General features: G+C 42.9%; 1 protein-coding gene and 1 long non-coding RNA gene across 2 annotated transcripts; both read left to right on the forward strand.

The window, feature by feature from the left end:
- Positions 1-32,029: 32,029 nt before the first annotated feature.
- LOC309715760 (uncharacterized protein) lies at positions 32,030-39,935 on the forward strand (the record flags this gene model as incomplete). Its single annotated transcript, XM_082549138.1, has 8 exons — positions 32,030-32,060; positions 32,576-32,711; positions 32,804-32,894; positions 33,006-33,426; positions 33,726-33,894; positions 33,990-34,207; positions 37,315-37,386; positions 38,726-39,935. The coding sequence occupies 8 exons, from the start codon at positions 32,030-32,032 to the stop codon at positions 39,841-39,843; spliced, it is 2,256 nt and encodes a 751-aa protein (XP_082405264.1). The 3' UTR covers positions 39,844-39,935.
- Positions 39,936-46,666: 6,731 nt separating this feature from the next.
- Positions 46,667-50,636, forward strand: LOC309691236. Its single transcript, XR_014271915.1, has 3 exons — positions 46,667-46,700; positions 49,272-49,337; positions 50,292-50,636. It is a non-coding gene; the product is annotated as an uncharacterized lncRNA (long non-coding RNA).
- Positions 50,637-72,089: the final 21,453 nt, after the last annotated feature.

Genomic DNA, 72,089 nt, shown 5'->3' on the forward strand with positions numbered 1-72,089 from the left:
TCAAGTTCTCCACTAACATACACAGGGCAGTATCTGTGGAGTGATGTGCCCGAAAGCCAAACTGCAATGGATGTAATGGATGGTTGGGTGTTTTCTAGGTGAGCAGTGAGGAGTTTAACCACCCACTTCTCAGCTATTTTAGATACGACCGGGAGTATGCTTATGGGGCAATAATTAGCCATGTCAGTCTTCACACCTGCTTTGAAAATTGGTGTAACTGCAGCAATTTTCCAATCTGTTGGAACAATGGAATGTTCGAATGACATATTCAAAACATGAGTTGTTGGACGTACAAGCAAATCCATATGTTCCTTTAAGAAATTTGTGTTAATACCATATACATCAAGTGCTTTTGATTGTTTTAAACCTGTAATTAGTTTAGCAACTTCAGTGTCTGAAATATGAGTGATGGTGAACAAATTTTGACCAGCATCATTCACATTATCAGAGCATACGACTGAGTCAAAGCTCTGACTGATCTCCTTAACAGATGAAATAAAGAAAGTGTTTAAGTTACTGGCAATAGAATTTGAAAATGTGACGTCATTCAGGGGTAAAACCACAAAGGATTCTGGGAACTCGTGGCAAGAGGTACTAGCGCACACAGGCTTTCAATTGAAATCAGTTACACAGCGATAAAAAGAAACACAAAAAATGGCAAGAAGCTGTTGTATTATTAACTGCGATAGCCAGTCGCATGACAGCCACGGGAAGCCGACGGGTAAAGAGATCAGTTGTTATCGGATTACGTTGTTGAAGAGAAATTGTTCAAGCCATGTTTCCGAAGTAACAAAGAGCCGACGGATGGCCTGGATTGCAGCCATTCAAAGACCAAATATAACGTCCCAGAACACTCCAGCTCACAGGTTAGTCTGCTCCAAACATTTCCACAAAGGTCAGTCTGCTGTTGTAGTTAATGCGTCATTTTTCTTAACATAACTGGTGATATGGGTTACAAGCAAGTCTGGCGCTGAACAGAAATTGTCGCGCTATGCTCCTTTGTTTATTGTGCATAAATAGTGAATTGTCCTGACACGATATTGCGTTTCGCTTCTGTTATTACCATGGTACATTGACAAAAACATATACTTTTATTCACAGGATAAAACAGTTGCTTTGTATCACTATTTGCCCAGTACGATTACAGCATACAATATCATTGTCACTGCTACATTTCTGTAACGCGAACCAGAAATTATTTCCACTACTAATTAATTACCGTTGAGCTCAAAGGTCCTATTAATAAATGGTTAACAAATGTGTATTTATGAATACGATTTGTGAGACTGGTAAACTTATGATATGTACGATGGTCTTTCGATCTACACGGTGCATTTCATGGTCCTGCACCCATCCGTCGGTAAACTGTACCTGGGCTTGTTGCAGTGACCTGAAGTTACTAAACTTCATGAGTGTATGCACTCACTCCAAGAACCGCATAATTATAAATATGAGCGTGGTGAAAGTTGGGCAGCACGCTAACGTATTTTGTCCACTCTGTGTGCTCGTACGGGTCTAACCCTTTCACTCCTTTGATTTTTTCCTCGTATCTTTTCTTTGACTTTTCATCAAGTCTGTCTTTGTACGGACCGGCATTGTTCTCCTTCGTTTTGTACATAACTTTTTTGGGGGACAAAGAAAAAGCAAGAAGGTATTGGAACCGGAGAATGAATGTTTTGCGGTGCTGCAAATGCTTGCATTTGATGCGGTACTTGGATTGTTTTTCCACGAGTTCCCGGCATGCAATGCGCGAAAGTCACGTGGTCTGTCAATCTCTATAGATAGAGGCTCTCTAACAATAGAGCTTTTTTACATAAAGTTCAATTGTATTTTTACTTTTGTTTGAATGACGGCCTAGTAATTTATTTAGGTGTTGCCAGATAATTTTACCATTACCTTTGGCTCTTTCAATTATATTTATAAAAAAATTTTCTTTGGCCTGTCTCAAACTTCTTGTTACTTTGTTCCGCATTTAAGTAAATCTCTGTCTATCCAGAGTTAGACCTGTTTTCAGGAACTGCTTTAGTAATTGATCTCTTGTTTTCATTAAATTCTTGCACTCTTTGTTTAACCAGGGCAAATTAGATGTTGTCTTTATTTTTTGTCGATCTCTAATGGAGTATGTTGATATAACATCCTTAACAATGTCAGTGAAGTGACTGCTGCAGAATTGTGGATCATCACTACACAATAAAGGCTCCCAGTTAACTGATGCTAATTCTTCTGCTACATTTTGTCGCTGACTTCTTGGTATGAATTCATAAAAGGATCTCCTATTAGATGAACTTTGAAAGTCATTCTTAACCTGTGATTTTATACGTTTTCTAGAAAATAATATAAAATTGTGGTCTGAAATACCAGTGATAAAATTATAAGATTTAATAATTCGCTCGGGCTTATTACTGAAAACCAGATCTATTTTAGTTTTAGAGTGTCTTGTTATTCTTGTGGGTTGTTCAATGTGTTGAGTAAAGTTCAAAGTCTCCATTAAGTCTTTGAGTGTTTTTCTATCCTTTTCACAGTCCCAGTTGACATTAAAATCTCCCATTACAATTATTTCATTAGACTTATTATTTATAGCATGATATTTAAGTAATATCTGTAGTTGTTCATAAAAAATATTCTTTGCGGAAGGAGGGCGATATAAACAGATCAACGTAAATGACATTTCAGGGGAAAGAATGATTTTAACAGAAATATGTTCTATTTCGAAATCTATTGGTGAACTAAGTAAAGAGCAATCCAGGTGTTTTTTTTACATACAGAAGTATTCCTCCTCCTCTTGTTCCAATTCTATCCCTTCTGAATACTGTGTACTCTGGAAAGACAACCGCAGACTCAGGAGAAGAACTTGTGAGCCAAGATTCAGAGATACCCAAAATAGAAATATTGGAATTGCTTAGAATATGTTCCAGTTGCTCATGCTTTGGTAACATACTGCAAATGTTAATGTGTCCACATAGAAGCCCCTTTGGTTTATTTTTAGTGTCCCAGATTACTTTAGCCTGATTAAATGTCTTGCAGATCTTTGTTCCTCTGTAAATTTTAATAGCAGGATTTATTGTCCTTTTGTTGACAATGCTATGAGCATTTAATGATGAGAAGACTCTAGTTTGGGTACAGCAGGTGGGGGCCCAGGCAGCCAAGATGGAGGCCCAGGCAGCCGCGTTGGGGGCCAAGGCAGCCGAGGTGGAGGCCCAGACAGCCGAGGTGGAGGCCCAGGCAGCCGAGGTGGAGACCCAGGCAGCCTAGCTGTGTGTCTGCACCCTAGCAGCCATCTTGAGAGTTCAACTGGTTCTTGTTATGGATCAAGTGTCTTTTTTTTGTTTCAAAATAGTGGATAATGATTCGCTGATAGCTGCCAACATCTGCAAACAAATATAATTCTATAAAGTTGTTCTACATAGTGTGTAACTCTCCATATAGAGCGTTATTAAATTTAGTGCTAATGCAGTCATATGGCACATTGACGTCCAAGGAAATTTTAGACGTCACTCATCATCAGAAAGGTTGCCGACCCTTGACAAAGACATTAATCTCAATTCCAAGAAAGCAATCTCTAATTCCAAAATCATTCTCAGTTCCAGGAATACAATCCCAGATACCAAAAACTGTATCTGAGTTCTAAGAAGTCAATCTCTAATACCATAAAGGTTATCTCAATTCCAAGACCGCAATCCCAGGTTTCAAGAGGTTCATCTCAATTCCAAGAAGTCAATCTCTAATACCATATATTTTATCTCAATTCCAAGAACACAATCCCAGGTTTCAAGAGCTTCATCTCAATTCCAAGAAGTCAATCTCTAATACCATGAAGGTTATCTCAATTCCAAGAACACAATCCCAGGTTTCAAGAGCTTCATCTCAATTCCAAGAAGTCAATCTCTAATACCATAAATGTTATCTCAATTCCAAGAACGCAATCCCAGGTTTCAAGAGCTTCATCTCAATTCCAAGAAGTCAATCTCTAATACCATGAAGGTTATCTTAATTCCAAGAACACAATCCCAGGTTTCAAGAGCTTCATCTCAATTCCAAGAAGTCAATCTCTAATACCATGAAGGTTATCTCAATTCCAAGAACGCAATCCCAGGTTTCAAGAGCTTCATCTCAATTCCAAGAAGTCAATCTCTAATACCATATATTTTATCTCAATTCCAAGAACACAATCCCAGGTTTCAAGAGCTTCATCTCAATTCCAAGCCGAGGTGGAGGCCCAGACAGCTGAGGTGTAGGCCCAGGCAGCTGAGGTGGAGGCCCAGGCAGCCAAGATTGAAACCCAGGCAGCCGAGGTGTAAGCCCAGGCAGCTGAGGTGGAGGCCCAGGCAGCTGAGGTGGAGGCCCAGGCAGCTGAGGTGGAGGCCCAGCTAGCTGAAATATAGGCCCAGGCAGCTGAGGTGTAAGCCCAGGCAGCCAAGATTGAAACCCAGGCAGCCGAGGTGGAAACCCAGGCAGCCGAGGTGGAGGCCCGAGCAGCTGAGGTGAAATCCCTGGCAGCTGAAATGTAGGCCCAGGTAGCTGAAATGTAGGCCCAGGAAGCTGAAATGTAGGCCCAGGCAGCTGAGGTGGAGGCCCAGGAAGCTGAGGTGGAGGCCCAGGCAGCTGAGGTGGAGGCCCAGGCAGCTGAAATGTAGGCCCATGCAGCTGAAATGTAGGCCCAGGCAGCCGAGGTGGAGGCCCAGGCAGCTGAGGTGGAGGCCCATGCAGCTGAGGTGTATGTCTAGGCAGCCGAGGTGGAGGCCCAGGCAGCTGAAGTGGAGGCCCAGGCAGCTGAAATGTAGGCCCAGGAAGCTGAAATGTAGGCCAAGAGGTTCATCTCAATTCCAAGAAGTCAATCTCTAATACCATAAATGTTATCTCAATTCCAAGAACGCAATCCCAGGTTTCAAGAGCTTCATCTCAATTCCAAGAAGTCAATCTCTAATACCATGAAGGTTATCTCAATTCCAAGAACACAATCCCAGGTTTCAAGAGCTTCATCTCAATTCCAAGAAGTTGATCTCTAATATCATGAAGGTTATCTCAATTCCAAGAACGCAATCCCAAGTTTCAAGAGCTTCATCTCAATTCCAAGAAGTCAATCTCTAATACCATATATTTTATCTCAATTCCAAGCCGAGGTGGAGGCCCAGACAGCTGAGGTGGAGGCCCAGGCAGCTGAGGTGGAGGCCCAGGCAGCTGAGGTGGAGGCCCAGGCAGCCAAGATTGAAACCCAGGCAGCCGAGGTGTAAGCCCAGGCAGCTGAGGTGGAGACCCAGGCAGCTGAGGTGGAGGCCCAGGCAGCTGAGGTGGAGGCCCAGCTAGCTGAAATATAGGCCCAGGCAGCTGAGGTGGAGGCCCAGGCAGCCAAGATTGAAACCCAGGCAGCTGAGGTGGAAACCCAGGCAGCCGAGGTGGAAACCCAGGCAGCCGAGGTGGAGGCCCGAGCAGCTGAGGTGAAATCCCTGGCAGCTGAAATGTAGGCCCAGGTAGGTGAAATGTAGGCCCAGGAAGCTGAAATGTAGGCCCAGGCAGCTGAGGTGGAGGCCCAGGCAGCTGAAATGTAGGCCCAGGCAGCTGAGGTGGAGGCCCAGGCAGCTGAAATGTAGGCCCAGGCAGCTGAGGTGGAGGCCCAGGCAGCTGAAATGTAGGCCCAGGCAGCTGAGGTGGAGGCCCATGCAGCTGAGGTGGAGGCCCATGCAGCTGAGGTGTATGTCTAGGCAGCCGAGGTGGAGGCCCAGGCAGCTGAGGTGGAGGCCCAGGCAGCTGAGGTGGAAACCCAGGCAGCCGAGGTGGAGGCCCGAGTAGCTGAGGTGAAATCCCTGGCAGCTGAAATGTAGGCCCAGGTAGCTGAAATGTAGGCCCAGGAAGCTGAAATGTAGGCCCAGGCAGCTGAAATGGAGGCCCAGGCAGCTGAGGTGGAGGCCCTAGCAGCTGAAATGTAGGCCCAGGCAGCTGAGGTGGAGGCCCAGGCAGCTGAGGTGGAGGCCCATGCAGCTGAGGTGTATGTCTAGGCAGCCGAGGTGGAGGCCCAGGCAGCTGAAGTGGAGGCCCAGGCAGCTGAAATGTAGGCCCAGGAAGCTGAAATGTAGGCCCAGGCAGCTGAAATGGAGGCCCAGGCAGCTGAGATGGAGGCCCAGGAAGGCCTAGGCTAACTAGGCTAATTAGTTGTAGCCAGTCCAAATCACTGATGTTTGAATTAGGTCCAGGTTGTTGTATATTTCATTGTTCATGTTTACCTGGGGGTGGTCTAGCATGACCAAAATCCAAGAATCTTGTGAACAAAAGATGTAGACTCCATTTGGATGGGAAAGTGGTATAATTATCCAGCTTTCTTGGACATGTCAAACTCCACAGCAGATAAAAATGTATAAAAACAAAAAGACAAGTTGATGTCAAGATCCAGGGGTTTTTAGATGGTTTTTTTTAGGTGGGTTTTTTGGCAAACGCACAGGACCTGCCAAGCTGTGTGTCTGCACCCTAGCAGCCATCTTGAGAGCTCAACTGGTTCTTGTTATGGATAAAGTGTCTTTTTTTTGTTTCAAAATAGTGGATAATGATTCGCTGATAGCTGCCAACATCTGCAAACAAATATAATTCTATAAAGTTGTTCTACATAGTGTGTAACTCTCCATATGGAGCGTTATTAAATTTAGTGCTAATACAGTCATATGGCACATTGACTTCCAAGGAAATTTTAGACGTCACTCATCATCAGAAAGGTTGCCGACCCTTGACAAAGACATTAATCTCAATTCCAAGAAAGCAATCTCTAATTCCAAAATCATTCTCAGTTCCAGGAATACAATCCCAGATACCAAAAGCTGTATCTGAGTTCTAAGAAGTCAATCTCTAATACCATAAATGTTATCTCAATTCCAAGACCGCAATCCCAGGTTTCAAGAGCTTCATCTCAATTCCAAGAAGTCAACCTCTAACACCATGAAGGTTATCTCAATTCCAAGAACACAATCCCAGGTTTCAAGAGCTTCATCTCAATTCCAAGAAGTCAATCTCTAATACCATGAAGGTTATCTAAATTCCAAGAACACAATCCCAGGTTTCAAGAGGTTCATCTCAATTCCAAGAAGTCAATCTCTAATACCATAAATGTTATCTCAATTCCAAGAACGCAATCCCAGGTTTCAAGAGCTTCATCTCAATTCCAAGAAGTCAATCTCTAATACCATGAAGGTTATCTCAATTCCAAGAACACAATCCCAGGTTTCAAGAGCTTCATCTCAATTCCAAGAAGTTGATCTCTAATATCATGAAGGTTATCTCAATTCCAAGAACGCAATCCCAAGTTTCAAGAGCTTCATCTCAATTCCAAGAAGTCAATCTCTAATACCATATATTTTATCTCAATTCCAAGCCGAGGTGGAGGCCCAGACAGCTGAGGTGGAGGCCCAGGCAGCTGAGGTGGAGGCCCAGGCAGCTGAGGTGGAGGCCCAGGCAGCCGAGGTGTAAGCCCAGGCAGCTGAGGTGGAGACCCAGGCAGCTGAGGTGGAGGCCCAGGCAGCTGAGGTGGAGGCCCAGCTAGCTGAAATATAGGCCCAGGCAGCTGAGGTGGAGGCCCAGGCAGCCAAGATTGAAACCCAGGCAGCTGAGGTGGAAACCCAGGCAGCCGAGGTGGAAACCCAGGCAGCCGAGGTGGAGGCCCGAGCAGCTGAGGTGAAATCCCTGGCAGCTGAAATGTAGGCCCAGGTAGGTGAAATGTAGGCCCAGGAAGCTGAAATGTAGGCCCAGGCAGCTGAGGTGGAGGCCCAGGCAGCTGAAATGTAGGCCCAGGCAGCTGAGGTGGAGGCCCAGGCAGCTGAAATGTAGGCCCAGGCAGCTGAGGTGGAGGCCCAGGCAGCTGAAATGTAGGCCCAGGCAGCTGAGGTGGAGGCCCATGCAGCTGAGGTGGAGGCCCAGGCAGCTGAGGTGTATGTCTAGGCAGCCGAGGTGGAGGCCCAGGCAGCTGAGGTGGAGGCCCAGGCAGCTGAGGTGGAAACCCAGGCAGCCGAGGTGGAGGCCCGAGTAGCTGAGGTGAAATCCCTGGCAGCTGAAATGTAGGCCCAGGTAGCTGAAATGTAGGCCCAGGAAGCTGAAATGTAGGCCCAGGAAGCTGAAATGTAGGCCCAGGCAGCTGAAATGGAGGCCCAGGCAGCTGAGGTGGAGGCCCTAGCAGCTGAAATGTAGGCCCAGGCAGCTGAAATGTAGGCCCAGGCAGCTGAGGTGGAGGCCCAGGCAGCTGAGGTGGAGGCCCATGCAGCTGAGGTGTATGTCTAGGCAGCCGAGGTGGAGGCCCAGGCAGCTGAAGTGGAGGCCCAGGCAGCTGAAATGTAGGCCCAGGAAGCTGAAATGTAGGCCCAGGCAGCTGAAATGGAGGCCCAGGCAGCTGAGATGGAGGCCCAGGAAGGCCTAGGCTAACTAGGCTAATTAGTTGTAGCCAGTCCAAATCACTGATGTTTGAATTAGGTCCAGGTTGTTGTATATTTCATTGTTCATGTTTACCTGGGGGTGGTCTAGCATGACCAAAATCCAAGAATCTTGTGAACAAAAGATGTAGACTCCATTTGGATGGGAAAGTGGTATAATTATCCAGCTTTCTTGGACATGTCAAACTCCACAGCAGATAAAAATGTATAAAAACAAAAAGACAAGTTGATGTCAAGATCCAGGGGTTTTTAGATGGTTTTTTTTAGGTGGGTTTTTTGGCAAACGCACAGGACCTGCCAAGCTGTGTGTCTGCACCCTAGCAGCCATCTTGAGAGCTCAACTGGTTCTTGTTATGGATAAAGTGTCTTTTTTTTGTTTCAAAATAGTGGATAATGATTCGCTGATAGCTGCCAACATCTGCAAACAAATATAATTCTATAAAGTTGTTCTACATAGTGTGTAACTCTCCATATGGAGCGTTATTAAATTTAGTGCTAATACAGTCATATGGCACATTGACTTCCAAGGAAATTTTAGACGTCACTCATCATCAGAAAGGTTGCCGACCCTTGACAAAGACATTAATCTCAATTCCAAGAAAGCAATCTCTAATTCCAAAATCATTTTCAGTTCCAGGAATACAATCCCAGATACCAAAAGCTGTATCTGAGTTCTAAGAAGTCAATCTCTAATACCATAAATGTTATCTCAATTCCAAGACCGCGATCCCAGGTTTCAAGAGCTTCATCTCAATTCCAAGAAGTCAATCTCTAACACCATGAAGGTTATCTAAATTCCAAGAACACAATCCCAGGTTTCAAGAGGTTCATCTCAATTGCAAGAAGTCAATCTCTAATACCATAAATGTTATCTCAATTCCAAGAACGCAATCCCAGGTTTCAAGAGCTTCATCTCAATTCCAAGAAGTCAATCTCTAATACCATGAAGGTTATCTTAATTCCAAGAACACAATCCCAGGTTTCAAGAGCTTCATCTCAATTCCAAGAAGTCAATCTCTAATACCATGAAGGTTATCTCAATTCCAAGAACACAATCCCAGGTTTCAAGAGCTTCATCTCAATTCCAAGAAGTTGATCTCTAATACCATAAAGGTTATCTCAATTCCAAGAACGCAATCCCAAGTTTCAAGAGCTTCATCTCAATTCCAAGCCGAGGTGGAGGCCCAGACAGCTGAGGTGTAGGCCCAGGCAGCTGAGGTGGAGGCCCAGGCAGCTGAGGTGGAGGCCCAGGCAGCCAAGATTGAAACCCAGGCAGCCGAGGTGTAAGCCCAGGCAGCTGAGGTGGAGGCCCAGGCAGCTGAGGTGGAGACCCAGGCAGCTGAGGTGGAGGCCCAGGCAGCTGAAATATAGGCCCAGGCAGCTGAGGTGGAGGCCCAGGCAGCCAAGATTGAAACCCAGGCAGCTGAGGTGTAAGCCCAGGCAGCTGAGATTGAAACCCAGGCAGCCGAGGTGGAAACCCAGGCAGCCGAGGTGGAAACCCAGGCAGCCGAGGTGGAGGCCCGAGCAGCTGAGGTGAAATCCCTGGCAGCTGAAATGTAGGCCCAGGTAGCTGAAATGTAGGCCCAGGAAGCTGAGGTGGAGGCCCAGGCAGCTGAGGTGGAGGCCCAGGCAGCTGAAATGTAGGCCCAGGCAGCTGAGGTGGAGGCCCTAGCAGCTGAAATGTAGGCCCAGGCAGCTGAAATGTAGGCCCAGGCAGCTGAAATGGAGGCCCAGGCAGCTGAGGTGGAGGCCCATGCAGCTGAGGTGTATGTCTAGGCAGCCGAGGTGGAGGCCCAGGCAGCTGAAATGTAGGCCCAGGAAGCTGAAATGTAGGCCCAGGCAGCTGAAATGGAGGCCCAGGCAGCTGAAATGTAGGCCCAGGCAGCTGAAATGGAGGCCCAGGAAGCTGAAATGTAGGCCCAGGCAGCTGAGGTGGAGGCCCAGGCAGCTGAGGTGGAGGCCCAGGCAGCTGAGGTGGAGGCCCATGCAGCTGAGGTGTATGTCTAGGCAGCCGAGGTGGAGGCCCAGGCAGCTGAAGTGGAGGCCCAGGCAGCTGAAATGTAGGCCCAGGAAGCTGAAATGGAGGCTCAGGCAGCTGAAATGGAGGCCCAGGCAGCTGAGGTGGAGGCCCAGGCAGCTGAGGTGGAAACCCAGGCAGCCGAGGTGGAGGCCCGAGCAGCTGAGGTGAAATCCCTGGCAGCTGAAATGTAGGCCCAGGTAGCTGAAATGTAGGCCCAGGAAGCTGAAATGTAGGCCCAGGTAGCTGAAATGTAGGCCCAGGAAGCTGAAATGTAGGCCCAGGCAGCTGAGGTGGAGGCCCAGGCAGCTGAGGTGGAGGCCCATGCAGCTGAGGTGTATGTCTAGGCAGCCGAGGTGGAGGCCCAGGCAGCTGAAGTGGAGGCCCAGGCAGCTGAAATGGAGGCCCATGCAGCTGAGGTGTATGTCTAGGCAGCCGAGGTGGAGGCCCAGGAAGCTGAAATGTAGGCCCAGGCAGCTGAAATGGAGGCCCAGGCAGCTGAGATGGAGGCCCAGGAAGGCCTAGGCTAACTAGGCTAATTAGTTGTAGCCAGTCCAAATCACTGATGTTTGAATTAGGTCCAGGTTGTTGTATATTTCATTGTTCATGTTTACCTGGGGGTGGTCTAGCATGACCAAAATCCAAGAATCTTGTGAACAAAAGATGTAGACTCCATTTGGATGGGAAAGTGGTATAATTATCCAGCTTTCTCGGACATGTCAAACTCCACAGCAGATAAAAATGTATAAAAACAAAAAGACAAGTTGATGTCAAGATCCAGGGGTTTTTAGATGGTTTTTTTTAGGTGGGTTTTTTGGCAAACGCACAGGACCTGCCAAGCTGTGTGTCTGCACCCTAGCAGCCATCTTGAGAGCTCAACTGGTTCTTGTTATGGATAAAGTGTCTTTTTTTTGTTTCAAAATAGTGGATAATGATTCGCTGATAGCTGCCAACATCTGCAAACAAATATAATTCTATAAAGTTGTTCTACATAGTGTGTAACTCTCCATATGGAGCGTTATTAAATTTAGTGCTAATACAGTCATATGGCACATTGACTTCCAAGGAAATTTTAGACGTCACTCATCATCAGAAAGGTTGCCGACCCTTAACAAAGACATTAATCTCAATTCCAAGAAAGCAATCTCTAATTCCAAAATCATTCTCAGTTCCAGGAATACAATCCCAGATACCAAAAGCTGTATCTGAGTTCTAAGAAGTCAATCTCTAATACCATGAATGTTATCTCAATTCCAAGACCGCAATCCCAGGTTTCAAGAGCTTCATCTCAATTCCAAGAAGTCAATCTCTAATACCATGAAGGTTATCTTAATTCCAAGAACACAATCCCAGGTTTCAAGAGCTTCATCTCAATTCCAAGAAGTCAATCTCTAATACCATGAAGGTTATCTCAATTCCAAGAACACAATCCCAGGTTTCAAGAGCTTCATCTCAATTCCAAGAAGTCAATCTCTAATACCATGAAGGTTATCTCAATTCCAAGAACACAATCCCAGGTTTCAAGAGCTTCATCTCAATTCCAAGAAGTTGATCTCTAATACCATAAAGGTTATCTCAATTCCAAGAACGCAATCCCAAGTTTCAAGAGCTTCATCTCAATTCCAAGAAGTCAATCTCTAATACCATGAAGGTTATCTCAATTCCAAGAACGCAATCCCAGGTTTCAAGAGCTTCATCTCAATTCCAAGAAGTCAATCTCTAATACCATATATTTTATCTCAATTCCAAGAACACAATCCAAGGTTTCAAGAGCTTCATCTCAATTCCAAGCCGAGGTGGAGGCCCAGACAGCTGAGGTGTAGGCCCAGGCAGCTGAGGTGGAGGCCCAGGCAGCTGAGGTGGAGGCCCAGGCAGCCAAGATTGAAACCCAGGCAGCCGAGGTGTAAGCCCAGGCAGCTGAGGTGGAGGCCCAGGCAGCTGAGGTGGAGACCCAGGCAGCTGAGGTGGAGACCCAGGCAGCTGAGGTGGAGGCCCAGCTAGCTGAAATATAGGCCCAGGCAGCTGAGGTGGAGGCCCAGGCAGCCAAGATTGAAACCCAGGCAGCTGAGGTGTAAGCCCAGGCAGCTGAGATTGAAACCCAGGCAGCCGAGGTGGAAACCCAGGCAGCCGAGGTGGAGGCCCGAGCAGCTGAGGTGAAATCCCTGGCAGCTGAAATGTAGGCCCAGGTAGCTGAAATGTAGGCCCAGGAAGCTGAAATGTAGGCCCAGGCAGCTGAGGTGGAGGCCCAGGCAGCTGAAATGTAGGCCCAGGCAGCTGAGGTGGAGGCCCAGGCAGCTGAAATGTAGGCCCAGGCAGCTGAGGTGGAGGCCCATGCAGCTGAGGTGGAGGCCCATGCAGCTGAGATGTATGTCTAGGCAGCCGAGGTGGAAGCCCAGGCAGCTGAAGTGGAGGCCCAGGCAGCTGAAATGTAGGCCCAGGAAGCTGAAATGTAGGCCCAGACAGCTGAAATGGAGGCCCAGGCAGCTGAGGTGGAGGCCCGAGCAGCTGAAATGTAGGCCCAGGCAGCTGAAATGTAGGCCCAGGCAGCTGAGGTGGAGGCCCAGGCAGCTGAGGTGGAGGCCCATGCAGCTGAGGTGTATGTCTAGGCAGCAGAGGTTGAGGCCCAGGCAGCTGAAGTGGAGGCCCAGGCAGCTGAAATGTAGGCCCAGGAAGCTGAAATGTAGGCCCAGGCAGCTGAAATGGAGGCCCAGGCAGCTGAAATGTAGGCCCAGGCAGCTGAAATGGAGGCCCAGGAAGCTGAAATGTAGGCCCAGGCAGCTGAAATGGAGGCCCAGGCAGCTGAGGTGGAGGCCCAGGCAGCTGAGGTGTATGTCTAGGCAGCCGAGGTGGAGGCCCAGGCAGCTGAAGTGGAGGCCCAGGCAGCTGAAATGTAGGCCCAGGCAGCTGAGGTGGAGGCCCAGGCAGCTGAGGTGGAGGCCCAGGCAGCTGAGGTGGAAACCCAGGCAGCCGAGGTGGAGGCCCGAGCAGCTGAGGTGAAATCCCTGGCAGCTGAAATGTAGGCCCAGGAAGCTGAAATGTAGGCCCAGGCAGCTGAGGTGGAGGCCCAGGCAGCTGAGGTGGAGGCCCATGCAGCTGAGGTGTATGTCTAGGCAGCCGAGGTGGAGGCCCAGGCAGCTGAAGTGGAGGCCCAGGAAGCTGAAATGTAGGCCCAGGCAGCTGAAATGGAGGCCCAGGCAGCTGAGGTGGAGGCCCAGGCAGCTGAGGTGTATGTCTAAGCAGCCGAGGTGGAAACCCAGGCAGCTGAAATGGAGGACCAGGCAGCTGAGATGGAGGCCCAGGAAGGCCTAGGCTAACTAGGCTAATTAGTTGTAGCCAGTCCAAATCACTGATGTTTGAATTAGGTCCAGGTTGTTGTATATTTCATTGTTCATGTTTACCTGGGGGTGGTCTAGCATGACCAAAATCCAAGAATCTTGTGAACAAAAGATGTAGACTCCATTTGGATGGGAAAGTGGTATAATTATCCAGCTTTCTTGGACATGTCAAACTCCACAGCAGATAAAAATGTATAAAAACAAAAAGACAAGTTGATGTCAAGATCCAGGGGTTTTTAGATGGTTTTTTTTTAGGTGGGTTTTTTGGCAAACGCACAGGACCTGCCAAGCTGTGTGTCTGCACCCTAGCAGCCATCTTGAGAGCTCAACTGGTTCTTGTTATGGATAAAGTGTCTTTTTTTTGTTTCAAAATAGTGGATAATGATTCGCTGATAGCTGCCAACATCTGCAAACAAATATAATTCTATAAAGTTGTTCTACATAGTGTGTAACTCTCCATATGGAGCGTTATTAAATTTAGTGCTAATACAGTCATATGGCACATTGACTTCCAAGGAAATTTTAGACGTCACTCATCATCAGAAAGGTTGCCGACCCTTGACAAAGACATTAATCTCAATTCCAAGAAAGCAATCTCTAATTCCAAAATCATTCTCAGTTCCAGGAATACAATCCCAGATACCAAAAGCTGTATCTGAGTTCTAAGAAGTCAATCTCTAATACCATAAATGTTATCTCAATTCCAAGACCGCAATCCCAGGTTTCAAGAGCTTCATCTCAATTCCAAGAAGTCAATCTCTAATACCATGAATGTTATCTCAATTCCAAGAACGCAATCCCAGGTTTCAAGAGCTTCATCTCAATTCCAAGAAGTCAATCTCTAATACCATGAAGGTTATCTTAATTCCAAGAACACAATCCCAGGTTTCAAGAGCTTCATCTCAATTCCAAGAAGTCAATCTCTAATACCATGAAGGTTATCTCAATTCCAAGAACACAATCCCAGGTTTCAAGAGCTTCATCTCAATTCCAAGAAGTCGATCTCTAATACCATGAAGGTTATCTCAATTCCAAGAACGCAATCCCAGGTTTCAAGAGCTTCATCTCAATTCCAAGAAGTCAATCTCTAATACCATGAAGGTTATCTCAATTCCAAGAACACAATCCCAGGCTTCAAGAGCTTCATCTCAATTCCAAGAAGTCAATCTCTAATACCATAAATGTTATCTCAATTCCAAGAACGCAATCCCAGGTTTCAAGAGCTTCATCTCAATTCTACGGTGGCTGGGAAGTGCAAATAGCAACAAATTAAAAAACCGCAACAAATTACAAAAACTCCTCAACAAAATACAAAAACCCGACAACAAAACACAAAAAGCCCACAACAAAACACAAAAAGCCCACAACAAATTACAAAAACCCCACAACAAAATACAAAAACCCCACAACAAATTACAAAAACCCCACAACAAATTACAAAAACCCCACAACAAATTAAAAATCCTTGACGGAAAGGGATTGTCTGAAATACCGGAGGTGACACAACGATTAGCCTAATAGGGCTTTGGAGCGTGATGTCACGGGGGTGGGCGTGGAAAGGATTTTGGCCTGATCCGCCATTTTGGGGGTCTAAGTGAAAAAGGAGCGAAAGCATAGCCATGGTTCTTGCTGTGTGGTCGGCTGCAATGTTCGATCACTCGACCGGCAAGAGAATAAGCTTGAAAAGGGTTTGTCTTTTCATTCTTTCCCAACCTGGAAGCAACACGAGGCAGCTCGTGTATCGATGTTACCAAACGAAGGCGTCTAGCCTGGATAGCAGCTGTGAGACGAGCTGATATCCAGTTCTCTTCCATCTCCAAATATTTGTTGGTGCTCCAGACATTTTCATTCTGGTAAGTTCTAAATATGTTCATATCACTCTTTATAGCCTATTAGTTTTATTTTCGATGCACTCTGAGCTCATAGCAAATTAGAAAAAAAAACATCCTACTGACTGATTTTGCAGAACTACCGTCTATTTATAGACTTCCTAATTATTTGGCATTATTGCCGCGAACCAGCCTATGAAATGGATGACATCGTGACTGGGTTCCAGCGCTACACAATGGACCTGCTTCAAACATACCACCATGCCAATCAGATTACTTCTTCCATGTAAGGGTGAAGAGGTGACCCTTCTGGATAAGATGGTGAAGGTTTGCTGCCGTTTTTGTGAACAGTGTGGTAATAAAACCAGGGAAAAATGAAACCTGCTCCTGTTAAATATTCTTAAGTCTTGTGCTGTATAAATAGCGGTAATTTTTCAAACAATAAATTGAAGTAATTGATAGTAAATACAGTAACGTTAATAGTGGGTGATATCGTGTAAATTCTGTCATGATTTTGTGTAAACATTTTGTCCTTTATAAACTATAAATGACATGGATTCTACATTGTAACTGATGTGATGTTCTATAAAGTGGTTTTAATAAAAAAATAAAAAAAGAGCAAAAATTAGTTTGTTTCTCTATTCACTTTTGAACAGTGGTACTCAGTCAGTACATATTCAGTAAATGCAAATTATTTACATGACAGTGCACTTCAGGCATAAATCTAGATCCCTATATAAAACATTATGGGTCATTCCCACGACCCACAGCTTTACTGTGCTCCAGCAAAGATTCCAATAGCAGTGACAACTCCTCCACAGTAGCAGGTGGGATTTTTCGTTTTTGGGGACAGCTCCTTTTACCTTTCAATACGGATGGTCTGTTTATGTTTTGATCCAGAGCAGTTTTTGGGCAGCTGAAGAGGAGAAGTCTATCTTATGGCCAACCTCTGGCTGTATATTGGTCATATTACCCAGCAAAACCCAGTATGCAGGTTCATCTGTAACAGTCCTTGTGCCACAGATCTGCACTGTTGCTTCTACATTAAACAGAAGAGCAGCGCCATGGATGCAGGTCTCCACGACTCCGGCCATACAGGTGCAGTGGGCGGCTTCAACCTCCCTGTGATGCTCACAATGACCCAATGCTGGTTCATTCAGTCTTTGAGAGTGCAGTACCTGAAACATACAAAGTTAATTTAAAGACAAGGACTCTAATGAGCCAAGACCGACATAAATGTGTTTTATCTACTTTCAAATCCATTTTATCATAAATGTAACAAAGTATTTAGAAAGTTAGCACATACATGTAATTTTTCATTTTTTTATGTATCCATCTATAGAACGCTGCATGTTATATTCCAAATCTGCCTGTTCTCTTTCAGAAACCTGCCTTCAGAAAATGAAACTAAAGTATGTAATGCAAGGATGTGATCACTTTCAAGATGGAGAAAGCATAAAGTTTGACTTTAGGTGACAATTATGGACACGTAATATGATAAGGAGATTTTGCAGGTCATTAATCAATGTATTATAGTAAAAAATTTATTTTTTGTGACACAGGACACAAACATGGAAGCAAGATATATAATTAGGATTATTTATAATAAATATGAATAAATAATTGCAATTTCTTTAACCACTTGAGAATAACTAAATCCTTCAGGACAATGTCACATCAGTGCACTGAACTCACTATGGCTACGTTCACACTGCAGGTCTTAATGCTCAATTCCGATTTTTTTTTAATTTAAATCTGATTTCGTGTCTGCTTGTTCACACTACAAATAAAATGTGACAGCAAACGCGCTCCTTTGTGAACCACCAAAGTGGCCCACATACGCAAAAGCAGACGTCACACACAACACGCTCTGTTCAGACCCAGACCAAACAGTATTGTTTGACTGATGGCCCTTAATATAAAGACTTGTTTCAGACTTTATGTCACGGTTTGCCGAGGCAGGCCGTGTGGATTAATAACGGACCCAAGATGCAGACTGCTGAAGTGGAGGGTGAGCTTTATTTACAACCGGAGAAGTACAACAAAAAGGGATGGCGAGAAACAGAACGGTAAAAACTATAAACTGGGAAAACTAAACTAAACACAAAACCAGAACACGAACGAGGGTACCTTGCAGGGAGAATGACCAGGAAGCCGGAGGAATAAACACAGAATGGCGGCGGGGAAATAATGCAGACGAACCAGCAACTAAGACAGGAAACACAACTTAAATACACTCAGAGAACACAGGGAGATTACACACAGGTGGGAAACACAGCTGGGAGTGATTAACATGACGAGACTAGGAAGGCAACTGAAAACACTCACATAAGACGCAGACCTTCACAATAAAACAGGAACTTACACATGAAAGGACACAAACTAAGAAACGCGGACTAGACGGGCAGAACACACGGGCAGAACAGAGTAAACACTAACCAGAGGAAGAACAGAAAGAATCGCGAAGAGAAAACACAAAATGCTAGTTCAAAAGGACCCAGGATCATGACACTTTACGTTGTCCAAGTTTGCTTTAAGTTATTTTGTTATTTATATATGGCCTAATAATGATCCTTATTGTTGTTTTAGAGAGGAGCGGTGCTTCAAAGGATAGTTGCAGATTTCTGTCAGAATCTGCAGATTATACAGTATAAATAAAATGTTCACGTTGTCTTCCCAACAGTTTCACTAACATCTGCACGGGATGCACATGAAGCGCTAATGTGTTCTGTCTTCTCCAGCGCTGATAATTGACATATGTTTTGTGTCAGTGAAATAAAAGACAGATTTCAGGCGACATGACCATTCAAACAGCAGTTGCTTTCTAAAACATCAGATATGTATCGGATTAAGTACCACATACGAAAGTGACCCAGATCGGATTTGAAAATATCGGATTTGTGCTGTTTTTACACCGTCATACCATGATTGGATATGGGTCGCATACCGTCAAAAAAGTCGGATTTGATGCGCTTTCGCGTGCAGTGTGAATTATATATATGTATATATATATATATATATATATATATATATATATATATATATATGCTGGATTGTCGCTGGACAGAGACCATCCAGCACATAACAGCAGGGTGCAAGATGCTAGCAGGCAAGGCATACATGGAACGCCATAACCAAGTGGCCAGCATAGTGTACAGGAACATCTGTGCCGAGTATAACCTAGAAGTCCCGAGGTCAAAATGGGAGATGCCCCCAAGGGTGGTGGAGAATGACCGAGCTAAGATCCTGTGGGACTTCCAGATACAGACGGACAAAATGGTGGTGGCTAACCAACCGGACATAGTGGTGGTAGACAAACAGAAGAAGACGGCCGTAGTGATCGATGTAGCGGTTCCGAATGACAGCAATATCAGGAAGAAGGAACACGAGAAGCTGGAGAAATACCAAGGGCTCAGAGAAGAGCTCGAGAGGATGTGGAGGGTGAAGGTAACGGTGGTCCCCGTGGTAATCGGAGCACTAGGTGCGGTGACTCCCAAGCTAGGCGAGTGGCTCCAGCAGATCCCGGGAACAACATCGGAGATCTCTGTCCAGAAGAGCGCAGTCCTGGGAACAGCTAAGATACTGCGCAGGACCCTCAAGCTCCCAGGCCTCTGGTAGAGGACCCGAGCTTGAAGGATAAACCGCCCGCAGGGGCGTGCTGGGTGTTTATATATATATATATATATATATATGTATATATATATTATATTTCGTTCTCATGGATGCCTGGATGATAAACTCAATTGTTACACATGGTAGAGCAGAACGCTGATCATTTTATTACAGATGAAAGACTTTAGATAGTTTTTCAACTCTCAGTGATGCCACAGTGATCCTGTGATTTATGGACGTGCAGCGGAGTTTGAGCCCAGACACGGCTAGTGACGTCAGACTTAAAGACCGGATAAAGAGTGATATGAACATATCTATAACTTAGGGGAATGAAAATGTCTGGAACACACCAACAGATATTTGGAGATGGAAGAGAACTGGATATCAGCTCATCTCACAGCTGCTATCCAGACTAGACGCCTTCTTTTGTAACATTTTGTAACGCCCTCTTTTGTAACATTTAAATAGTAAAATTCCAACTATTAAATATAAATCACTAATGTTTAAAAGATTTTAATTTCCCTGTTTCCCATTATTCTTATTTCGTTTTTTCATTTTTTTAGGTTTCCTTTCTTAATTCCTACGTGAATGGTGACATATTGTCACAGTCAAGAAACAAGTGAGTAACAAAATGTTTTTATTTTGTTCATACTTTTATACCTTGTAGCACCACACATTAAGACCTATGTAATTGTCTGTGAGTGCCCATTGAATTTATTTTAATCGTACTATCTGCGTATCATTTTGAGTGAAAAATGTTTTTAGGCTTCATCTGCCTGCTAGACAGATTATGTGTCAAATCAAAAAGGAACATAGCCCTACAGTAAATAAGTACACATACAGAAATCAGCACATAGAGACATTGACCCTTGAAATTCTTTAACACTAACATCTTTTTCAACAGTTCTTCTTTGCCGAAGGGCTCAATCCATTTTTAGAAATTTGTTTAAAAATAAGTGAAATATAAATCAATTATTCATCCATCCAGATCTCTAATTCTTCCAATTCACTTCAATTCAATTCAATTTTATTTATATAGCGCCAAATCACAACAAAAGTCACCTCAAGGCGCTTCATAGATACAGAGAAAAACCCAACAATCATATGACCCCCTATGATCAAGCACTTTGGCGACAGTGGGAAGGAAAAACTCCCTTTTAACAGGAAGAAACCTCCGGCAGAACCAGGCTCAGGGAGGGGCGGCCATCTGCTGCGACCAGTTGGGGTGAGAGAAGGAAGACAGGATAAAAGACATGCTGTGGAAGAGAGACAGAGGTTAATAACAGATATGATTCAATGCAGAGAGGTCTGTTAACACATAGTGAGTGAGAAAGGTGACTGGAAAGGAAAAACTCAATGCATCATGGGAATCCCCCGGCAGCCTACGTCTATTGCAGCATAACTAAGGGAGGATTCAGGGTCACCGGGTCCAGCCCTAACTATATGCTTTAGCAAAAAGGAAAGTTTTTTTAAATATCATTCCCTAATTCTTCTAAATCTTGTATCCCAAGTAATAACTATTCTAAGAATTAAAAACATATCACTAAAAGTTTAAACACCACATTTCCCCATTCAAAGTAATTCTTTAATTATTTTGTAATTATATCATAAATTTAGAAGTATACATCTTAACCTTTAAGAATTTAAGATTAGACCATGAATGTGTTTTGAACATACTGTATGCAAATTGTTTTACAAGTCAAACATTATTTTGTAGACAGATAGATTTGTCTTTTGGACATGAAGGGGAGTTAAGCTCAACAGTGAGTACATTCATGAACACATTAGTGTGACTACTTATTTACGCATATATTTCTTTATCAAAACGTATACTTATTTTTTTTAAAGAGACAGCTCAGGGCTCTAGAGTGCGACCAATTTGGTCGCAAATGCGACCAAATTTTTCAGTGGTGCGACTAAAAATAAATATTTTGTTCCGGTAACAAAAAAAAAATCTCTGTAACTCTCTGTGTGGTCAACAACAGACACACATTATGCCCCTATCGTGGACTAAACCAATCAGAGATAGTCAGGGGCGTGACCTCTCTGATTGGCCGTGGTCCAGTTGAAAGTGCAGGTGGAAGAGAGAGGTGAGTAGCTTGAATAAAGCGATATCAATTCATTAACGGATTCCACACAAAGACCTAAACACGGAGCGGACCCAACACATCAGAATCAGCTTCGTCTTTCTCGGCTTTCTCACCCGACGGCCTGAACACGGACACGCTGTCGGAGATTAGCGATTCTTCGGGTCCGCGCTGTGTTTACGTCTTTTTGCGCTGATTCTGAGCTGCAGGTTTTGCCTCTCTCCAACCAAAATTCACCGAGCCAGCAGCAAAAGAAGCAGCAAAAGAAGCAGCAAACTGCGCTTCACATTTGATCAATGTCGTCATGAATTCCCTCTGACTTTTGCTATTTTGCTTCCACCACGATAAAAATCACACTTCCGGTGTTCCAGATCTACTGGCGTTTAGATCAACTGGCGTTGGTCGAACAGATGTGTGGCAGTCTTGCGTTTCAGTAGCTCCTACCGACAAACCAGCAAAAAAACGCCAAATGTGTCATCTGTGACACTTGTGAGGTTGTCTCAAACACACTCCGTCAGTCTTGATGCTGTTGAACAACAAAATGTTTAAAAATGTGGCGAGTTTACCTGGTGATATCCTCATGCGCGACGCGATCGCGAAAACAGCAAACAAGTAACACCACGCCGATGTTGTTCACAGGACAGCAAGAGTAAACGATCGGGAGACTCTTGTCGTCGTTATCGTTCCCCTCGCACGGTTTATTTCTCCGAATTCAGCGTTTTTGCTTCACAACTACAGCGTGCTGTTTACTTTGTGCACTAACATGGAGTCGAGTCAACCAGCGCCACCTCTGGCCAAGTGCCACAGCCTACAGCCAGATCAACCTGTGACACACATCTGCACCACGTTTGAATTCGTGTCATGCACATTTGTACCTTTCAATTGTGTCTGTTTGTGCGTCATGCAAATAAACCTTTGAAATGAATGAAATGATATCATGTATTTATTATCAGCCTACATTTGTACAAAATGCCAAATGACATACACATAAGAATCACCATCCTGATATCAATACTTTTGCCCATACGAAAAATGTCGTGAACACACTAATATTTCACCAGTGTTGTAACATCACATGTCGTTAGCATAGTCTGCCTGTGTCTTCCCTCTGCAAACAAACATGTTAGAGTTGGTTGTGATATACAGTCTGCATAAGTGTGGTCAATCTAATAAACATTTATAAGGAGATGGCAGTTACTGTGAATGTACAGCAGTTACACAGTGATTAGTAATAAACAGTCAGACAATGACCCTGACAATCTCATTCAATCTTGCAGATTGCACCTTCTGTGGAAAGTGGTACCACACGGTGTGTGTGGACTTCCCCTGTGCAGAAGGCGACTACAAATGTTGTGGGTGCTAAATAAACAGAAAAAATTGATCCCTGTTGTCTTTGCTTACCGATTGTTTTTAGTGTTGACAATCCACATTGCTGGCATTGCATCTTTCAACATGTTTGTGGGTAGATTTGGATGTACCAGGGGTAAGTGCAGCCACTCAGCCTCTACTCAATGTGATCATAGCAGCAGGTGCAGATGTGTCACAAGTTAATCTAGTAGTGGGCTATGGTCATGTGTTAGTGGTGGGAACAGTCATATCCACTCACTCTCACTGGCTGTTTATTACTAATCACTGTGTAACTGCTGTGAATTCACAGTAACTGCCGTCTCCTTACAAATCTTCATTGGATTAACCACACTTATACAGACTGTATATAACTCCAGCCATGTTGATGGATTGCCTATATTGGCTGGAAATATTCATTTTCAGGGAAAAGACACAGACAGACGATGCTTACAGGATGTGATGTGACAACACTAATGAAATATTGATGTGTCATATTTGTCCAAGGCGTATTTCATTGTTATGGAAAAAGAGAATATTAAAATCATGATGACCAATTGGAGTGGTGATTTCTATGACTTTGTGTATATAATTTGGAATTTTGTACAAATGTAGGCTGATAATAAATACATGATATCATTTCATTCTTTCCAAAGGTTTATTTGCATGACGCACAAACAGACACAATTGAAAGGTACAAATGTGCATGACACGAATTCAAACGTGGTGCAGATGTGTCACAGGTTGATCTGGCTGTAGGCTGTGGCACTTGGCCAGAGGTGGCGCTGGTTGACTCGACTCCATGTTAGTGCACAAAGTAAACAGCACGCTGTAGTTGTGAAGCAAAAACGCTGAATTCGGAGAAATAAACCGTGCGAGGGGAACGATAACGACGACAAGAGTCTCCCGATCGTTTACTCTTGCTGTCCTGTGAACAACATCGGCGTGGTGTTACTTGTTTGCTGTTTTCGCGATCGCGTCGCGCATGAGGATATCACCAGGTAAACTCGCCACATTTTTAAACATTTTGTTGTTCAACAGCATCAAGACTGACGGAGTGTGTTTGAGACAACCTCACAAGTGTCACAGATGACACATTTGGCTTTTTTTTGCTGGTTTGTCGGTAGGAGCTACTGAAACGCAAGACTGCCACACATCTGTTCGACCAACGCCAGTTGATCTAAACGCCAGTAGATCTGGAACACCTGCACAGCTCTCTCTCTCTCTGTACTTCAGGAACAGTTTCCCGTCTCAAATCTGTTTTCTGCATTATTCATTCGCTTATTACCCACCAGTCTAGCGTTGTTTACAGTGCTTTTTCTTTTTTCACTTAAATGACCTTGGACAAGAAAGCCTAATTTCTGCTGTTCAATACTGAAGAAATTTTAATTTCTTAAAATTATGCAAAATTGCAGAATATTGCAGAATATTTTTAAGGTTATCTGCTATAAAAAGCCAGACCAGGAAAATCTCCTTCATGTTTTCCTGTGTTTTATTCTCAGTTACTTTCACACAAAGGCCTCTGCTGTGATGTTCACAATTATGATGAAGTCAGTACTGATAAATGATCAGAATTATAATATTTCTGACTGTCTGAGGCTAAATTGAATCAAATCAGGACTTTGAGAACCGGAATTGAATGGATTATAGAAATCAGTGATGATACTCAGCCCTAGTGAGCAGCCTAGGCCTGAGAGAAGTGGATGTAGCTGTGGGTAATAAGAAAAGATGAAAAGAACTATTGATAACTTTTTTGTTAAGTTAAGGCCTGATCTGTCTGAAATTCATAGCCAGTGCTCTGACACGGTGCCATCAATATTTGAATGCTGAAAAAGCACAGTGTATCCAGAAAACACATTATATGCTGCAATAAATGCACTGCCCAAGTGTCCCCTCTCCCCACGGCCTTTCAGCAGCAGACAGCAGCAAACAGGTCGTCAGAGGAGGCCAAGATGATGATTAAGTTTAACATTTTCTACAATATTGACAAAGCACTTTAAGCACAAGTTTGTTAGTTAATAATTTAGAAATTAATATTGTCTGTATGGACTTCCCCCCCCCAAAGAAAGTGCACATGTAAAACTGCGGTGTTAAGCGATGCGGTTGAAAAATTTGAGTGCGCCTAACTTTTGTGCCGGTACGCCTAAATTTTTAAAGTTGGGCGCCCATGTCAAAAAGTTAGTCTAGAGCCCTGCTGAGCTTTTTTCAAATAGTTAACTGTCAGCAAATATACTGCCTTAAAAATTTTAATCACCTTATTTACGTTTAATATAAATACACTGAAGTTTTAAATCGTTCAGCATTGCCTGCACCTTCAGAGGATTTATGTTTACATGGATTTTAAAATAATTGTTTATAACATTTAAAAAACGTTTTAAAAATCTATTTCATAAAAGAGAGGATACTGAATTAAAACTAAAACTATGTATGAGGAGCTACCAGTATTTGTGTCACGGGACCGAGTGGTCTGTACTGAACTGGACTCAGGCGCAGAAACCCAGAGCAGAGACAGCAGATGGTGTAACAATATTTTATTAGGCTTAAGTGCTAGAAACGTAGAAAGGACAAAAACAATAAGATGTGGAGTTTGATGTGGCGTGGCCTGGGAAACGTGGCTAGGGTGAGGGAATGGGGCCTGAGATGCAGAGTGGAGCTGAGCAGGGAACAGTCACACTGAAGAGAGAAGACAGTGGAGTTAGGGAGGTAGTGGAGGTAGCTCTGAAGTGGTAAGTTGTAAGTATAGCAATTCTTACTTGCAGTAGGGGACACAGAGTGTTGAGAGGGGAGTGACGAGAATCCAGGGGAGCTGAATGGCGTGGCAAGGCTGACCTGAGATCTGGGGTCTTCAGATGGAGTGTGATGGCAGGCAGGTGAGGCACAGAGTGATTTTCCAAGTGATTGCTTGGTATCATGAGTCCGGAGGTAGAGCGTGAGCCAAGGTGAATCCAGCAACTGCAGCACAAGAAAGTCTTGTTAACAAGATAATCACAGCGAGAACTTGAAGCATAAGGGCCTGTTACCAACATGGGTTGATGACGAACTGGCAGTGAATGAACATCAATGTGCGGCTTAAATCCCTCTGGCTTGATTGCCTGCAATTGGCTCCAGGTGTGTGGGAACTGGAGGAGGTGGCCCTGTCCAGGGGCGGATCCCATGTAGGTTCAGGAGCCTTATGAAAATTCCAGCCACCCACCACAGACCATCAAAATTTGCTACACTACCAGCAAGGGAATTTTCTTTAGAATACGCATTCCTGACAGAAACACACCTAAATAAATAAATGAATCTCACCCCAACCATTCGTGGCAAATGGCCGTCTCTCCCCCGTCCTGCCAGATGTTTTGTCCTTTTAAAAGAAGATTTTCCTTTCTCACTTTTCACAATTGCTCCAAGACAGTAGGAACAGTTACTGACCAAACTAAATTAAATAAATACAATATACTATATGGTTACTAAATATAACAGAATAGCTCTAATAGGTACAAATAGTTCTAATAATAAAAACCTCAATACACTGCACAAATTAAATATATATAGTTGACATTGAGGTAATGTAAAGGTGTAAAATTTCCCTTTCTGTGTAGAGCATGTGCAGATAATAAGGCTGTATAACTATGGCAGTGTGTACTGTGCTTTAGTTGGGGAAGTTGCACAGAGATATCGAAAGGCAGGAATTATTTCTTGTGTCGTTCAGTGGTGCATTTGTCAGCCTTTCACTGAGCGTACTCCTGTGATCAGCACGTCATGGAGTGGCTGGCATTGTCCAGCATTGTCCTTGTTTCGGACACCATGTGCCTCACCCAGACCAGCCTGAGGGACTCCGACTCCATCCTCACAACATTACTGGCCTTGTGGACCAGTTTATTGAGCCAGTTGACATTTGCAACCCTCAACCTGTTGCCCCAGCATGCAACAGCAAAGAGGATGGCACTGGCCACAACAAACTCATAGAAAATCCTCAGCCACCTCAAAAAAGTTACTTGGGCCCTCTAGAGTGCAGTAGTGTTTTCTACCCAATCCATTTTTTTTCAATGTGTATTTATATTTACAGTGCTCAACCCCTTGGATAGAAACAGGAATCACAAGTTTCCTGGTCTTCAGTCAATTATTTGGTCTTTCTTACACTGAACAGCAGAATCATCTGCAGTTCAATGTGACAAAAGAGTGCACCGGCACCCAGCACTCCATCTCATCACCCTCAATGATGCATTCAAAAACTGCAGAATCATGAGAAAACTTCTGAAGATGGCAGGTCTCTGTGCAGTGGCTGAAGTTTGAGGTGTAGAGAGTGAAGAGGAAAGGGGAGCAGATGGTCCCTTGTGATGCCCCTGTGTTGCCCATCATTTTGTCAGACACCTTGTGTGGAAGATGGCTTTGTTGTGGTCGTCCTATCAGGTAATCAATTATCCAGAACCAAGGGTGGCCTTACAAGGCCGTAGCCGATTTATGAAGATTATTGTAATATTCCGTTCTCAAACTTACGAATAACGCATTCTTAATCTGCTTCGTGAGCCACCATTTTCTTTATTGCCGCTCGTTCAGTCCAACATAACACACCCCCACTTACATAATCCGACGCGCCCCGCTGCCACTACGGCGAACCACAAGGGGCAATCAGCACAGAGTGCAAACATTATGAACAATACAACATCTCCCTTTTTTTTAAATGTCTGCCAGTTATGCAGCTGGTGTGCATTTCAAAATAGAGCATCCTGAACATGACGATAAGCAACAGTTTTTCAACACTGTCATGTGTAAAATTACTGCGTCATGAGAACAACAACAACAATGCAACACAGGATATGCACTCATTAGTACATCGACATTCGACATGTTTATCCCTTTTGTTTTTCTTAGGACAGCGATCCGCCTACACCCTTTACAATCACAAGTCAAAGATGACCCTTGGTTTGACCACTCGTCCTGATCTGGTGGTCAGTACAGAGCTAGTGTCCATGGTTGGTGTTTCAGTGTCTCTAGATGGTGACAGGGGCTCTGCTTGTTGTTGAGCTGCACTATCAGGCTGGGTTACCAGATCGGGTCCTGGTGCTGAAGGTGCCGGTGACACCTTAGCACCTCTCAGGTGCCGTTGGTTATGCTGTATAGTCTGTCGCCAGTGTGGATCACAAAAGAGCGGGCAGTTTCTGCAGGTCGGATGATGACAGCCGGTTTCTAGCGTCCGGACTCAAGCTGAAAGCGGATGTGGTCCCCCTGCTGCAGTAGTGGTGTGGCGCAGCGATTGTAGTAATGCCTCTGATGCTCTTGTCTTTCCATCTGTGTTTTTTGCACAACCGTCTGGCTTATGATGCGAGGTACCAGCTGGTATCCGGTGATGGGAAGCACTGAGCGTAGACGTCGACTCGTGAGGAGCTGCGCAGGTGATCTGAAGCTGTCAACTGGCGTGTTCCTTTGCTCCAATAGAGTCAAGTAGGGATCTACTCCCTGAGTATGAGCTTTATCCCGAACTGATTTGGCCGACTTGACTGTTCTTTCGGCAAGGCCGTTGCTTTGTGGGTACAAGGGGCTTGAGGTCGTGTGGACAAAGTCCCATGTAACTGCAAAATCCTTGAACTCTCGAGAACTGTACTGTGGGCCGTTATCTGAGATAAGCTTCTCTGGTATACCGTGTCTGGCGAATATGGCCTTGAGTTTTTTGATGACGGACCCTGCAGTGGTAGAGAATAGCCTTTCAACCTCAAAGTAGTGGCTGTAATAGTCCACAACTACTAAGTAGTCCACGCCATGTGAAGAGATCCGAGGCCACGGCCTGCCATCGTCTCTCAGGAATCTGGTGTGGAATGAGGGGTTCTTTGGGGTTCGCTGCGCACCTCTCCTGACATATGAAACAGTTTTCCACCGTGGCAAAGATGTCCTTGCCCATGCCTGGCCAGAAGAGGGCATCCCTTGCTCTCTGCTTACTCCTCTCAATCCCCATGTGCCCAGTGTGGATTCTCTCCAGCATATTGTTTCTTAGGGCTGTTAGCATTATGATTTTGTCACCTTTGAAGATGATGCCATGGAAGTGCGAGATTTAATCTCTGAAATTCCAGAAGTCCAAAAGGGTTTTAGGGCATTTTTTCCTGTCCTCAGGCCAGTCATCATGCACGGTTTGCTTCAGCAGGGTGAGCTGCGGGTCGCGTCCTGTTGCAGCCTGTAGTTCTGAAAGCTTTTTGTCACTTACTGGGAGGCTGTTTATCACTGAGTGGACCTGGTCCTCCATGCCTTCGCTTAGCGTGCTGTCTTGGTCGAGCAATGGTTTCCTGGATAGTGTGTCGGCCACGGGTATGTCTTTTCCGGGCCGGTGCACAATCTATATGTCATATCTCTGCAGCTGTAATAGCATGCGCTGCAGACGAGCAGGGGCTACAGAGATTGGCTTCTTCAGTATGTGCTCCAACGGCTTGTGGTCCGACTCGACGATGACTCTTCTGCCATATATGTAGGTGTGAAAACGCTTCTTTTTCGATCTGTGCATAGTTAACCACTGTTGGGGTCAGTGTCTTTGAAGCATATGCGGTTGGGTGTCCGTCCTGCATCAACACAGCTCCCAAACCATACTTGGATGCATCTACCTGTAGGTGTAGCTCCTTGGTCGTGTCATAGTATGCCAGTATGGGGCCTGGTTCTCTGGTTATGAGATGCTTCATTTGCTGGAAGACTCTGTCGTGATTCTGATCCCAGACAAACTCCAAGTCTTGCTTGAGCAGCTGACGCAGCGGTGCGTTCACTTCTGATAGTCGCAGTGCGAATCTGGACAGGTAGTTCACCATTCCAAGTCAAAGGAGCTTGCAAAGAGAGTATTCCAAGCATTGTCTCTAGCTCATTCTTATTCTCAGGAGGCGGCATGTCTTTGATGGCCTGTAGTTTCTTTGGGTCTGGCTGGATGCCCTCCTGGGTGAGTTTGTGTCCAAAGTAACTCACTTCTGTGGCACCTATGACACATTTCTCTGGATTGAGACACACGACGGGCATGGCGTCTGGGTCAATGTGTAAGTCGCATTCTCCTGGGAATATGCCCTTGAACATATCAGCAAACTCCTCCATGACACTTGTGGTCTGTACTGACATGACCAGCTTGACTAGGTTTAGATCCAGGCATGCTCTCAACCAAGGGACAATCAGCACGGAGTGCAAACATTATGAACAATACAACAATTACGACCAGTGTTGTGGGTAAGTCTAAATAAAGTAGATAAAATGATATGCTTACTTATACAGAGTCTTGGTAGTCCTACTGACACCCAAAGTATTGTCAACTACAAATTAATCATATACATACATACGCTATCCAGCTGCTAACAAAACCCTAATCATGGCAGCACAGGCACAAGCTCTGAGAACAGGGTCCATAGAGGCTGGGTGTCTATCACACCAGGCAAAACCCCATGTGAAGTGTGTGTAAAGATGCCCCTGAGACAATCCAGCACATAACAGCAGGGTGCAAGATGCTAGCAAGTAGAGCATACATGAAACATCATAACCAAGTGGCTGGAATAGTACACAGGAACATCTGTGCCAATATGGCCTGGAAGTCAAAATGGGAGACGCCCACTAGGGTCATCGAGAATGACCGAACTAAAATCTTGTGGGACTTCTAGATGCAGACAGAAAAAATGTTGATGGATAACCAACTGGACTTCTACTGTTTTCTTTCTTCTGTGGAAATCACAGAAGAAGATGGCTGTAGTGTTAGACGTAGCATTTCCGAATGACAGCAACATCAGGAAGAAGGAACACAAGAAGCTTGAGAAATACAGAGGGCACAGTCCTAGGAAGAACTAAGTGTCACGGCGGGGTGCGCCGGTGTGTGTGGAAACAGGACCCAAAAGCAGATGACGATGAGGAGTAGTAAGGTTTAACAGAAAGGTGAGGCTTTATTTAAATGACGGCAGGGTTAAACCAGGAAACCAAAACAAACTGGCAAAACACTAAGAAACAAAACACTAAAGGTACTAAGACCAAAAACTATAACTATAACTGAGGTGGAAAATAACAGGCAAAGACTAAGACTATAACTGTAACTCTGGTGAGATAAACAGACTAAGACTAACGTGGAATTAACAGACGAAAACTAGAACTATGGCTGAGGTAAACAGACGAACCGACAATGGCATGAAGAAAACAAAGGGCTTAAATACATACAAGAGGTGATCAGGGGAAGTAGAGACACATGAGGGGAACAGCTGACTAACATAAACCTAATGACAGGACCAGGAGAGGAAAGCTAAATACAATAAACAAAGAACACATGACACTGTCAGAATAAAACAGGAAACACTAAAACTAGACATGACAGCACAAACTAACAGACCTAATACATAATGAATAAATACAAGAACCCAAAACATAGAAAACCAGAGGAACAATAAACAAAAGCTGCCCAAACTAAAGACAGAGACGAAATGACACAAAACTAATCACATAACAAAATGAGACAAATACAAACATGAACTCAGAGCGCTGGGTCAGAGACCCAGCCTGTGACACTAAGATACTTTTGTATCTCAATCATCTTTTGTATGTATTATTGTAGGGTCTATCTTACAATATAAAGCACCTTGAGGTGACCGTTGTCGTGATTTGGCACGACATAAATAAAATTGACCTAAAATGAATTGAATACTGCACAGGGCCCTCAAGCTCCCAGGCTTCTTGTAGCAGACCTGAGCTTGATGGACAGAGCGCCCTGAGTGAGAGGGGAATTGTTGTTTTTTGGGTGTTTTTTTTTGCCAAATTACAAATGCAATATATGCTAAAAAGGAATTCTAGGTTCAAGTTTAAACCCCATTTTATAATATAATACTTATATTATAAGTAAGACCAAACGCCCTTATGGGCGAGAGGGGAATTGTGTTTTGTTTTTGTTTTTTGTTTTTTTGCCAATTTCAAATGTGATTTATGCTAAAAAGACATTCTAGGTTCAAAATTTAAACTTGTTTTATAACATAAGTAATAAATTCAAATGAGTGATACTTCGCACTAACAACATCTCCAAAGGAAGATATGCAAATTATGTTAGTTAAGTTACATTTAAAGTTCCAAACGAGTAATCCTCCATTCCAAGTTCAGATATACACTATTGGTAAGAGATCACATGATAAAAGCAGAGGGCATGATGGGTTGGAAGATCTGAATGCTAAGATCCCCGTAGGTTATATGCAGAGCTGTTAGTGTTTCAGTTGAAGATTGTGGAATTACATAGAGGTAAGTTGGGATAAAATTCACTAAATCCTTCCAACTGTAAGATCCCAATCCCTAATCTCTTTTGTAACATTTAAATAGTAAAATTCCAACTATTAAATATAAATCACTAATGTTTAAAAGATTTTAATTTCCCTGTTTCCCATTATTCTTATTTCGTTTTTTCATTTTTTTTAGGTTTCCTTTCTTAATTCCTACGTGAATGGTGACATATTGTCACAGTCAAGAAACAAGTGAGTAACAAAATGTTTTTATTTTGTTCATACTTTTATACCTTGTAGCACCACACATTAAGACCTATGTAATTGTCTGTGAGCGCCCATTGAATTTAGTTTAATCGTACTATCTGCGTATCATTTCGAGTGAAAAATGTTTTTAGGCTTCATCTGCCTGCTAGACAGATTATGTGTCAAATCAAAAAGGAACATAGCCCTACAGTAAATAAGTACACATACAGAAATCAGCGCATAGAGACATTGACCCTTGAAATTCTTTAACAACACAAATTTGCGATGCTTCCAAATCTTAAATAACCGTCCATGTTAAAAAGGAGTTCTTCCTTCAAACTGCCATTAAAATGCCACCAAAGTCCTGATTCCAATTCAAAGTGGTAGGCTTTTTATATATATATCAAGGTTTTCTTATATTTCTCTTCTTATTTTTCAAGTATTGGGACATATGCTCCTCAATTTGAAGACTTGTTGGCAAAAAATTATTCACCTGTTCTGATGTGTATTCTTCTCTACAGGAAAAATGCCACGTCAGATGACAGAATGCCCAATATGCTTGATTCCATATGTTGCAGTTGGGCAGCATTTAAAAAAATACCACCATGTTGTAAACAAAGAAGAATTACATTTACTGCTAAATTACTGCTCTACAGTGTAAGTCACTGTCATACAGTATATGAAAAAACATTGCAACAATTTAAAGTGGTAGTTGTAGTTACATTTGTCAAACTGGATGTGATATGCAGTTACAGGGGCAGGCTGGACTGTCCAGTATGTAAAGTTAAAAACCGTATAAGACTGGACAAGCACTTGGAAAATGTCCACTGTGAGATTGAGGTTAGTGTTTTGTATAGCTTACATTTTGTTGTTAAATTAGAATGCATTCTTATGTGACATGTTTCACTAACTTTCTCAAACATTGCTGTTCTATTGTTTATACCCTTTCAGAAATCAGATCAGAAGAAAGTAATGAGGACAGCGAAACGATTGGCTAATCTGAAAGCCCTCAAAGCTCTCAGACGTTCAAATCCACAGCCTCCAATGGTGACCTCACTGGACATAGAGCAGCTGACTGAAAGCAGTGATCAAGAGGAGCAAAGTGATAGCAGTGACACCAGTGAAGAATCTGCAGAGATTAGAGAAGACAGCTCAGTCCATTCCCCTGTCAATCAGTCAGATGATGCTCAAGTCCAACATCAGACTTGCAAAAATTGCAAAGAACTGCATTTGAAACTACAACAACTGAAAAGTAAACTGAAAAGACTGAAATCCTCTAAGGATAAACCTGGCCTCAAACCCCTCAACCCCCCAAAGCGCCAGAAATTTGAAAGACATAAACCTGACCCAACAGCCCGGCTTCCTAAATTTGGTATGAATTATTTAACAAAAGTGTTTTTTGTTGTGTAGTGTAATGTGAATTTGGATAACTGGTTGTTCTATTTATTATTGTAGGCTCTATCTTAAAGTATAAAGTGCCTTGAGGCAAATGTTGTTGTGACTTGAATGGAATTTAATTGAATTCTATCAAGGAAGTTAAATCCTGCTAATTAGCAATATCTTCCAAATATCATTGTCAACCAATTCAATTAGAAGAATCTTTTCTGTACTTCATCAATTTGTCATGACACTCCTAATTGCTATGTTGTTACTACACTTTATTTTAAACAGAGAAAGTCCTGAATGCTTGGTTTCAGCACATTTGTGGAACAAGTAAAAAGGATGTCGACAACGCCAAACAACGGGTCCAATATGTCCGTGCCTGGGCATATTTCATGTCTCACAATCAAGTCCCTGCAATGACGTTTGCATTTATGGACAACAGAGAAAGACTGACTGAGTACATTTTTACAAATATCTGTGATATATTAGTCCAGTAATCTCAATAATACTAAAGTGATTACTGATTTGTGTTTGTTTGTGGGCCTTTTTTAGATGGACAACTTATCTGAATAAACATGCCGTGACAACCAAAAGGATTCGGATTGGAAATGTGAGGGCGTTCTTGAAATTTCTAATTGATGCACAACTGCCAGAGGTCAGAGCCTCCCGTAAGGCTTTAAAGGGGACTTTATTTGCACTTCAGTTGGAAATGAAGAAGAGCAGAAGGGAGTTGCACACCCACAGGCAAGCCATCCGGATCAAAAAATCACGTAAGATCCAACTTTACTACTTATTCATCACTGTCGTTACCTAGCATGTGTAACAAATACATTATTTATAAATGTCACAATGTCATTACTGTGATGTAGTGAGGAAGGAGGACTCAAAATGTTATAATCTAAAGTATAAATTGTATACAAGTATATATTTTCTGTGCTGTATTTACACAGTGGCATGCAAAAGTTTGTGGAACCCTGATAACTTTCATGGTTTTTCTTTATTAATCATTGGTTGCTTGGATTAGCAATTTCAGTTCAACATATCATATAGCGGACAAACACAATGATATTTCAGAAGTACCACTGTATACAATGTACAAAACAGAAAGTAAACAGAAACTAGGAAATGCAGAGCTGTTAGGCTTCATTTTCTAGTTTCTGTTTACTTTCTTTTTATCTACTTTCTACATGGGAAAACAGTATGTCACCACAAGGAAACAGAGGCACACCATGGATACTAATTCGTATACAAAGTTCAGGAGGACAAAAATAAAGCAGAGAGAATCTACCACAGATGTAGAAAACAAAATTAATCAGGGGGTAAATGTTAAACTAAACAACATAAAATTGGCACCAAAAACAGGAAACGTGACCAGTAACTAACCAGTGGCAACACATAACTAAACATACAAATGCAGAAAGAAACAACATAAAATATCTAAACAATAAGCAAAATAGTAATCAAATTAAAGATACCTACTGATAAAATGAACTATACTGTCAAAAAACACAAAGACAAAAATGGTCAAGGAAATGAGACTATCAAAATTTAGGATATTGATATTTCCTTTTTTCAATTCAATTCAATTCAATTATTTATATAGCGCCAAATCACAACAAAAGTTGGCGCTTAAGGCGCTTCATAGATACAGAGAAAAACCCAACAATCATATGACCCCCTATGATCAAGCACTTTGGCGACAGTGGGAAGGAAAAACTCCCTTTTAACAGGAAGAAACCTCCGGCAGAACCAGGCTCAGGGAGGGGCGGCCATCTGCTGCGACCGGATGGGGTGAGAGAAGGAAGACAGGATAAAGACATGCTGTGGAAGAGAGACAGAGGTTAATAACAGATCTGATTCAATGCAGAGAGGTCTGTTAACACATAGTGAGTGAGAAAGGTGACTGGAAAGGAAAAACTCAATGCATCATGGGAATCCCCCGGCACCCTACATCTATTGCAGCATAACTAAGGGAGGATTCAGGGTCACCTGGTCCAGCCCTAACTATATGCTTTAGCAAAAAGGAAAGTTTTAAGCCTAATCTTAAAAGTAGAGATAGTGTCTGTCTCCCGAATCCAAACTGGAAGCTGGTTCCACAGAAGAGGGGCCTGAAAACTGAAGGCTCTGCCTCCCATTCTACTTTTAAATACTCTAGGAACAACAAGTAGGCCTGCAGAGCGAGAGCGAAGCGCTCAAATAGGGTGATATGGTACTACAAGGTCATTAAGATAAGATGGGGCCTGATTATTTAAGACCTTGTATGTGAGGAGCAGGATTTTGAATTCAATTCTGGATTTAACAGGAAGCCAATGAAGGGAAGCCAAAACAGGAGAAATATGCTCTCTCATTCTAGTCCCTGTCAGGACTCTTGCTGCAGCATTTTGGATTAGCTGAAGGCTTTTCAGCGAGTTTTTTGGACATCCTGATAATAATGAATTACAGTCGTCCAGCCTGGAAGTAATAAATGCATGAACTAGTTTTTCAGCGTCACTCTGAGACAGGATATTTCTAATTTTAGAGATGTTGCGAAAATGGAAGAAAGCAGTCTTATATATTTGTTTAATATGTGCGTTGAAGGACATGTCCTGGTCAAAAATGACTCCAAGGTTCCTCACAGCGTTACTGGAGGCCAAGGTAATGCCATCCAGAGTAAGAATCTGGTTAGATACCATATTTCTAAGATTTTCAGGGCCGAGTACAATAACCTCAGTTTGATCTGAATTAAGAAGCAGAAAGTTAGCGGCCATCCAGGTCTTTATGTCTTTAAGACATTCCTGCAGTTTAACTAATTGGTGTGTGTCATCTGGCTTCATGGACAGATAGAGCTGGGTGCCATCAGCATAGCAGTGAAAATGTATGCTATGTCTTCTAATGATACTGCCTAAGGGAAGCATGTATAATGTAAACAGAATTGGTCCTAGCACTGAACCCTGTGGAACTCCATAATTAACCTCAGTGTGTGAAGAGGACTCTCCATTTACATGCACAAATTGGAGTCTATTAGATAGATATGATACAAACCACTGCAGCACAGTACCTGTAATACCTACAGCATGTTCTAATTGCTCTAATAGGATATTATGGTCAACAGTATCGAATGCTGCACTAAGGTCTAGCAGGACAAGCACAGAGATGAGTCCACTGTCAGAGGCCATAAGAAGATCATTTGTAACCTTCACTAAAGCTGTTTCTGTGCTGTGATGAGCTCTGAAACCTGACTGAAACTCTTCAAATAAACCATTCCTCTGCAGATGATCTGTTAGCTGTTTGACAACTACTCTTTCAAGGATTTTTGATATGAAAGGAAGGTTGGAGATTGGCCTATAATTAGATAAGACTGCTGGGTCTAGAGATGGCTTTTTGAGTAAAGGTTTAACTACAGCCAGCTTGAAGGCCTGTGGTACATAGCCGATTATTAGAGATAGGTTGATCATATTTAAGATCGAAGAATTAATTTTTCACATGAATGTGTTATATTCAGTACTAAGCTTGGTAAACTTGGAAAGTTTAGGAAGTAGGATAAATAAATTGAAAGGGTTAGTATTCTGGATTGAAAGTAAGATTTAAGTTCAAAATGGCAATCCAATTCATTTTCATATACTGTGAGCTCTGGTCGCCAGTTCTTCTTCCTTACAAAATAATTTTTTGAAAAAAATTAGGTCTAAACTACAACCTGTTGTTTTTGTGCACCCCTGTTGTTTTTCAGGATGTTTCTTCATAAATCATTGGTTGCTTGAATTAGCAATTTCAATTCAATATATCATAAAAATCTGTATTAGGTCTGAAATACAACCTGTTTTATATTTACATCATTGCGTGCAGCATGAATGAGCATGACTGGAGCTGCAGGAACATAAAAACATTCTGTGTCTTTTAGAAATGCTTGTAGATCCTGTCCACATCACTGATTTTCTCCAGATGGCCACCACACACATCCCTGAAGCACTTGGTAAGTGTGTAGTTCATTTCTCCATAAGGACAACTCTAATAACCCCAATAATATCTCTGTTAATGAGAAATTATATAATATTTACTTACCAGCTGTAATCTGTATGTATATATAGTTCAGAATCTCAGATTTACAGAAATATATGACAGAACTTTTTGCTTTCAATTATAACAGACTGCTCATTTATAATCACTTGTTGAACTTTTGATTTTTCTTCAAATATATAATACATATACAAACAGTAGCATTTGTGATGTTTATATAGGATTGTATTAGGGGGAGTATATAGCAATATAATCAGTGTTGGGAAGGTTACTTTTAAAATGTATTCTGTTACAGAATACAGAATACATGCCCCAAAATGTATTCTGTAACGTATTCCGTTACGTTACTCAATGACAGTAACGTATTCTGAATACTTTGGATTACTTAATATATTATCATGCTTTTTACAACTACGTGAATGTACTATTGCTGTGTGATTTATTACTATTACTGAAGGTCCGCGGCTCCGAACCGTAGTAAAGGGACCTCTGACTAATACGGCGGGGTCCCTGTCGGCTCGTAGCCGAAAAATAGCTTTACTTTGTTGTGTGGGTCACTTTTTTTGCGAGAGACAGAGAGAGGCGTTGAAAGGCTGCTCCAACGGAACTTATTGTTTTCGGAGGAAAACACAAACACGGTGTACAGTCGAGTCTTAATAGCTTACTTACAACTGGGCTCGTCAGGCACTCTTCTTGGCTGAAGTGGTTATTATTATATTTACATGCTTCCAGCTCCCGTTTTCCTCGACGACAACTCGTACCTTTCCACTCCCCTTTTTCTCCCTCCTCGCGCTCACAGACCCATAACGTGTATGGCAGTCCATTCTCCCTGCAACACTGACTACACTGCCCATGATGCTACATTCTTTAGAGCTATGCTTGTAGCATTCTGCCTGTTAGCTTAGCACAACAACAACAACGAAAAGGCGCTCTCTCACCCAGGAAACACACAGTCGCGCAGAGAGAGAGAGAGCGTCGCCCTGTAACCATGGCAACCGTAACGCTGCCGCCTGGAACAACAGAACGTAGCTGTCAAACAAAACCCAAACAGTCCTGACCCGCGACAAAATGAAACAGGAAAGTACCGCAGTGTAATCCATTTATTTCAACAAAGTAACTGTATTCTGAATACCACCTTTTTAAACTGTAACTGTAACGGAATACAGTTACTCATATTTTGTATTCTAAATACGTAACGGCGGTACATGTATTCCGTTACTCCCCAACACTGAATATAATGGATATGCTTCCCTATCCCTTGTGTCTTACTGTGCAACCTCTATGTTACTCAATAGGAATGACAACACAGAGAGAGACTACAGAAAAAGAGAAAGGATTGAGGACAAATGACAATGGGCAACACACAGTAACTACAGATAAAGACAAAGCACTCAGCACAGAGGACAAAGACATAAAGGAACAGGGACCACAGATGGAGACCAGGGTTAAAGAAAAAAACGATTTGAGGGAAGAAGGAACAACTGAAAACAAAGACACAGTTAGAGTAAAAGAAGATGGCCCTGGGACTAGCTATGAGTCTCCAGTGGCACACCCAAAAAAGAGGAAAAGGTCTCTAATGAAGAAAAGCTCTTTGGCGAAGTGTGATGAAAGCAGAGAAACAAGGCAAAAGGGCAACAAGCAAGAAAGAAAAAGACCAAAGAGCCTGACTGCAAAACAGCTGTTAAGTCCAAAGATGCTCAGAAGTCACAAGACTAAAGAGGCACCTAAAGATACCAGCAAAAGACAAAAAGTCATACAAAGAGTCAGAGATATTACAAGAAAAAATAAGGAAAAGAACAAAGGATTGAGCACAATTGACATAGCTGAAGATAAAAATGGGCAACATACAGAGACTACAGAAAAAGACATAGCACTCAGCACAGAGGACAAAGACATAAAGGAACAGGGACCACAGATGGAGACCACAGCTGAAGAAAAAAATTATTTGAGATCAGAAGGAACAACAGAGGAAGGAATGAGACCACAGACAGAGACTACAGACAAAGACAAAGCACTGAGCACAGAGGACACAGACATAAAGGAACAGAGACCACAGATGGAGACCACAGCTGAAGAAAAACATAATTTGAGATCAGAAGGAACAACAGAGGAAGGAATGAGACCACAGACAGAGACTACAGAAAAAGACAAAGCACTGAGCACAGAGGACACAGACATAAAGGAACAGAGACCACAGATGGAGACCACAGCTGAAGAAAAACATAATTTGAGATCAGAAGGAACAACAGAGGAAGGAATGAGAACACAGACAGAGACTACAGAAAAAGACAAAGCACTCAGCACAGAGGACACAGAGATAAAGGAACAGGGACCACAGATGGAGACCACAGTTAAAGAAAAAAACGATTTGAGATCAGGAGATACAACAGAGGAAGGAATGAAAACACAATGACAACACAAGGACAAGGTCATGTCCAGAGAGAGAATGTGAATGTTAGATCCTGTTGATCTCAGAGTTCTTTGGTTGCAATTTTTAATTATACTAAATTTTCAAGACCATTGTGATCATGTGAGTTTTTTTGTTACTGATTTTACACAGTTGCTCTGGGTTTTTTTTTTCTTTACATTTTACTCACTTTGATCATGCAAGTTTTTTAGTTAAGTTTAAGTATTGTTTTTATTTTTTTACTTCTAAAATAATAGTTGTTTAAAAAAAGACAAATATTGATATGCATATGTTGTTTATAACAAATGCCAAATGGAGAAAAATAAAATCAATAAAAAATTTTCTGTTCAATTTGAAAATGACGTGTCTTTGTTCTACAATCATTAGTCATGGATTTCATTTCCAAGCTGTAATTCCAAATAACTCATATTTTATACAGGCATGCTATGCAGATGTTATTAATAACATTAGCTGAATTAACACAAATAAAAGTCCTCACAAATTATACCTGATTCCAAATAACAACATTGTGATGTGTTTAATGGTAAGCCCAATTACAATTTCTTCTATCTAAATAACTAATTATTCAGTTTTTTTCAATCCAATTTTGGCAAAGAAATGTCTAATGTTTCATTTTTTTTCCCATCCCATTTCCTAATGCAACCCATAGAAAATAAATCTTAATCAATTATTCAAAGATATTAAGGGATTTTTTTTTACTTTTCTCTGTATGCAGTGTGTCTTTGGAAATCGATCTCCCCCCCCCCCCCCCCCCCCAAAAAAAAAAAGAAAAAAAAAAAAAACCAGAATAAAAACATCAATCATAGCAGGTGTGTTTTACTGTTTATTCTTTATGCGTTTGACTTCTCAGATTTATTGGTTTTAACTGATGCTGTAGATATTAAAAATTATTTGTGCTCCAATTAGTGGAAATGCAAATGTGAAGTGTTGTTCAAAATAAATCTGTGAAGGTTCTCAGTAATTCAGGTCATCCTAGTTTAGGTCATCGTAGACCCCCTTGGGGTCACTCCTTTAGGGCTTAAATCTGGGATTCTCCACCATTTCAAGACTCAAGAAGTTTATTGTCATTTCGTATGGTGTTACCCTATGGAGTGCCAGGACTGCCATAATGAATTAATTAAATGTGGCAATAATTAATTATTATGGGGCCCGGCCGGGCACAGCCCGAAGAGGAGACATGGGCCCATCCTCCCGCAGGCCCACCACCCGCAGGAGGCGCCATAGGGGTCGGGTGCATTGTGTGTCGGGTGGCGGCCAGGAGCGGAGGCCCTGGCGGACTGACCCCCGGCTGCCAAGACTGGCAATAGGGACATGGAATGTCACCTCTCTGGTGGGAAAGGAGCCTGAGTTAGTGCGTGAGGTTGAGAGGTACCGGCTAGATATAGTCGGGCTCACCTCTACACATGGCTTGGGCTCTGGAACCAGTCTCCTGGAGAGGGGCTGGACTCTGTCTCAGTCTGGAGTTGCCCCTGGTGAGAGGCGGCGGGCTGGGGTGGGTATCCTAATATCCCCTCGGCTTGCTGCCGGTACGTTGGGGTTTTTCCCAGTGGACGAGAGGGTTTGTTCCCTGCGCCTTAGGGTCGGGGAACGGGTCCTGACTGTCATCTGCGCTTATGCGCCGAGTGGCAGTTCAGAGTACCCAGCCTTCTTAGAGTCCCTGGGGGGGGGGGTGCTGGAGGGTGCTCCACCTGGAGACTCTGTTGTCCTGCTGGGAGACTTCAATGCTCACGTGGGTAACGACAGCGAGACCTGGAGGGGCGTGATTGGGAGGAACGGCCTCCCTGATCTGAACCCGAGCGGTGCTCTGTTATTGGACTTCTGTGCTAACCACAGTTTGGCCATAACGAACACCCTGTTCGAACATAAGAGTGTCCATAAGTGCACGTGGCACCAGGACGCTCTAGGCCGTAGGTCGATGATCGATTTTGTAATCGTATCAGCAGACCTGCGACCATATGTTCTGGACACTCGGGTAAAGAGAGGGGCTGAGCTGTCAACTGATCACCACCTAGTGGTGAGTTGGATCAGGTGGCGGGGGAGGACGCTGGACAGACCTGGTGCACCTAAACGCGTAGTGAGGGTGTGCTGGGAACGTCTAGCAGAGGCCCCAGTCCGCGAGATCTTCAACGCACACCTCCGGCAGAGCTTCAACAGCATTCCGAGGGAGACTGGGGACATTGAGTCCGAATGGACCATGTTCAGCGTCTCCATTGCCGAAGCTGCTGCATTGAGCTGCGGCCGCAAGGTGGTGGGTGCCTGCCGTGGTGGTAATCCGCGAACCAAATGGTGGACACCAGAGGTGAAGGGAGCCACCAGTCTGAAGAAGGAGTCCTATCGGGCTTGGTTAGCCTGTGGGACTCCGGAGGCAGCCGACAGGTATCGACAGGCCAAGCGGAATGCGGCTCGGGCAGTGGCTGAAGCAAAAACTCGGGTGTGGGAGGAGTTCGGAGAGGCCATGGAAAAAGACTTTCGGACTGCCTCGAAGAGATTCTGGCAAACCGTCAGACGTCTCAGGAGGGGAAAGCGGTGCTCTACCTGCACTGTGTATAGTGCTGGCGGAGCGCTGCTGACGTCGACTGAGAAAATTGTCAGGCGGTGGAAGGAATACTTCGAGGACCTCCTTAATCCCACTGACACGTCTTCCGAGGAGGAAGCAGAGTCTGGGGATGAGGGGAATGACCCGCCAATTTCCGGGGGCGAGGTCACTGAGGCAGTTAAACAACTCCTTGGTGGCAGAGCCCCTGGTGTTGATGAGGTCCGCCCCGAGTTCCTGAAGGCTCTGGACGTTGTAGGGCTGTCCTGGTTGACACGCCTCTGCAATGTTGCGTGGAGATCAGGGGCAGTACCTGTGGACTGGCAGACCGGGGTGGTGGTCCCCATCTTTAAGAAAGGGGACCGGAGGGTGTGTTCCAACTACAGGGGGATCACACTCCTCAGCCTCCCTGGGAAAGTCTATGCCAGGGTGCTGGAAAGGAGAGTTCGTCCGTTAGTCGAACCTCGGATACAGGAGGAACAATGCGGTTTTCGTCCTGGTCGCGGAACACTGGACCAGCTCTTTATCCTCTCCAGGATACTTGAGGGTGCATGGGAGTTTGCCCAACCAGTCTACATGTGTTTTGTGGACTTGGAGAAGGCATTCGACCGTGTCCCTCGGGGTGTCCTGTGGGAGGTGTTGCGGGAATATGGGGTGTCTGGCCCATTGCTACGGGCCATTCGATCCCTATACAACCGTTGCAAGAGCTTGGTTCGCATTGCCGGCAATAAGTCGGACTCGTTCCCGGTGGGTGATGGGCTTCGCCAGGGCTGCCCTTTGTCTCCGGTTCTGTTCATAATTTTTATGGACAGGATTTCTAGGCGCAGCCAAGTGGCGGAGGGCTTTCGCTTTGGTGGCCTCAGAATCTCATCTCTGATTTTTGCAGATGATGTGGTTCTGTTGGCTTCATCGGGTGAAGGCCTCCAGCTCGCACTGGAACGGTTCGCAGCCGAGTGTGAAGCAGCGGGAATGAGGATCAGCACCTCCAAATCCGAGGCCATGGTTCTCAGCCGGAAAAGGGTGGAGTGCCCACTCCGGGTCGGGGATGAGTTCCTGCCCCAAGTGGAGGAGTTCAAGTATCTCGGGGTCTTGTTCGCGAGTGATGGGAGAAGGGAACCGGAGATCGACAGACGGATTGGGGCTGCAGCTGCAGTAATGCGGACGTTGCACCGGTCCGTCGTGGTGAAGAGGGAGCTGAGTGTAAAAGCGAAGCTCTCAATTTACCGGTCGATCTACGTCCCTACCCTCACCTATGGCCACGAGCTGTGGGTAGTGACCGAAAGAACGAGATCGCGGATACAAGCGGCAGAAATGAGCTTCCTCCGAAGGGTGGCTGGCCTCTCCCTTAGAGATAGGGTGAGAAGTTCGGCCATCCGGGAGGGGCTCAGAGTAGAGCAGCTGCTGCTCCACATCGAAAGGAGCCAGCTGAGGTGGTTCGGGCATCTGACAAGGATGCCCCCTGGGCGCCTCCTGGGTGAGGTGTTCCAGGCATGTCCCACCGGGAGGAGGCCCCGGGGCAGACCCAGGACACGCAGGAAAATCTGACGTGCATGGCAAACTTCACCGACGATATTTAGGGAGGAATAAACACACATCAAACATAAATGAACCATTTGCCTGTCTCCATAATTGAGAGCATTTTCTCTTCTTATGTCAACACTCTCTCTCTCTCTTTTTTTTTTGTTGCTTTTTCGGTCATGTTATGTTTACCTGTCAAAGGCTTATTACAAACTATGAAACACATCGTGCAGACTTCTGGATGTTAGAAGAAAACTAATACTGCTCATGAATGAGACTAAAGGCAGGAAGGTGTCCTTTAAAACTAAACATGTTAATAGGACCTCCCTATTTATATTATAGTTTATGATATAGCACGTGTATTTCAGTAATAGCCTACTGATTTCAGTGTAGTGGTGAACAGTCACACAGCTCACGTAGGCATTATCTGTGATACTCCTTAACTATAATTTATCCAAGTTAACTTCAGTTAACCATTCAGACGGTTCTTTTGCAATGAAAAACATAAACACCCATGCTGCCGGTAGGTTTCCTCAGTGCCAGCTGTTAACATTATAGCTGCTTATGCAGTAACCATGGTAACCACGGACTCTGAGCGGCTGGATCGACGCAGGTCAGACAACAATTTTACATGTATGATCTTAAAACAGGACACAGCCACTATACGTGCTGGCCTCATATCAAATGTGAAGGCAGACTGAGTCTATGTTTGACGTTTGCTTTATATCTAATCTTCCTTTTCAAACATTTAAACAGCAGCGAGTCTGCAGCTGAGGGAACACAAACTCAAACTGTCCGAACAGGTTTGCTTGTTTCTTGGATTCATTTGGTGATTTATTAAATGTATAACTGTTATTCTAATCTGCTGCTGAGTCTCTTACACTTTTCTTTATGTTGTATATTTTCACGTCTCTGGAATAGTTGGAAGTTAGATAGTCAGCTGAGAAACTTTGTGTTAACTCATGGAGCTGAGGATATCGTGGATATGCTGACCTCGCTCCGTGGTGTACAGGGCCGTTTACCCTCATGATTAATATTCACAATAAAAATATTAGCCGAACATCATGAAGTCTGTATGTGTTTCATAGTGTCGAACAACCTTTGTACAGTTAAAGCCAGCAGTTACTACATGACGGAAACACCAACGTTATCTCTTTTATGCGTTTATACACAGGTCACGCTGATTGCTGAACAAAAACCCAAAGATCAGATGTTAAACAGATTTATTTGCTCTCTCTCCTCCTTAAACATGTTTTTAATGTTAGTTATAATTCAGAATTGGCGACTGAAACACGTAGGACACATAAGAACATCAGGAAATAAAACACCGATAAATATAACCTCAGTAAAAGAAGTCAGCGGGGGTTATTACAGCTGTGTACCGGGGCCTGCGCTTTGTCGGTGGGATTGCTTGCGAGCCGAGCGGGTCTATCCCATGCTTTGCCGTGAGACTGGGCAGACATCTCCGAAATCATCGAAGCACTTTTGCAAAGAGGCTGTATCTTGACAAACCGACCAGACACATGAAGATTAAACCACTACATTCTCGGCTAAAAAAATATTAAAACGGTATTTGGTGACACACGAACAGGGTTTTTCAAAGTTCAGTTCTGTTAGCTTCCACATGCCGGTTGTTGTGTGCTAGAAACAATGGCCACCAGGCCAAAGCAATGGTTTTGACTCGATCAGCGTTAACCCCGCCCCCTGAGTTTGATGGGTGAGGCTGACAGATAAAATTATTTCATGATGAGAGCCAGGCGCCAGGACTGCCAAAATGAAATAAATAAATGTATCATTAAATAATTAATTAAATGTGTCAACAATTAATTAAATGTGTCAATAATTAATTAAAATGTGAAATAAATAAAGAATTAATTAAATGTGTCAATAATTAATTAATTACATGTGTCATAACTATTTATTTAATTAATTAATTCCAATTCTAATTAATTATTGACACATTTAATTAATTATTTAATGGAGTATTTAATTAATTCATTATGGCAGTCCTGGCACTCCATAGTTACCCAGCCTGAAACGAAATACTGTCTCTCACCAGCCTCTACAGTGCAATAAGCAATACGTTTGACCTTAGAACTGAAGAAGCTTCTTGGTAGAGAGGTGAAACATCGGCAAGCAACATAAGGAAATCCAGGCATTTTTCCTTCCAAGCTCCCTAGAAAGCTCACAATGAAGCACCCTTTGGTCAACTCCAGAGCCAACAAGCTGAACATCCTGTATAAGAACATTGTAGGTAAGAGCAGTTTCTCTTCATAATACACTGATATTTTATACATTATAATAAATCCAATCATGTTTACATTTTATTCGTAGAAACTGATAACTTTCAGGTGCAGACGTGGATGTTTGGACAAATTGTTCATGTAGATAATCCTCATTGCTGTTTTTTGTGATCATTGCACTCTATGTGATTATTTTTCTCCTGCTGTATTTCAACAACTTCTCACGGCTAGCGGAGTGAGCTGTGTAGAGGAATAACTGAGGACCCAAAAGGTGAAAACAGAAAGTCCACGAGAAACGCAGGAGCTCACAGAACAGTTCACTGATGGTTCAAGGGTTGACCCGTAGGCCATGAGCACAATAGTCCAAAAAGGTTCAGCTCCGGAGGCCCACTGTGTGAAAAGCTGGTCCGGAGGCCGGCTGTACAGAAGGTTCCTGGGACCTTCCAGCGGATGCAGAAGACAGCTGAGGTGATCCCTCGGACTCTCCAGTGGAGGCAGATGACTGGATGGGACTCTCCGACCCTCCAGCGGAGACAGACACAGACCCAGTAAGTACAGGGACCTCAGGCAGACAAAGAGAGGAACCAGCAGTTGCAGGGACCTCTGACAGATACAGAGCAAAACCAGCTGATGCAGGGACCTCTGGCAGATACAGAGCAGAACCAGCTGGTGCAGGGACCTCTGCCAAGCACAAAACAGAACCAGTAGGCTCAGAGACCTCTGGTATTCCTTACACTGGCTGGAGTTGAGCAGCAAATTGGTTTGGCTCAGGTAGCGACAGCGGGATGCAGTCCTCAGGAAGCTGAAAATGTTCACCAACAAACCCAGCAGAGGACGGAGGCGGAAGGTGAAGTAGTTGGCGCTGGTGTCTTAACCTCCAGGGGTCTTGAGTCGGCTGGTGGCTGGCACTCAGCCTCTGGGAGGCCCTTGAGGGAGTTACTGTCTCTCACATGGCCAGCTTTTGAGAACCATTAAATGTTTCTATGAAGTGTGTTCCCTGCTTAAGATGAGTAGTTGAAGATGATGGCTGAACCAATGAGTGGACTGATGGCTGAGCTAAAGGCGACTGAGCACATAACTGAGCTAGGGGCGACTGAGCGATGGACTGAACAGGAAGTTGAACTAATGGCTGAGGTGCAGGCCCTGCTAATGGCTGAGCTAGCGGCAACACAGGAGACTTGGATAGTGGCAATACAGGAAATTTGGATAGCGGCAATACAGGAGACTGAATTAAGGGCGACTGAGCTGAGCGTGACTGAACTGAGGGTGACTGAACAGGAGACTGAGCTAATGACTGAAGTAATTGTTGAGGTGAAAATGGAGCTGGTGGCAGAGTTGATGACCAAACTGCTGGCCAGGCAGCTAACAGAGCTTCAGGCCGGGCCGGGCTGCACATCCTCCACCAAGCAGAGCAGGTGAGCAGTGAAGGGGGTGAAGGCGAATGTTGTGGAGAATGTGCAGTCCGAGGGATGGCAAACGGGAGGGAGGCATAGCTGATCCTAATAAACGGGGAAGCAAAACTTGATACATTGACATAGGACACAGACTTTCAAAGCAAAAAAGGAAACATAACAGACATGGACTTGACTAGGGGATAAAGCTGATAAGTGGGACAAAAACTAGGGCTGGGTATCATCACGGATTTCTAGAATCAATTCGATTCCGATTCACAATGTCCCAAATCGATTGATTCGATTCAGTTAAATTTTTTGCCTCAGACAGTCAGAAATATTAAAATTCTGATCACGATCATTTTCCTGGCCTGGGATTTTATAGCAGATGACCTTAAAAATATTCTGCAGTAGATCAAAAACGAAAGAAAACAATTAATCAACATATAAACATGATGCTGCTGAAGTGAAATAGAGCAAAGTTACTGAGGTGTTATTAGAGACAAAACCAAGCATTATGCAATTTTGCACAATTTTTAAAAAGTTTACATTTGTTCAGTAGCTGATTGAACAGCAAAAATTAGGCTCTCTTTTCGGAAGTAAGTAAAAGCGAAAAAAAACCAGCGTCTGACAGCGTTGTAAACAATGGTAGACTTGTGCGTAATAAGCAAGTAAATAATGCAGAAAACTGAGATTTCTAGACAAGAAACTGTTTTTGAAGTACACACAGAGAGAGAGAGAGAGAGAGAGAGATAGCTCTGCATGAAGTGTGATTTTTATTGTGGTGAAAGCAAAGCACCAAAAGTAAGATGAAATTTATGATGATGTTTATGTGAAGGGAAATGTGAAGCTTATTTTGGATCTTCTTTTGCTGCTGGTTCAGTCAATATTGTTTAGAGAGATACAACCTGCAGCTTCAGAATCTATCGCAAAAAGGGCGTAAACATAAAGCGCTGACCCACTGAAACATCAGAATCAGTGAACTGTCGGCTTTCAGCCCCGAGCGCGTCCGTGTTGTCAGGTGAGAAAGGCGACATCTCACTGATTCTGATCTGTCGGGTGCATGTGTGCAGAATCCACGTACCTGCTCTAAGTCACTGTTTTAGCTGTGAATTAGATTCAAAATCGATTCAGGATTTTAATAAATCAATACAACATTATCTAAGCTAGAATCTATTTTAATCGATAAATCGATAATCAAAATCCACCCCTAACAGCAATCATGGAAGACAGAAAAAGACATCTAAGTGGTTGATGATTGAGCATGTGTCTGACAAACGAATTTTCCTTGAGATAAATTAAGTTCTTAATTAATGACTAACCTCATATTGTGGATGGATTTTCTCAGTTGTTCTCCTGACTGAAGTTTGGTCCATTTACAGCATCCTGCCATGCGATTGCATTTGTTCCTTACCACCGGGAACTGTCATGTTAACTTTTATCGAGTGGAAAAAAAGATGGATGCCTGGATGTTAAACGTAATTATTACACCTGGTAGAGCAGCAACGCTGATCATTTTATTAAAGATTAAAGAATTTAGACAATTTTTGTGATTCCACAGTAATCGTTTGACTTTGGGACCTGCAGCATAGTTTGGGTCCAGCCTTAAAGACTGGATTCTGTTGTTATTATTTAATTTAATAATACATTCCAAGAACTGTTACCCTAGACAATGATTGCAAACTAGATCGTCTGATTGGCTGAAAGACCTGTCTCGTCATTAACTAGGGTGGGAGGAGCAATGATGTCAGAGTGTGATGAGAGTACAGCAAACTGGCAATGATTTGTTTTAAGGTAAGTCTATACAAATCCCTATTTTTTCATTTTTTATCACCCCAATCCCTCGTCCTCCCAATTATGTAATAAAAATAGCTAAACTTCCATAATTTTCATCTTTGTCCCTAGACACTCCAGTATTATAATATAAATGACTAATGCTTTGAACATTGTGCTTATGTACCCGGTATGACTAAGAAACATGCCACTCTATGTGCACCAAACATCTGAACTTAATTTAATGTATTTGTTTATATTTTATGTATTTGATTATATTTTATGTGTTTTTAAAAATAATTTCAACACGGGGCTCAATTGGATTCATTTTTATAGGTGGTTCAGTCAGTAGTAAAATTCTCTGATCCTGATTAATATTATATTTTATTATTACTGCTAATAATAATAATAGTAATAGATAACACCTTTGTTTATGTGGACATTTGTACAGCACTTTATTTAATAGCACAGAATCAAAGTTTATTGATTTCATTTACAAGGTATAATTTCAAATTAAAAGATTCCTAATGGTAGCTGTGCAAATCTTATTGTATTAGTTACACATAAAATTCCTAATGGCTATTCCTATTTTCCAAGATCCATCATCCTATAAAAGACAGCAGAATTCATTTGTCTAAATGCCTGAACAATCATTGAGCACAACAGCCAACTTTGGAGGAGTGGCGGTGGAAACAGGCTTGAATTAGGAGTCCTTGTTGTTACCTTTTAGCAGAAGTTGGAGAAGATGGAGAAGAGGGGTTTATTTGAATGCTGGTTCAATCAGAATTCCATCAATCCAAATGAATAACTCTTTCATTTTATTCATCATATTCCCTAAATCTTCCAGTTATACAATACAAATGATTGATGCTTTCATTTTTTCATCCCAATCCCTTGATCTTTCAATACAGAACTACATTACATGAACCACATTTAATCTGACTGTTCATTTTTGCATGTAATGTTTTACAACAGAGCACCACATGCCCTAAACCAGGTGGCTTCTTCACAAGAGCAAGACAATGAAAAAAGAGGAGAATACTTCGGATCCCAGGGTCCCAGTGTATGTCTTGCATGTGAGAGGAAGATGGCGTTTTGAAATATTGGATACAGTAAACAATGCACTGGAGTTACTGGAGCAAGATGGAATTAGTAAGACTCCAGTTCTTCAGGAGTCTCAGTCTCAGAGCAATGATGTGCCAGCCACTGTAAGTTCCTGTAGTAACACAAAAAGTCATTAACAGTTGAAAAGTCTTTTCTTTAACTGTTAGTGTTAATCACCTACCTTGTCTCCACATCGCATTGATCAGATGGAGATGCCTATCCCCTTGGTCTTTCACTGACATCAGTACCATCAGATTTTTTTTATTAAATTGTTACATACCTGTAGATGTTCAATAGCCAGATAGGAAATTAGCCACACTCTAAGTATAAGTATAAATTATAAATTATAAAAAACTATGCTATGTTCCTGCAATTGTTACTTTCTTTCTTAACCTCCTATGACCTGAACTCTTCCATGGCATGCATTTTTATTTTCTCTTTGATATTTGGGCTGATTGGGACCTGATGAATGTAAAAACAAAGACTTGCCAGATTTTTGTTTCTAAGAAAAATGAGAGCCACATATGAGGATATCCATTTAAAATTTTGATAGAACAGTAGCAGTATAATGTCCTCGTAAGTGGATATCAGGCCCTTGTAGAGCAAAATTGAGTATTTTGGTCTAAATAACCCAAAATGTGATGTCCACATATTTGGACGCCAGGACCTAGGAGGTTAAGATTGATGCAGCTGTTAAAGAGCCTCAGTCCAGCAATTATGATGTGCCCACCAATGTAAGTTATACAGAAACACGGCTATGAAGAAATGAAATATCAGATGAAAGTTACTGCAACAAATACTAAGAATCTCCTCTCTTCATTTATCTTTGCAGGCAGACGGTGTTGCTGATGGGAAAGGAAAATGACTGCCAATAAAGACACACAAACATAGCTACACACACACAAGCATGCATGCACCTGCACACATATGTTCATATACAACAATGTTCAGATAAAGTTCAATAAAGTTCTTGTTGTTCAACTGCAAAATCCTGTGTTTTCTTTCTCACACTGATGGAGGATGGGAAAAGTCCACAGTCATGGTATTCAAAAAGAATATAATGCAAAGATTTGCAGCTGAATCACAACATGAGGAGCAGCATTGTAATGTAATCCTTCTTATATAATACTGTTATATACCTACTTACTACTTGAAGCACTATAGATTAAAAGTCCCATTTTAACTGTAGATTAAAACAACACTTAAAAAAACAAGTTTAATAATTTGTTTGAAAAGGTGTAATTCCAGATTAAAGTTACAGTACACTAATAAGATTCACAAAACAGATTCACTGAATGTTATTTATTATAATTACAGAAAAGACTCCAAGCGAATCATCTTCAATTCCAAGTACTAGTACCTGGTAATATAGGCAGAATTAATAATGTGATTGGCTGAAAGGTCTTTATAGTCATGAGTTTGGGTGGGAGGGGCAGTGATGTCAGAGTGTGGTAAGAATACAGCAGACTGGAAGAGATTTGCTTCAAGGTAAGTTCAATCAAAATCACTAATGCTTTAATTTTTATGATATTAATCTCTAGTTCTTCAAGTTTTTAGAATACAAATCAAAAATTCTTCCAGATTTTCCATTCTAATATTTAGATCTTCCACTTATAGAATAAAAATCACTAATTCTTCCAAGATAGTAATGGTTATTTCCTCTGTATGTGTCTTATCTTTGGAAACTCGGCTTCATCACATGCAGAAGAAGGAAGAACAATGTCAGGTATGTACAAGTGTTAGTTCTACATATGTTTGATTCCTGAGATTCAGTGGTCCCACATGGTATTCCTAAGATTTTTATTTGTCCTTCATGCAGCGGAAATACAGCTGCAAAATGCTGACAATGAAGCACGCATTGGTCTGAGCCTACAAGATGACAATCTTACAGGAGAACATTACAGGCAAGAGCAGTTTGTCTTTGTTACACAGAGATACTTACCACAATAAAAGAATACATCCACTAACATTCTATCCTCATAAATGTTTTAGATGTACATGTGGGCAATTATTGGATCCATTGACCTGGTGAATACTACTTGCAGTTGCAGCTGCAACCATTTTATTCTATATGGTGGTCTTTCTCCTGCTCCATTCCAACAAATACATCTAAGTAAATAAATGCAGATTAAAAGGAAGTTCAATAAAGTTTATTTCTTTACAAATATCAAAATTGTGTGTCTTCATTCTCACACTGGGTTAATGCGGGATGTCAAAGGTTGTCTAACATCAAGATTTATGGTGGTTCAAAATGCAGACAAGAAAAGAAAACTACAGGTGAATCCAAATGTGATGCTCATTGTTGTTCCCAAAACTAAGCAAAAAATGCAATGTAATATATTTGTACTAATCTTTAGCTGTTAGACTACTAAATGCTGACAGGGGTCGTTTGGATTCATATTTATGATCATTAATTTTTATAGGTTGTGTGAATGAGCAGACAAAAATGGCCCTTTTTGGGATTAATAAAGTTATGTGAGATTAGTTAGAAAAGAAAAAAATGGGCATTTGTGCAACATTTTATTTAATATTACAGAGTCAAAGTTTATTGATTTCTTTTACAAGGTATAATTTCAAATAAAATGATTCCTAAAGGTAGCTGTGCAAATCTTGTTATTAAGTTAGTTGTATTAGTTACACATAAAATTCCTAATGGGTATTCCTATTTATTTGAAGGTTCTCCAATCAGAGTTAGTGGATCAAGCTGGAACCAGGGAGGTTGTTGCAGCTCTTCAAGGGTCTCAGTTTCAGAGCAATGACGTTCCATCCACTGTAAATTCATGGAGCACAGGAATACAACAAATCATTAATAAAAAATAAAAAAAAGATTGCAAAAGACACTTAGAATCGCCACCATAAATTTGTCTTTGCAGCCAAGGAGTTCTAATTATGGGAAAGAAAAATAAATGCTAGACAAGACATACAAATATGACCACCACACACGCACACACACACACAAACAGTTAAGAGGTCAAGATTAGTCAGAAATATATATCTAATTGGTTGGTGATTGATTATTTATTGTCAGATGTGAACTCAATTCAATTCAGTTTTGCTTAGTGCCATATAGTGCCAAATTCCACCAACAGTTTCTTCGAGCTGCTTGGAAAGGTAACGACCCTTACAATAATATCAAGAAAACAGAAAAAAAATTACTATGGCCCTTGTGAGCAAAAGCTATGGTGACAGTGGCAACGAAAACCTTCCTTTTAACAGGAAGAAACCTCCAGCACTACCAGGCTCACAGAGGGGCTGCCATGTGCTGTGACCGGCTGGGATTCTGTCTGCATATCAATTCAATTCAATAAAACTTTATTGATCCCAAAGGTTGACCCCAAAGGAAATTGGTTTAAGGGTGCCGACCTTTTGCCAGCGCCAGCTTACCCTTCCAACCATACATACAGTACATTACACAAACATCACATGGGTAAGACAGGTCCGAGAGGTATAATAATGGAAAATCCACAACACGAGGAAAGACGAGGAGAAAAAAGAACTCCCCCAAGACTGAGCTCACACAGGGAGATCAGTTTGAGAACAGAAAGAAACACATAAGCACATAGCACATGAATCATCACATCTCACAACATAGAAGACATAAGCTTCGAAGGCGTTTGGAGGGTGTGGGGGGTGGGGCTGGGGGGGTGAGTGTAGGTCTGTGTCAGTGTGCGTGTGAGTGTGTGAGTGTCCTGCTGAGAGAAAGTGTCCCTTCACTTTATTAGGTAAAAGTCAACAATCTTCGGTCGACGCGCGTGGTCTTGAATGAGGAGAGAGATACAATAAATGGTCTTGTTATCAAAGGAGAATTGTTATTCCCGTCAGCTTTTGCCTCAAGCATCCAGTCGGTGCCAAGGGGGCCGCATGAGGTGAAGATGGTAGTTGTTTTGGTTAGTGCGAACAAACTGCTTCCAATTTACAGTAGGTCTAATGTCCGTCACTGGTGACCAGGTCTCTAAATTCCTGTTGTTCTTCCCCAAGATCTTATCCATATCGTGTTAAAAAAAAACCACAGTCTGAGTAGTCAAAGGAGCTTGCAAAGAAAAGCGTCTGGACTTCTTTAAGTTGCTTGAAGACGTTCTAAGGTCAAATGGTGGAGAGTCCCAGATATAAACCCAGTGGGAGTAACCCCCCACAGAGGGACAAAAGGACCCCCTGATGATCCTCTAATCGCCTGAGCCAAGGTGTGAAACTGGGTGTGGGTCCCAATCAGCCAGAGTTTCGGGTGAGTTCATTGTGAAACCTGCCCCCACCTTATCATGCGAATTCCTGAGATCAGATGGCCCAGGATGTGAGTGGGCGTTAAGGCGTCTGGGAAAGGGTCTCACAACTGGATTATAGATGGCAGAGAGTTGGTGTCGTAAGCCCCCGCCTCTGTTCAAAGATGGTCGCTCACAGTGGACATAAATGGCTTCTTTCACTCCTCTTTCAAACCATCTGTCCTCTCTGTCCAAAATGTGAACATTGGCATCCTTGAAAGAGAGTCCTTTATCCTTAAGATGCAGATGGACTGCTGAGTCTTGTCCTGTGGAGGTGGCTCTTCAGTGTTGTGCCATGCGCTTGTGAAGTGGCTGTTTGGTCTCTCCAATGTAGAGGTCTGGGCATTCCTCGCTGCACTGTACAGCATACACCACATTGTTAAGTCTGTGTTTTGGCGTTTTGTCTTTCAGGTGAACCAGTTTTTGTCTGAGCGTGTTGCTGGGTCTGAAATGCACCGGGATGTCATGCTTGGAGAAAACTCTCCTGAGTTTTTCTGATACACCGGCTACATAGGGGATGACAATGTTGTTGCGTCTGTCTTTCTTATCCTCCCTCGCTGGTGTCTGATCTTCTTTTCTGTGCCTCTTTGCTGACTCTAAGAACGCCCATTTAGGATAGCCGCACGTTTTGAGTGCTTCCTTTACATGTGTGTGTTCCTTCTTTTTTCCTTCAGGCTTAGAGGGAACATGTTCTGCCCGGTGGTGTAGGGTCCTAATTACTCCAAGTTTGTGTTCCAGAGGGTGATGGGAGTCAAAGAGGAGGTACTGGTCCGTGTGTGTAGGCTTCCGGTAAACTTCGATGTTGAGGTTGCCGTTCTCTTCAATGTGCACAGCGCAGTCCAGGAAAGGCAAACAGTTGTCCTTTGTGTCTTCCCTGGTGAACTTGATGTTTTTATCCACAGCGTTAATGTGCGCAGTGAAGGATACCACTTCTTGTGTCTTGATTTTGACCCAGGTGTCGTCTACATATCTGTACCAGTGGCTGGGTACTCTTCCTTTGAAAGAGCCAAGAGCCTTCCTTTCCACCTCCTCCATGTAAAGGTTGGCTACAATAGGTGACATGGGGGAGCCCATGGCACAGTCATGTTTTTGTCTGTAAAAGCCTTCGTTGTATTTGAAATATGTAGTGGTGAGGCAGAGGTCTAACAGTGTGCAAATCTGATCGGGTTTTGAAGTTGGTCCTCCAAGGAGCTGTCTTCTTGTTGTCGTTTTCTGACAGTCTCCACGGCCTCCGTGGTGGGTATGCAAGTGAAGAGAGAGACTACATCAAAGGACACCATGGTTTCATCTGGATCCAGGGTAATTTTCTGGACCTTGTCAGTGAAGTCGGTGGAGTTCTTGATGTGGTGTGGGGTGTTCCCCACGAGAGGAGCAAGGATGGTAGCAAGGTGTTTAGCAATGTTATAAGCAGTGTTGGGTAAGTTACTTTAAAATAGTAACTTAGTTACATTACTAGTTACTTCTCTCAAAAGTAACTCAGTTACTTCAAGTTACTCGTTACTTTCAAAGTAACTAGTTACTAGGGAAAGTAACTTTGGTTTTACTCAGAATTCTCTTGTTAATGTGTTGCTTCCATAACTTTGCCAGTCTTCTAGCTTGCTTACTTGCCACAAGTACACTGTGCCACCTACCAATAGAAAGGAAAAAATAATGTGCCCATTTCCACGAGAGAAACCCCACGCCTGGACCGTCATTGACTACTGCCATGATTCTAGCCTACGTCACAGTGTCATGTGCGCCTTTTACATCCAACACAAAAACTGAAAATACTAAAAGTATTTCTTTGTGCCCCCCTTTCCCTTTTAATGCCCTACATGCCCCCCTGGCAACACTTTGCTAGACCCGCCCCTGCACAGTTACCAGCTGTCAGCTACTTAGAAAAGGATCCTGGTGTTATTTGTCTGTCAGAAACAGTTCATAACTTCCCTTCAACTCGTTCATGTCACCTAAAAGGTAAACCTGTTTCTCCATCACAGCTCTGATGATTCAGTAAGGACATCTCCTGGTTTCATCTTCATGTTTCCCTCTCACCAGATAACCAAACCATATCATGACCAGCAGCTTTTTTGCAGCTGTGGCTCCAGCAAACATCAGCTGATACTAGAAATTAATATTAAATAAATTCTAACAACAGCTGATCAAGCTTAAACTGCTGCTGTTGTTTAGCGCGACATCCGCTGGTTTCCTCTTTCGGCGCAAAGTGGGCGATAAACAAACAAGAGAGAAAAGCCGATCAGCTGATCACTGATCAGTTTCATGATTGAAGTAGAAACGGGAGAGGGAGGGGAGAGGATGAAAGAAGAAGAGGCAGCTGTGCAGCGTAAACACAGAATAACTCCAGCTTTGTGCCTTTTTCATTGTAGCTGAATTACGGGACAAACTGTTCCTTTTCACCTCAATAAGAAACGCGTAATATTTTCTCTGAATACCAGACGGGACGGTTGGCAACTCTAATAACTTATGAACAAAATAAAGTTCAACATCATTAACTTCATAGCACCCACCCAGCTGTATAGAAACTCCGTCATGCTAGCTAGCACGCAGTACGGAAAAAGTCAGAATAACGAACATAAACTCCAACTAAACTTGGTTTATATCTGACCCAGAGAGACTGCAGGTCATAACTTCTTACCTGAACTTGGACCGGCGGCCGCCTCGGGTCTCTTTTCCTTCTGCGTCCCTTTTCCTTCATCCACCTGCTGGCTTCCACCACTTGCTAATGTTACTGAATCTGTGGAAGCTCCGCGATAGCCACCACACGAAGTAACGAGTAACTACCCTATCTAAATCACAGTAACGACTAACGCGTTCCTGATTTTGGCATAATAACTAGTTACCGTGCTCGTTACCACAATAATAACGTAGTTACTGTAACGCGTTACTTAATAACGCGTTAGTCCCAACACTGGTTATAAGTGGCTGAGTTTATGCTACTGACTATGGGTCTGAGTGGGACAGCTTCCTTGTGGATTTTAGGAAGTCCGTAGATGCAGGGTATGGCATCCCCTGGGTAAAGGCGGTGATATGTAAGGCGGTCAATAATTTTGTCCTTTTTAAAAGTCTTGAAGGCAAGCTATAACTTTCTTTTTGTAGCTGCTTGTGGGGTCTCGCTTTAAGGCTTTGTAGGTATTGTTGTCACTGAGGAGAGTAGTGATCTTTGTATGGTAATCTGTAGTGTTTAGGACCACGGTGCATCTTCCCTTATCAGCTGGTAAAACAGTGATGTTGTGGTCTTTGCTCAGGGAAGCGACAGCCTTCTTTTCCAGTATTGTGAGGTTGGATGGAGGGACTTTGGCACTGGAGAGCGTGGCTGAGACTTTCATCCTGATTTGCTCTGCTTCTGTCTGTGATAATTTATTAATCCGTATGGCAGATTCTGTGGCTGTGATGAGGTCCACTATGGGCAACTGTTGTGGAGAAATGGCAAAATTGAGTCCTTTGGCTAATACTCTCTTTTCAGGTTCAGTGAGAATCCTGTCTGAAAAGTTCTTAACCCATTTCTCCTGACTGACTTCAGGTGTGTTTTCTTCTCTGGGTTGTGTAGGTTCAGGATGAGGAGTGTGTGTTTTTGAAAACAAGATGTGAAATTTCCTGTGTTGTCTTTCTTTTCCTTTAGAGTGTTGGGCCCGCTGAGCCTTGTCCATAAACTTGTAAACCTCTTCTAAGATTGGAGAGGGTAGAAGGATTTCCAGTTCCTGCAGGGTCTGGCTGATCTTGATCTGGAGGGCATCTATGGTGAAATGGACCTGTCTTATCCTTTAACGTAAAAGGTGATTTTGTGCTCTCTGTAGAATCAAATCACAAATCAAATCACAGTCTGAGTACTCACAGCCATGCCCGTTGTCTATCATGTCGGCCAGCCTTGTGGGATTTTGAACAGCTGTAGCCGCTTCTTGTTCTTCTATAAGCCAGGTCTGTCACGGCTCAACGGCACGAGGGAATAGGGATGGACACAGGCGCAGAAACCAACCCGGAAGCGAGGTGACAGAAAACAAATGATTTATTTCCGCCCACAGGAAAACAAAGGTGAAACACAAAGCGACGCCACCACACTAGTGGCGCGTAGGATTCGTCTGTGATAATGAGGGCGACCTAGACACCTCTAGGAGACGGCTGAACAGCGGGGACAGCGGGGAGGTAGAAACAGGACTAGGTAGGGGCCGGGGCACTGGAACAAGAGGAGATCACGATCAGAGGGATCCAGCAGACAACCAATAATCCTCCGCAGTTGAATTGAATTGCCTTACTTGGTTTCAGATGGAGGGGACAGGTGGAGCGGAAAACCCGGAAGCGGTCGAGGCGTGGGGAGGCAGGCAGGTGAGCAGTGGGCCGGCAGGCCACGTTGTGTGAGCAGCTGGCGGCCCAGGTCCAGGAGGACGGGAGCGGGGGGAACAAGATCTCCACTCCGGGTGCTATCGCTGAGGACAAGAAAAGACAGGTCAGTCATCACACGGCGTTAAGACAAGGTTTAGGATGCTCCACTGAACTAACATGGGAATAGCAGATACTCAGGCGATGAGTGGTTGAGAGCGCAGGTCTGATATACCGCTGGCACGATTGCTCACAGGTGGTCAGCCAGGGAGGGGCAACCGGACTCCGCCTAAAGGAGGAGGAGCCGCTGTCTGAGACCTGCAGGTGCCCAACCAGACCATGACAAGGTCCGAGCCAGCTCAAACCAGGAATTTGTCAGTCTTGTTAAGGGAGCAGTTGATCAAATCCATAATTCTTCTTTAGGTTTATAGAGAACAAGTCTGGTAGACTCTTTTAAGGTTAGAGAATAAGCAAGACCATACAAAAGACATGAGAAGCCAAGCAGGAAAGATTAGAGAGGGAGAAGGAGAAAGTGCAACCGCCTCCATCAAAAGCCAAAAGATTCAAAGTGTTGTATTCATAATACTATTTCCTTTGTAGTATTGTCTTTTCTATTTCTATTTTAAATGTCATTGTTTTCCTGTCACACTTAGCGTGGTTCTTTCCACCTAGTTTCCCCTAATCTCCCCTAAACTGTTAAGTTCACGCGGTTTTTATTTTCTATAACATGTAGTTAGTTTATTGCTGTCATTGAGTTCATAAACACGTCTGTTTGAAGTTATTTTATTGGAGTATCTAACAGCAAGAATTTGGAGAATCAAAGATAATTTTAGCAAGCTGTGATTTCAAAAGAGTTAAACATTGCACTAATAAGATTCCCAAAAGCTTTTAAGATATTAATTTAATGGAATTTAATTTAATTATAGAAAAGATTCCAAACAAGTCGTCTTCCATTCCAAGTACTGGTACCATCAACTATGTTGGCAAATTAGATCGTGTGATTGGCTGAAGGATCTGACTCATCATGAACTTTTGGGGGAGGAGCAATAACGTCAGACTGTGGTGAGAGTACAGTAGACTGGCAAAGATTTTTTTTCAAGGTAAGTGCAATCCTAACCACTAATTCTTTCCTTTTGTTATGATCCTAATCCTTAGTCCTTCCAATGATACAATACAAATGGCTAAACTTCCATAATTTTCATCCCTGTCCCTGGACATTCCAGTTATGTAATATACATCACTAATGCTTCCAACATTGTGCTGATGTCCTCTGTATGCAGTGTGTCTTTGGAAACATGCCATGCTATGTGCACCAAACATCTGAACTGTATTTAATGTTTTTGTTTATATTTTATGTATTTTTAAAGAATAATTTCTCTTTCAACACAGTATTGCAAGTCCTTAGTCAAGTGGGCTCCTCACAAGAAGAGGAAAATGGATAGAAGAGCGAGTACTCCAATTCCTGAGGATCCTGTGAAAAGCAACAAACCACCACTGGTGGAAAAAGATGAAACTAGGAAGCTGGAGATTTCTGAAGCCATTAAAGAGCCTCAGTCCAGCAATGATGGTGTGCCAGTGAATGTAAGTTAAGAGAGTAACACAGCCAACAAGAAATGAAATATCAGATGAAATGAGTTACTGCAACAAATACTAAGAATCTCCTCTCTTCATTTGTCTTTGCAGGCAGACGGTGTTGCCGATGGGAAAGGAAAATGAAAATATGCTTTAAAAAGGTATTCAGAGCTGAGGCTTACCAGTGGAGGGGCAGGGATGCCACACGCAAACTAAAGAAAGAAAACACACCCAAAACACAAGTGCAGCACACTATCACACACACTCACACTAATAAACTAAACAAGGCAGGTGTGTACACTCAAGGGATCCCACCACCAAGGCACCCTAGTCTCCTCCACGTCGGCACTCCGCATCTGAATAAAAGAAACAAAGAAAATTTTAATATATTACAACAAACTAATGTGTAGCACCGGGGGATAACCCAACTGCAAGACCACACTGGTGATCTACAGCTAGAAAAAGGGCCTCCCACCAGTGGTGCAACAAAAATCCAAACTACAAATCAAAAGCAATAAAACAACATACAATCTGGATAAAACTCTAAAATCTGGAGCAAACGGAATCGCCGTACTGCTCCAACTTGCCGTCACACAACGACAAGTTAACAGTCAATCAATATGCACGCCAGCTGACTCCGATAACCGGCATGCATATGGCCGTTGTCCACGCCGACGTCCACTGTAAAAGCTGACAGCAGCAGGGAAAGAAATCTCACAACGGGAACAGACGATAAAAGCACAGCAAGGCAAAACAGCAGCACTTCCTGCGAAACATAATAAATAATTACTATAAAAGAACAATAGAAGGCAGAGAGCGTAACAAAAGTTGATTACGTACCAAGTAAGCCGTGTCATAGAACGTAAGCAGAATAGCTCAGAGGAGGCTTCTATAGCTACGACCAACCGCGATGGAGGCTTCAGAAGAGTAACCCGCAAATGATCTCTACCACACCGGGGGGAAGTCAGGTGACCAAAAAGGAGATCACAGGCAAGCGATGCAGAGACACTCAAATGGCCACTATTTATACCAGCGCCCCCTAATGGGCCAGGCTGAAAGTGGGTTGGACCGAGGGATAACATTCATCCTGCCACACATGCACCTGCACACATATGTTCATATACAACAATGTTCAGATAAAGTTCAATAAAGTTCTTGTTGTTCAACTGCAAAATCCTGTGTTTTCTTTCTCACACTGATGGAGGATGGGAAAAGTCCACAGTCATGGTAGTTTATTCAAGTTTATTCATTTCTTTGAAAAGGTGTAATTCCAGATTAAAGTTATAGTGGAGCGATCATGGCTCAAGAATTAGCAGCTCATCTTGTAATCGGAAGGTTGCCGGTTCGAGCCCCGGCTCAGACTGTCTCAGTCATTGTGTCCTGGGGCAAGACTACTGGTGGTCAGAAGGCCTGGTGGCACCAGTGTCTGGCAGCTTCACCTCTGTCAGTGCACCCCAGGGACTAAGTAAAGCGCTATACAAACACAGACCATTGAATAAGATTCACAAAACAGATTCACTGAATGTCATTTATTATAATTACAGAAAAGACTCCAAGTAAATCATCTTCAATTCCAAGTACTAGTACCTGCTAATATAGGCAGAATTAATAATGTGATTGGCTGAAAGGTCTGTGTAGTCATGAGTTCGGGTGGGAGGGGCAGTGATGTCAGAGTGTGGTAAGAATACAGAAGACTGGAAAAGAGTTGCTTCAAGGTAAGTTCAATCAAAATCACTAATGCTCTCATATTTTATGATTTTAATCTCTAGTTCTTCCAGTTAAAGAATATAAATCACTAATGCTTCCAACATTGTGCTGATGTTCTTCTTGTACTGATAGCCCTGCGCATTACTTGTAGGATTTTAGATTAAAAATCCAATTTCAAACTATGTATTAAAACAACACTTTATAAATATATTTCATTGATTTCTTTGACAAAGTGTAATTCCAGATTAAAAATTGCAGTACACTAAAAACATACCTAAAGGATGATATGTAAATGCCATTAATTAGGTTTATGAGATCATTTACATATAAATTTCCAAAAAAATCAACCTTGATTTCAAGTTACAGTTTAGAAAATGATTATTTGATTTGCTAATCAACATTGATGTGAGCAGAAGTCCTGAGAAGTGTGATTTTGGTCCTATCCAAATGACTAATTCTTCTGGGGTTTTTTTTTTGTTTGTTTGGTTTTTTTTTAAATCAAAGTCTCTAAAACTTCCACTTTTAGAATACAAACCAATAATTCTTCCAATATTTCCACTTTAATTTATAGATCTTGAATAACAATTACTAATCCTTCCAAGATACTAATGTATATTTCCTCTGTATGCAGGTTATCTTTGGAAACGTAGGGTCTTTTGTTCCTTCGTAATCCGACTTTGAGAATGTCAGGTATGTCCCAGTGTGTTAAAAAACTCTCTGCCATCTATAATCCAGTTTTGAGATCCCTTCCCAGATGCCTTAACGCCCACCCACATCTCAGGAATTCGCATGATAAGGTGGGGCCAGGTTTCACAATGAACTCACAAGAAACTCTGGCTGATTGGGACCCACACCCAGTTTCACACCTTGGCTCAGGCGATTAGAGGATCATCAGGGGGTCATTTTGTCCCTCTGTGGGGGGTTACTCCCACTGGGTTTATATCTGGGACTCTCCACCATTTGACCTAAGAACTGAAGAAGCTTCTCGGATGAGAGGTGAAACGTCTTCAAGTAACTTAAAGAAGTCCAGACACTTTTCTTTGCAAGCTCCTTTGACTACGATGACCTGGATGACTGAGAACCTTCACAGACAGACTGAGGTGGAGTTGTTGCTGCGAGTAACACAAAAATACAAAGTTGCAAAAGCGAGTGACAGTTAAAGAATTGGAAGAAATGCTCTCTTGAGCATGTACAGACTAGAGATGGACCGATCCGATATTACGTATTGGTATCGGTCCGATACTGGCCTAAATTACTGGATCGGATATCGGAGAAAAATAAAAAATGTAATCCGATCCATTAAATATCACGAAAGCACCTCACAAAACTTGCAACACGCCGTAACTCGCCTCAGAACGTTAGCACGTCGGAGCAATATGCATCACGTGATAGAGCGGCTGTGGCATGCAGGACCTGTCGGTGGTCTGGATAGCATGTGGAGCTTCGCTAGCAACCTGGCATTTCATCTCCGACAAAGTTATCCCAGAGAGAAGTAAAGCAAGTGTGTAAGTCCATCTCTGAATGTTTGTAAAGCATTCCTAGGTTAAGCTTAACAAGCGACTGCCTCTTCTTGCTGCTACTTCAATCATGAAACTGCTTAGTGATCAGCTGATTGGCTTTTCTGTCGCGAGTCTGTCTCTCTTGTTTGTTTTTGGCCCACTTTGCACCAGAAAGAGGAAACCAGCGGATAAACAACAGCAGCACGTTTAAGCTTGATAAGCTGTTGTTAGAATTTATTTAATATTACATTCTACTCGAGGATCTTTTTCTACGTAGCTGACGCTGGTAACTGTGCAGGGGCGGATCTAGCAAAGTTTAGCCAGGGGGGCCGATAGGGCATGAACAGGGAAAAGGGCGCACAAAGACATACTTTTCTTTCTTATTCTCATTTAAAATGTCTAGCTTTTAATAAATAATTATCTGACACCCAAAGTTTTAATTTGATGTAAAATGAATAGAAGTCAATTACTGTATATAGTAACTATTAAGTCTAATATATATACCCTAGTAAGCTATAGTACTTTTTCCTTTGGGAAGGTATCATCTGTGCAGTCTGCAATTTTGTTGAAGAAAGATGTTGAATCTATTTAATAGTTCTTGAAAAAGAATTGATTTCTGTGCATTTATTTTTCCACACTGCATCAAATTAAGGTTGATTACGTCGATTAAGCATCATGAGGTGGAGCATGAGGGGTGGTTCCCCATTTTTTATTTATTTATTTTTGTTGTTGCTGGGAGTTGGAACCCTGTTAGTTAGGTTGGTTAATATTTACGCTGAGTACTCTTTAAAATACCAGAATAGGGAGGATGGTGTAGGTTTAAGTTTATTAGATTGATCAGTGTTGCTGAACTATGAATTTTTTTTTTTTGCATACAGGTATAACAGAATAGCTTTAGTGTAGTTTTTGTTTTAAACTTGAGTATGAACTTATATAAAATGCAGCAAGATATTTAAAAAAACAGTTTTGTTGATTAAAAAACCCTATATCGGATTCATATCGGTATCGGCAGATATCCAAATTTATGATATCGGTATCGGTATCGGACATAAAAAAAGTGGTATCGTGACATCTCTAGTACAGACTGATATAAATCTTTAATACGGCTGTCAAAACTGAGAGCATTGTCCTTGTTTCAGACTGTCCCACAACATTATCGGCTTTGTGGACCACTTTATTGAGCCAGTTGGCATCTGCAAACTGCAACCTGCTGCCCCAGCATGCAACAGCAAAGAGGATGGCACTGGCCACAACAAACTCATAGAAAATCGTCAACCACCTCAGAAAATTACCTGGGCACTCTCGAGTGCAGTAGTGTTTTTTACCCAGTCCAGTTTATTTTCAGTGTGTACTTATATTTACAGTGCTCCACTATGTCTGCATTGACCCCTTTGATTAAAACAGGGGTCACGGGTTTCCTGGTCTTCCTAAAGTACAAAATCAATTATTTGGTCTTTTTCACTTTAAACTGCAGAAGATTTTGCTCAGACTACATGACAAAGGGGTCCACCACAGCCTGGCACTCATCACCCTCAGTGATGCATCCAACCACCGCAGAGTCATCAGAAAATGATGATGGCAGGTCTTGCAGTGGCTGAAGTTTGTGATGTAGAGGGTGAAGAGAAAGGGGAGAGGACCGTCTCTTGTGATGCCACTGTTTTGCTGATCATCTTGTCAGACACCTTGTGTTGAAGATGCATTTATTGTGGTTGTCCTGTCAGGTAATCAACAATCTAGGACCAAGAGTGACCTGACTATGTCGAGAGTGATTTAGGAAAATTATGGCCAGTGCTGTGGCTAAGAATAAATAAAGCAGGCAAAAATAATGCTTTACATAAAGCATGTGTAGTCTTACCCACACTAAACGACCAATTACAGTTATTCACTGATTTATTTGATATATTAAAGGGTGTAATTCCAAATGAACATTTTTCTCATGTTTATGTTATGGATATTTATATATACTAATGTATGCTGAAAAAACATTCTTCATCAAGTTATAAATCCAAATGAGTGATACTTCACACTATCAAAATTCCTAGAGGAAGATGTGGAAACTATGTTCATTCATCAGATATACATTATTGGTAAGAAATCACATGACCAAAGCAGAGAGCACGATTGGTTGAAAGATCTGAATGCTAAGATCCCCATAGATTATATGCAGAGCTGTTAGTGTTCATTAAGTTGAAGACGGTGGAATTACATAAAGGTACGTTTAGATAAAATTAACTAATTCCTTCCAAATGGAACATCCAAATCCCTAATCCCTTGTGTTGAATTCAAATGCTATAATTCCAAGTATTGTATATAAATCACTAATGTTTAGGTTCCCGCATGAGGTTATTCTTTTGTGTGTGGTGGGGGGGTCTTTCATAATTAAAGTCTACAGTCAAGGAAGAAGTGAGTAACAAAATGCAATACTTGTTCATATGTTCATACCTTTATACCTTGTAGCACCACACGTTAAGACCTATGTAATTCTCTGTGAGCACTTATTGAATTTATTTTAATAGCCATTCAGCCACACTAACATCTTTTTTCAACAGCTCTTCTTTGCTGAAGGGCTCTGTAATGATTAGTCAAACTGAATCCATTTTTAGAAATCTGTTTCACAATAAGTGAAATTTAAATCAATTATTCATCCATTCAAATCTCTAATTCTTCCAATCCTTAAATATTATTCCCCAATTCTTCCAAGTCTTGTATCCAAAGTAACAACTATTCCAACAAATAAATACATATCATTAAAAGTTTAAACAACATAATTCCCCATTCAAAGTAATCATTTTAGTTATTTTGTAATTATATCATGAATTTAGAGGTATAAATCTTAACCTTTAAGAATTTAAGATTAGACACATAATGAATTTGTTTTGAACATACTGTCTGCAATTTTTTTTACAAGTCAAACATTATTTTGTAGACCTCCAAAAGTTGATTCTGTTAATCTTGACATAGCGTTTTGTGGGAGAAACGTTTCGTCACTCATCCGAGTGACTTCTTCAGTCTCAGCTGACTGCAGGTTTCCCCAATCTTATAAACAGTGCATTTGCATAATGACTGAAACCAGCCCACTGAAGGAACAATGGGAACTGACCTCCAAGCCCATTGTTCCTTCAGTGGGCTGGTTTCAATCATTATGCAAATGTTCTGTTTATAAGATTGGGGAAACCTACAGTCAGCTGAGACTGAAGAAGTCACTGGGATGAGTGACGAAACGTTTCTCATACAAAACGCTACGTCCAGATGAACAGAATCAACTTTTGGAAATTTACTTTCCTGGATGATTGAGAATGCATCAAGACGATTATTTTGCAGACAGATGGTAGATTTGTCCTTTGGAAGTGAAGGGAGTTACGCTCAACAGTGAGTAAACATTTATTTACACATTAGTGTAACTACATATTTACACGTATATTTCTTTATGAAAACTTATTCTTATTTTTTTTTACAAAAGAGACAATTTTTAAAAAAAATTAACAACTGTCAGCAAAAATACTGATTTAAAAAATCGGAATCACCTTATTTAAGTTCAATATAAATACACGGAAGTGTTATGAAAGCCCTAAGTCAAATGAAGTCATTTTAAATGGTTCAGCATTGTCTGCATCTGCAGAGGATTCATGTGTACATGTATTTTAAAATAATGATGCCAAGCGCCTTGATAGAATTGAAAAATCAATAAATGTTTTTCACCCCTTAATGTCTTAATTACAATCATTAATTCAGAGAAAATGTAGGAAATTGACCTCCCATTCTGAATTAGACAACCCCTGAAAAGGCTCTTCTGGGACCGCAGAAGCAGGTCTTGTGTGTACTTACCCCATTTTTCTTCTTTTTACTTACCAGATTCCACGAGCCATGGATGATGTTGGCAGGGAAAATATGCGTGCTTTGTCCAAAGCATTCACGTGCTCCCCAAGTGTGCTGAACTTCCTCACCGACCCTGACATCCTCATTCCCCTCCAAGCAACTACTGTTGACAGTCCCGTTGAACAACTAGCTGCTCAGTTCAATATCAACGGGATAGTCATCGAACTGAACTTCTTGGAAAAGTTGAAGATTCAATTCTCCAAGTTGAGGCTTTCACTATACAGAAACCCCCAGCTGCGAAATTCCTGGCACATCATTAAAAAACACATTGATCGTACAAAGTATTCCAGCGAAGGGTTAGAAGTGCTCCACAGGCTGCAAGGTATTGATCTAGCTGAGCTCAATGACGGATTCAAACTCCATGTCACAGCAATCCCGAAATCCCCTTATGGGATGGAAAAGGTATTTTCCACATTTGGATATCTGTCCTTCAACACCATAGAACTCATCAATGCGATGTTGATGAACTTCATTGAGAGTCTGAGAGCGCTTCCACCAGAACAGCTTTGTAGACCCTCGCTCCAAAAGATTATCCTCCAAAACAAAGGTTACATGAAAGTCTTACCACAGGACCAGGAATTCCTGCTGCGCACTCTCGATCAATCCAAGGATTTGCTACCTGAACATGAGACGTTGGATTTACATTTCTATGTCTACAAGTTTGGCCACAGATCCCAGGAACCGCTGATTCTGTCCAACATCACTGACTTTGACAACATTGTTCGCTTGTCTTTACATGTTGCGTGCACATTGTCAACAGAGGACCCCCACACCCTATTGTTTTGGTCCAGAGCAGGGTTAGAGAAGTTGGTCGGTCCAAGAACAACTGTCTATAGTGCCATGTCAATGCACGAGTGCGCAAACATGCAGACTGAATTGGATGAACATGAGGTGGACGTCAGTCCAGTTCTGGGGTCTATTGCCGACCTGCCGTTTGCGAACCATTGGCAGTTTTACCTGGACAGTCCCCACACCCACGCTCTGGCAACGTTCCGTCACCCAGTAAGTGGCTTGATAGTCATCGGTGGGCTCAGCCACCCCAACTATACCAAGGCCCTCGAATCCCGTGCGCAGGACTACTACTTACACATGCGGGACCTTGCAAACAAGGCCATGTGCAAGTATCCCTTACGCATCGAGATGGTGCAAGCGCTGGACGCCGCGGACCTCTCATGCCTGATCGAACCTATTCCCGCTGTTCATTTCTTCTCCCTTCGTCATTTGAAATGGTTTTTAAACGAACTCCCAATGGTGATACCCTTCAAATGGGACGAGGGAGACTGTAGTATCCAGGAGATACTCTGTACATGTCTCACCTACATGGCCGACGAGCTCTGGACTCTGGGAAACGAGCACTCGGGAAAAGGTGGGTTCATCCCATCGTGGAGAGCCTTTCAGCTCGAGCTCGCGCTGGAAGAAGCTTTTTACGGCCACCCTTTGTCCAATGTGGACAATGTCTACTCCTCAGCAATGGGCACTAGTTCACGTCATGAGTTCAGTGCCACTCATATCAGGGGGTTCATGGCGCTTGGCTCTGCCACAGTGCCAACAAGTGAGGACACACCTCCACCTGTGTTACACTGGACAAAGGATGCTCTCCAGACCCATCGAATCCACAGGCTGTTCTCTCTTACATGTAACATGGAGGCTGAGCCTTCTGTAGTTGGCCCTTCACTTGTAGTCCTTCTCCTCCAGGATCTTTTCGGGAGAAACGAAGAGATCCCCATCTCTGCGCTCCAGGGAGATAAGTGCCCTGACATTCTCAAGGGACACGTTAACCTGTCAACATTAGTAGGCAACCTTGCAACCAAGGACACATTTCCAACTCCCTTTACATTCTCCAGGGCCAGGATCCTCATTCAAGAGGCAGGGAAAGATGTGTACGAATGCCTGATGGCTGGTTTCCTGCAGCTGAAGCTTAGGTGGTTCCCCGAAATCAAATATCGTGATATCAGAGGCACGACCAAGGCCTCATGGAACTTTCAGCACTTCATTGAAGTACACAATGATCACCACGAGCCTTCAATGGAAGCACGGGCGTCAGCCATGGTTGGAGACATTGCAATGGAAATGGAGCGCCGTTCGATGTGTTATGGCCGCAAGTTGGAAAGATACCAGGAACATGGCATGCCGTGGTTGGCTGACGTTTTGAAAAGGATCCCAGGAACTGTCCCTGTACAGACCCAGAAGAACATCTTGATTCTGGCCAGTTCAATCGGAATGTTGATGAATGGTGATTATGTGTCATTTGAGAATATAAAGGACCTGCTCATCGAGAAGAATATCAGCCAATCCGAGCTGCAGAAATACAAGATCCTGTCAACTTCTCTATGCGAAAGAACATCTGGATTTACATTTTACAAGCTCCACTATGACATCCCCTACAGGATGTTGCACCGTCCATTCCTTCCAGACCAGAAAATGCGTCCAACAGTCCAGCTGGATATGGAGGAACTGAAAGCTCCTCTATTGCTAGAGGACGAAGTACCAGAGTCTGTGGTCACAAGAGCTGTGTACATGCCAGCCAACGTGAGGAGGGATTGGACTCCAGAGGAGACAGGGTTTGTCAACCCGGACTCTGCAGTCCCAGTTCTTGACGGGTACCGCAGTTATGTCCAACAATGTAAGGCCGCTGCTATGGCTGCTCGATCATACCAGGCATACGTCCAGAAGAGGAGGGAAATTTTGTTCAGAAATTTATAAGTAAACATTCATTGTGTTCTGATTCCAGATGTGACTTCACTTATAAGTTACATTCCAACCAGATCATGCTACACGTTATGTTATAGGTTCGATGCCACTTGACAGAAGTGTGATTTAAGTTATATTTCATTTCAGGTGAAAAAAGTGCTGTACTACAGCATGTGTGTTCCATGAAGAAGTTACCTTCCAACCAAAGTGTTCAAAAAAAGAGAAATCCATAAAAAGGTATAAGGAAAGGAGGAGATGTGTAAAATACTTCAAAAATATATATTTCAAATAAAAAAAAAAAACAAATAAAATGGGGGCAAAAGCCACAAGAGAATTGCATTGTGCGTCTGTCACTCTCTGTGGTGTGTTTGAGTCTCTGATTTTTAAATGCACAGCAAGTGGCTCTCTCTCTCTCTCTCTTTCTCTGTCACACACAGACACACACAAACATACACACACACACACTGAGCGGGTCACAGATAAGGGAAAAATAACAGAAATGAGGAGAGGTTTCAGTGTCAGGAGAGGGCCTGTGATGCCGGGAGATTTTGTGACAGTGCATGGTTTACCTGCGGGTGCTGAGTGCTCCCTAAAGGTCCCAGGAGGAGGAGGAGATGAGGAGGCAGCGGGCGGCTGGCTTTGGGCTGGGCCTCAGGAAAGTGATTTGTCTGTGTGGTGCCGTGTGTGCCCTGTGAAGCTTAGATGGCTGCTGCTGACGCTCTGTGTTTCCTGTCATCTCCTCGTCCACACACATGCCTTCAAGATGCAGCCTACAAGTGGAGACCAAGACATCATCGGTTGCCACAAATAATACAATCTCCTTCTGCGTCTGACATTCTCTTTGGTTTGTTTGAGTGTTTGGTTCTTAAATCCACAGCAAGTGGCTCTCTCTCTCTCTCTCTCTCTCTCTCTCTCTCTCTCTCTCTCTCTCTGTCTGTCACACACACACACACACACACACACACACACACACACACACAAACAGTTAAGAGGTCAAGATTAGTCAGAAATATATATCTAATTGGTTGGTGATTGATTATTTATTGTCAGATGTGAACTCAATTCAGTTTTGCTTAGTGCCATATAGTGCCAAATTCCACCAACAGTTTCTTCGAGCTGCTTGGAAAGGTAACGACCCTTACAATAATATCAAGAAAACAGAAAAAAAATTACTATGGCCCTTGTGAGTAAATTCTAAGGTGACAATCGCAACGAAAACCTTCCTTTTAACAGGAAGAAACCTCTACCACTACCAGGCTCACAGAGGGGCTGCCATGTGCTGTGACCGGCTGGGAATCTGTCTGCATATCAATTCAATTTAATAAAACCTTACTGATACCAAAGGTTGACCCCGAAGGAAATTGGTTTAAGGGTGCCGACCTTTTGCCAGCGCCAGCTTACCCTTCCGAACATACATATATTACACAAACATCACATGGGAAGACAGTTCAGAGAGGCATAACAATGGAAAATCCACAACACGAGGAAAGACGAGGAGAAAAAAGAACTCCCCCAAGACTGAGCTCACACAGGGAGATCAGTTTGAGAACAGATAGAAACACCTCAGTACATGAATCATCACATCTTGCAACATAGAAGACATAAGCTTCGAAGGTGTTTGGCGGGGGTGGGGGATGGGGGGGGATCTGTGTCAGTGTGAATGTGACTGTGTCCTGCCGAGTGAAAGTGTCCCTTCACTTTGTTAGGTAAAAGTCAACAATCTTCGGTCGACGCGCGTGGTCTTGAATGAGGAGAGA

This window comes from Aulonocara stuartgranti, assembly GCF_965226115.1.
Source record: "Aulonocara stuartgranti genome assembly, chromosome: 2".
NCBI classification, from domain to species: domain Eukaryota; kingdom Metazoa; phylum Chordata; class Actinopteri; order Cichliformes; family Cichlidae; genus Aulonocara; species Aulonocara stuartgranti.